Source organism: Vigna unguiculata, chromosome 5, assembly GCF_004118075.2.
Source record: "Vigna unguiculata cultivar IT97K-499-35 chromosome 5, ASM411807v1, whole genome shotgun sequence".
NCBI classification, from domain to species: domain Eukaryota; kingdom Viridiplantae; phylum Streptophyta; class Magnoliopsida; order Fabales; family Fabaceae; genus Vigna; species Vigna unguiculata.
The window spans coordinates 35,186,353-35,258,441 of NC_040283.1; the positions used below are offsets into that span (position 1 = coordinate 35,186,353).

General features: G+C 32.8%; 4 protein-coding genes across 4 annotated transcripts; 2 read left to right on the plus strand and 2 right to left on the minus strand.

The window, feature by feature from the left end:
- Positions 1 to 6,490: 6,490 nt before the first annotated feature.
- On the minus strand, positions 6,491 to 11,192 carry LOC114185404. Its single transcript, XM_028073109.1, has 7 exons — positions 10,895 to 11,192; positions 10,617 to 10,685; positions 10,316 to 10,486; positions 9,727 to 9,897; positions 9,167 to 9,376; positions 7,932 to 8,020; positions 6,491 to 7,472 (listed from the first exon to the last, which is right to left on the minus strand). Exons 1-7 carry the CDS (start codon positions 10,980 to 10,982, stop codon positions 6,723 to 6,725), a joined length of 1,548 nt encoding a protein of 515 aa, XP_027928910.1. The 5' UTR covers positions 10,983 to 11,192; the 3' UTR covers positions 6,491 to 6,722.
- An 8,541-nt stretch (positions 11,193 to 19,733) lies between these two features.
- Positions 19,734 to 23,103, minus strand: LOC114184854 (probable LRR receptor-like serine/threonine-protein kinase At3g47570). The gene is made up of 2 exons (XM_028072201.1): positions 20,418 to 23,103; positions 19,734 to 20,308 (listed from the first exon to the last, which is right to left on the minus strand). Exons 1-2 carry the CDS (start codon positions 23,089 to 23,091, stop codon positions 19,923 to 19,925), a joined length of 3,060 nt encoding a protein of 1,019 aa, XP_027928002.1. The 5' UTR covers positions 23,092 to 23,103; the 3' UTR covers positions 19,734 to 19,922.
- Positions 23,104 to 29,921: 6,818 nt separating this feature from the next.
- Positions 29,922 to 30,590, plus strand: LOC114184656. The gene has a single exon (XM_028071972.1). It carries the CDS (start codon positions 29,922 to 29,924, stop codon positions 30,588 to 30,590), a length of 669 nt encoding a protein of 222 aa, XP_027927773.1.
- Positions 30,591 to 44,660: 14,070 nt separating this feature from the next.
- On the plus strand, positions 44,661 to 48,526 carry LOC114185126 (protein transport protein Sec61 subunit alpha-like). Its single transcript, XM_028072659.1, has 7 exons — positions 44,661 to 44,841; positions 45,431 to 45,794; positions 46,034 to 46,261; positions 46,395 to 46,749; positions 46,827 to 46,954; positions 47,103 to 47,238; positions 48,030 to 48,526. Exons 2-7 carry the CDS (start codon positions 45,451 to 45,453, stop codon positions 48,267 to 48,269), a joined length of 1,431 nt encoding a protein of 476 aa, XP_027928460.1. The 5' UTR covers positions 44,661 to 44,841; positions 45,431 to 45,450; the 3' UTR covers positions 48,270 to 48,526.
- The last annotated feature ends 23,563 nt before the right edge of the window (positions 48,527 to 72,089 follow it).

Consider the following 72,089-nt stretch of genomic DNA (forward strand, 5'->3'; position numbering starts at 1 on the left):
TTTTTAGTCTTAATTTGATCTCGATTTTTAAAAAATTGATGCAATTTAGTCCTTTTTGTTAAAGTTTTTGAAGCGGATCAAAACATTTTCATCAAAATTAACACCAGGATTATGTCATTAACAAAGTAAACAATTCTTATTCACAACTTTAATTTTGATGAAAAAAATTTGATCCATTTCAAGAAATTTAATAAAAAAAATCAAATTGTATGAATTTTTCAAAAAGCGAAACTAAATTGAAATTATAAAAACTTGACGACCAACATGATATTTTTAAACGAAAAGTGGAACACAAGTAGTAATTAAACCAAAAATAACTTTTATATAAACAAACAAAATCATTGTATTTAATTTTGTATGATAATAAAAAATAATAAAATTATTATTGTCATTCTTATATTAATAATTATTATTAGTATTATTGTTGATATATTAATATTATTAATTATTATTTATATTATTATTAATATATTAATATTATTATTATTATATAATTATTATTAATATTAATAATAACTATAATATTTTTATTTATTTTAATATTTTTAATAATAATATATAATAATAATAATACTATTAATAATTATATAACATTATTATTATTATATATTAATAATTATTTGAATGTGTAGAGAGCAAAATGACTATGTTTTGACTAGAGATCATTTCCATATTAAGTTCAAACTTCAGGGACAAAAAAATATTTTTTCCAATTTTTGTGAAAAATGTTGGCTAGCGTTTTCTATTTTATAAATTGAATAACACGTGACACACTGTTTGTTAATTTTAACGCCCTCCAAACATAAGGACCAAAAATAATGATTTAAAAGTGTAGGATCAAACAATAACCAAGTTTCAACTAGGAACCATTTATAAATTAAGGTCAAACTTAGGGAAAAAAAACATATTTTTTCATATAATTAAATATAAATAGTTTTTATAATTTTACCATAATTAATTTTCATTTATCATAATTATATTTAAAAAACCAGTCAAATTAAAAAAGTAGTTTAATTAAACAAATGATCACTTAAAAGATTAATAAAATAATTATTTCAATTTGAAAAACTTATTTAAAAGATAAAATTGACAAAAAAGAAAAATATTAATTTATATATAGATATAAATATATTAAAAAATTTAAAAATAAAATATGTTAAAAATATATAATTTAATAAATATATAATTTAATGATTTTATAATTTTATACTTTTTAATTTTATAAAATTATATAATTATATATCGTAAAATTACAAAATTATAAAATTAAAAACTATACAATTATAAAATCATTAAGTTGTGAATTTATAAAATTATAAAATTATAATTTTTTTAAATCATAAAAATATATATTTTTATTTTATATTTGATAATTTATATATTTTTTATTTTTGTAATATTATGTATTTTTTATGTTTTAATTTTATATTTTATAAATTTATAATTTTATTTAGCTTTAAGTATAGTTTTTGGTAAATACAACTATAAATCCTTGTGAAAGATTATCGTCATTATGATAATTTACAAGAATGTATCAGCAATCCTTGAGAGAGATAGATGTATCATGTGACAATTATATTTACTTAGTGTGAGGGATGGCAAGAAGGCATTTCGTTATTCCATACACATCCCTATAGAAAAAAAAATGCATTCTCATCCCCATACCCAAAACAAATGGTATCAAACTTTTGTCTCATCCTCATCCCATCGGGTAACGGGTATATACTCGTATCCATACTTGTACCCGCTTTCTTATTATTTCAATATTAATTAATTAATTTTTATGAAATGATGAAAAGTTACGGTAAAGAAAACATAATGTTATCAAATATTCAATATTAAGAGGATGGTTACTTCTTTGATATCAAATATTTAGAAAAAAATTATAATTGTATATATTTCAAATTAGAATAGCAAATAAAATTTCATGAGAACCAAACATTTATTAAATTTGCAAACATTAATAAAAAGTAGTTGATAAAATTTAAAAATATTTTAAAAAATATAAAAGAAAAACAAATATTCAAATTAAATTATATTTTAAATATGTGTTTACTTCAATTTTTTTAAATTCTAATGAATCTCTTTTTTATACATTAATAAAAATTATAATACATCACTTGATCAAAATCATGTAAAGAAAAAAATTAAACTAATAATAATAAAATTTTAACATATATCTTGTCTCTTTTGAACTTCAATATATGTTGAATAGTGATAAAATAAATTCATGAAAATTACATTAAATTTATATTATAGTAAATAAAATTTATTTATACAATAGTGACAAAACTACAGTGTGATAATGAGTTAGAAAATAAAAACAATTATATAGAATACATCAAAATATTATTCTACATAATAAAAATAAACAACAAATAAAAATGTTAAAGTATTATCAAATGTGTGTTTTAGAAACAACTTGAGAGACTATTAAATGAAATCGTACAAGGGAAGATAAATATATAATTAAGGGTATGATGAGATGAAAAATATCTTAGATAAACTTTTCAAATACCAACATAGTCAATAGTTGAGAAATAATGAAAATTGATTTAGTGAAACAAAATAATTTTTTTAAATGAAACAAAAATTAACAATAATAGAGTAAAGAAAATAAGTTTTTTTTTATATTACCTAATAAATGACAGTTTTATGATATTGAACACTTAAATTAAGAGCGTTAAACATTCTCATGTAAAAGGAAAATATACAATAAATAAAAATATTAAAAAAGAATATAATTATTCATATGTGAGATATAAAAAAGAATATAACGCATTTCTAAGTAAATATTGGAGTTGTTTACGCCGTTTAACACATTCTCGGCTAAATATTTACTAAGAAATGTATTTGAAACCTAAAAAAAAGTTAACAAAATTGGGTTAAAAGGACTATATTCATTCATTTTTAAAGTTTAGGGACCAAAATTTATCAAAGTTTCGACCAGGGACGAATTCCAATTTTGGATCAAAGTTTAGGGACTAAAATCATACTTAACCCAAAAAATTAATTGACATATATTAATTGAACATAATTGCATAAAGGTTATTATGAGATGAAAAATATATCGGAGATGCAAATGAATTTCATGAGAAACCAAAAAATTAGGAGAAATAAAAAATAAAAATTGTGTAGTAATATATATATATATATATATATATATATATATATATATATATAAATTACTTAATTTACTATAAATATTTTAATAATTTAAAAGGTGACGTGATATGGTAGGGACGGGTATTATGGCGGGTGTGGGGACGAAGACGGGGCAGACGGATATGTACTGTTAAAATAGATGTGTCTAATATAACCCAACCAAGAGGGAGTGAATTGGTTATTTAATCTTTCACTGAATTTAAGAGATTCTTGAATACTATCTTTTTAATCTTTGTAACCCTAATAACTAGTTTTCCAATTCTGTATTTAATGGATTGATTTAATCAATGAGAAAAGGTATAAAAGATGAAAGAAGTAAGAGAATACAACAATTTTTATATTGGTTCGATTCAAGATGAATCTACGTTCAGTCTTCTCCTAAGCAACCCGAGCTTAGGAGAATTTCACTAAATCAATAGAGTTACAAGAATTACAAGAACATCTATATAATTCAAGACCCTAAAGACTAAGGAGCTTGATCTACAAATCAAGAACTTCCCCTAAATGCAATGCCTCCACACAATTGCACCTAGACATTCACTCACACAGTGAATCAACAGTGAACAAAAATACAATTCAAAAGAGAACAAGGAACGAATACACCTAATGAATGTTCAAATGTGACACTTGATCCTAATGTCAGGCTTGATCCTCCAAGATTGAATCCATCATAAATCTTCTTGAATGTCCAATTGAATGATCTCCCAAGAAAGCAAGAACTCTACGAATCTCAATCTAAAAAAAATCTCTTAGAAAAATCTCTTCTTGATTTAGTGATGCATAATTTTCAAAATGATTTCAAATATGTTTTTAAATCAGAGTTTTGCTGATGAGATTAGTGGATTAGGGAATTTACCTAATCGATTATCGTGGGTGAATTTTCACTTCATCAGTGTAGTGCCTTCTGATAATCCATTAGTTAAATATTCAATCCATTAATAAGTTTTGCATTTGACATATTCAATAGATTGACAACTCATCTATACAGTTCAAGCTTGGCTTACATGTAAACCTAGATATATAACACCTATACAAATGATAAGTTCAGGACTAAGCCTAAAATAGTGATACAAGGTGTTTGTATGACTTTGGACATTATCAAAATCAGCTTTGTTGGATTAAGCAGGCTCCCCCTTTCAACAATCTTCCTTTTTTTATGATGTCCAATTTGATCCTACAGTAGAGAAACAAGACAAGACCTTTCTCCCTTTTTGGACATTAGCAAAAAGAGCAGAAGGGTGTGACATAACCAAACATGCACAGGCATGGAACATCACAAAATAACAGTATAGATTATGACACTATTAAAAGTGCAACAAGTGTAATTAGCAACACAATATGAAACCAGGTTAAGATCAGAGTGCATACAATCAGTTAAGGATTACAATACTAGCAGATGACTAATTTAATGGATTATGTAGAGTTTAAAAGCAAATGAGCCATAACAAGAAAACAATAATCGATTAGAGAATTACCTAATGGATTAGCTAACGAGTAAAACACATAATACAAATCAGCAGAATGTGGTTTAATAACAATCAAAGTATGCAATTTCAATCACATTATCAAAACACAGTATAACAGCAACACGTGCATCTCAACAGAAGGTGATTAGTAGCAATCAAGGCACATAATTTTAATCAAGCACTCAAAACACACAATCACAACAACAATCCATTTTAATCAATTTGAAGCTATTCTAATGGATTAATTTATGCAGAAAAAATGAAAAATGCACATTTTACTTCCTTTTTAGTGAACAAACATGCAATAAATTCAAAATATGGGAATACTTCAACCAACAATTATTCTTTATCACAATAGACGAGGAACTTTTCACCTTGACAATGCCTAAAAGTCGGGGATTGAGGAGGCTCCCCCTTTTAACATGTATATCTCCATACCCAATTGAAAAAGTCAGAGATTCTCCATACCCATACCTATACTCAGTTAATGCAGGGATTCTCTGTCAAAACGGAAACAGGTTTGGACAATATAGGTAATGGAAAAATCTAACGGCAGGAACTCAATTAACATTTTTTTTTTAATTTTAAAGACTCAATAGACTACGATAATTTAATAAAATCTCAACTTAAAGTTTCTAAATTTTCAAATTTATCATGATGTAAAATATAATTAAACTTTTATATTTTGTTGTAATATGATTTAAAATTTGAAAGACTATAAGTTCATAAAAAGTTCTGACAAATCATAAGTTATAACTTATTACAATATTTTTAATCATTATATTTTGAATCTTTTACTTCAAAAATTTATTTCTTTTACATTTTATGATTTTTTATTTTAATACTGTATTTTATCTCTTTTTTTTACTACTATTAATATTTTTTATCTTTATTTTTATAAACATATATTTACACGATGTTTCTATACCATCTCTCTGAAATCAACTCTATTTCGAATCTTTATTTATAAAAATATAAAAATTTGATAGATTTTTATAACATTTTTATTTTCAAGTATTATTTGTCTCAAATAAATATTCAATCTGACAAAAAACTAATAATAATCATGATACAGAATATATGAAAGACGAAATGCTTTAAAAGAAAATATGTCTCCTTTATTAAATATTTATGTTTGTTGACCATTACTCACCACTAACAACTTATTTTCAATTTACTACTTTAATTACAATGTTGCTAAATTGTTTTATTTTTGCCAATTTAAAACTCAAAAAAAAAAAACTATAAAAAAGGTAAGAGTTCAAATTAAACACAAGAGAGTAACTTAATTACAAATTCCTTGCAATGACATACTCGAAGCACAATAATAAGAGTTTGTTCTTTCTTATCTCTCAACATTTTTTGGGTTACTTTGGTGGAAAGCTTACCTTTTTCTGTCACCAATCCATTTTCTCATTAAATTGCATACATGAAATTGCTTGTTTAATATTATCTGCTAACTTCATATGCTTGATGTTTCATGTTAGCACTGCTCAGTAACAGTATTCTACAAACTAGATGCTTAGACTTTTATACAATATCAATTTTTTTAAGTTATGATATTTGACTAAATTATAAGAATTCATCTGCTTAATTATATACTATTTAACATTCGACACAACTAAAATTTCACAACTCTATATGCTTTTGAAGATTTAGTTAGAATTTAAATTGATAAGCAACATAATGTTTTGGCACCTTTATATAGTGAAGCTCATTTATCTGAAGATAGCCTCATTTTTAACGGAAATGCAGATGAATTGGTTGATTTAGTTCCCAATGAGATGGATTTCTCTCTAAGCCTGTGTGAAATTGTCTGAAGAAAATACCAAACACACTGTAATTGATCATCTACAATGTTAAAAGGGAGCAATGTCCTTGAAACTGAACAACTTTGGGGATGCTAATTTTTTCACAAATTGTTCTGCAAATGGGTCAAAATTAATCCTTCCACTCGCATGATTCACTAAGCACAGAGCATTTGCTTATAATACAGCTTCAAGTATAGACAAACTTAAAACAGATGTAGGTGCAGATATTCAATATAATGGTCCAATAATGCTAGTGAAAAATAAGTCATACAAAACTTTTTTACTTGGAGTTGAATCGGAAGGTCTCCTCAGAAGCATACTTAGTCCTCATACTGTAATGGTCAAACTTTGGATTATTATGGTCAACAGCCCTTGGTTCAACAGCTTTAGCCTCAGTTCCAACTGCCCCCATAACAAATTCTCCACTCTTTTCTCTTTGCCTATGTCTTGGCCTTTCTTTCTGGCTCTTAGATTTGGAGTACGGAGGAATCTCAGTAGATCCATAAAACTCTGCATAATCGGGTCGTTTTGATGATCGGTGCTTGCTTGACAGAGAAGGGTCCTTGAAACTGCTTGATTTTATCTTGGGGGGCTTCATTTCTGAATATTTCTCTGCTGTGCTTGGAGTATGGACATTTGGCACGAGTCGATTATCGATAGGAGGAGTATGAACATGTGGTGCCATCCGACTATCACTAAGAGGAGTGTGGAGCTGTGGTGGCAGCTGATTTTTGGTAAGAGGTGTATGCCCTTGAACATTTTGCCTGTTGATCAATGGAGGCTGTGCTTCATCTTCAGGCATCACAAGACGATCTTTCAGCGGTGTTAAGCCTCTCTTGGAGATGTCAGGTCTGAAATGTGAAGGTATGAATTGAGTGAATGCACCAGCTAATGCTTCAAGGGAAAGCTTAGAAAGATCAACAATGAGCTGTCCAAAAGACGGCCATCCCGGCTCCTCTTTACTGCTCTCCAGGATTGGCATGTGTTTCTCATTGCTTGCTGGTCCTTTAAACTCTTTTTCTGATGGTCTCTGCAGCATTTGTGCAGTGTAATTAATTAACCAATTAGCAAGGGTGAACGTGAAATATTTTTTTAGAGTGAACAGCACCACATAACATTTAAAATATGCATACTAAAGCCCAAAGAAAAATAAGATTTTCTAGCAAAAGGACGGAATTTAGGGTCTCCTTGATTTGAGAAAATATTCGGTTTTTATTTCCCCTTTTCACAAATAATTACAAAAATGATAGCTTGGTTTCACTTTATTTTCTATTTTAACGAGTTATACCAGAAGCAATAGAGACAACATGTTATTTGTTGCCTGTGTTGTTTCCTGTACAAATATTTCTGGTACAAAGGAAAAGTCCTCCCTTTTGCAACTCACAAGGCATAACATGGTTCCAAAAGACAAAATGTTGGGAAGCTACAACAGGCAAAATGTCACAATTCTGAAATTTCTGTTTAAAGAATTATATTAAGCAAAACATACTGTTTTTGAGAAGAAAGAGGATCCAAATCCCTGCTGAAGCATACATGTAGCATATCCTACTATAACAGCACCAACAACTGTAAGGATATCTGCATGAAAAACCCACAAAATAGACTAAAATCAGAAGTTAAATAGAGATATAGAGTATCCAAAAGAATGCAATCAAGTCTTCAGTTTTCAGATTTGCACATTTCCTCATTGCTTCACTTCCATGCTAAATACAGCTAATTCAGATTTTCCAGTAACACCAACACATTAAAGAACAATCTTCTGATAAACAATAAATCAGAACTGCCAAAAATATTTGTCCAACTGGCATTTTCAATTGCATTTATTGACCATAGCCAAGGGATTTAAGACCAGATCTGGGCAAACACATCAGTTGGATGAACTAAACCCACATGAAGTGACATCATTTCATGCGTCTGCCTCACAAGTCCAGTTCATGAGGGTAGGAGATGTTCCCTTAAATTTGAAAATGGAATTCTACAAGGTAAGGCTACCATTTCAAATTGGGATGCATCCAAAGCTACCCTCCCCATTCCCAGCTTAACTAAATATGCCATGGGAGATATGCAAGTAAACAGTCTAAGCTGAAACTGTAGAGCCAATAATGTTCGTAGCAGTCACCATAGTGACAAATAGTGATGCAGCCGACATAATTTTTTCTCTTTTCTTTCACCACAACTCATATTTAATGCCTTTGGTTCTGATTTCCTTTTTTTCCTTGTTCATAGGTGATATTCAAATTCAAAAACATAACTTTAACATCTAAATCACACGTTGCAGAGACTAGAAGTTTGGTTCTTCAATGAAGCATAAAGCATTCAAAACTTTCATGTCTTATCACTGCATGCTTGAGGGTAAAGGAAAACGCAGCACAGTGTTTGCATCTTATATCAGCAGAAATTATTATATTCAACTATAATACATATCAAACATAAAAGTACTTCTGAGGCCGATGGTGGAGGCACTATTCAACAAAGATATTAAGTTTGAATCAGAGAGCTGTCACACCAACTTCAATTTGAATATGTTGTATCTTATTGATTGATTTACATGAATAAGCTGTACACTGTTATGTTTGTATACAAGACCAACAGGATCAATCCCCGAAGTTAAGGGATTAGAATCACTGGATGAAAGAATATGCTATTCGAGGAAACAAGGTTATCTATTAAACAATACAAGGATATTTACAGAGTCTGAATAATCAACAAGATAAGAATATAAACCTGTACTGGAAATTGAATTAGACTGATAATCACAGTCTTCCTGGTCAAGAGAGATTTGCCGAAGAGCAGCATTTCCTCTATCAATGACCAACAAGGAACAGGTGGGTCGAACATATACCACATCAAAATCATTCGAGAACTTGGCATCCTCACTAGGCCCATCTCTGTATCCTGCGACATTTGATTTTCCACCAGCAATGGTCGTCACACCTAAAAAATACTCACAAAGATCAACAAAAAAGTAATCATATCCTTTTTCACCATTCTCAATGACAATTCTCCCAATACATTAAGATCCCATAACCAGTGGCAGCAGTGTTTGAATGAAGGAATTAGCATTATGCCATGATACTGGGCTGGGGAATTCTTATGTCAAACAGTTTTAGTAGGTTCCAGCAAAAAGAATTCCAGGATTGCATCTTAGTGTACTAGTAACATTGCTGTGGACACATTTTATGTTCAAATTCCATTCTAATATCGTCCGTTACCAAAACATCGTGTTAGTCATGACTAATAAATAGATCTTGAACTATTGTAAGCTGCAACTCATTATCACATACCAGAATCTCCAATCTTTCTGATAGCAAGATTCTGAGTATCAGCAACATAAACATTCCCCTTATCATCCACTGTTATGCCTTTGGGATGATTGAAACGAGCATCACTTGGTTTTCCATCCACATGACCAGTGTATCCCTGAAATGACCCTGCCACCAATCTTCCTCTACTATCTGCAGCCAGGTAGCACAAATAGATAGCAGAAGGAATTAGGTAAGCCCTATCCAGAAAAATAAATTCATTTAAATTTTCAATCAATCCCAGATTGTGTTTAACATGTCATATAACATTCACTTACCAAAACTGTTTAGAGAAACCCCCGGACAATATATCATATAAAGCTAAGACTTAGATTCCTCCCCCACCCCAACTATCAATTTTCCGCTAACTTGAACCAGGCAAGGGACCAAAACTCGTGTTCCTTTTCTCTTTCAATCTTTTTACCATCATTCTCACTAGCAACATCCAGAACCAATTGAAAAGAATTATAAAAATAGAGACATCCAGGAATGAATGCCAAAACTGCCATATCCCAACAAATCAAATTCACTCATAACAATTATAAAAACTCAAGAAGAGAAACAGCCATACATTGGGACAACGGCGGAGTTATCCGAACAATGTTGCTATTAATTGCATCAACAGCAAAGAGTTCACCATCCTCCTCAGAGACACGGATCCTATGAGGGATGACCCCAATCTCGTTCCCTTCGACAACAGTCTCAACCACGTAACCATTTTCAAATTGAAGAACATTCCCATCTACAAAAGAAAGAACAACAAATCACATTTACGTATATTCACACACACAAACACCTTAACAATAAGCATGTCACACCGAAAACACGTGACCTTTGAAAGTGCTCAATCTTAGTAGAAAAGTAGCAACAACCTGATTGTGGCGTCTTGGAGGTAGACCTTGTCCATTTGATGATCGAAGACAGATGCTTAATCAAGGGCCCTGATTCATTAACATTGCTTAATTAAAGTAACAAAAGAAGCTAACATTGTTTGATCAAAGTAACCAAAAAGAAAAAAGAAAGAACGACTAAAAAGGCACCCAGTTAGGTATTCAATACCATTAAGCAAAAAGATAACAAATTTAGCAAACCCATTTAAAATTATGGCAAATTGACGCTGTGGACGAAGTGGGGGAACAATTTTGTTTACCTGCAGGAGCAGCGTGAGGTTGAAAGCGGAGAGAGAAAGTGGGGGCAAGTGCAATTAGAAAGAACAGGAAGAGAATGTGATTTTTCATAGCTACTTTGGGAATGAACTGAGGTGAGCTAGGAATAGAAGGAACAAGCTGAATTAGGTTGTGCTGTCAGTTTGAGAAACAGCGGTAGAAGAAGTAGAAGAAGAAGAAGAAAAGTAGTAGTAGCAAGGAATTGGGTTCTTCTTCTTCTACTACTACCACTGGTTCATCTTGTTGGGGACACTCTCTCTCTCTTACGCAGTAAAGTGCTTTCGGTAAATATTTAACTTTCGTTTTTGCATTTACGCGGAAAGTGAGATTTTCGAGGGGAGCATGGAAGGTGACACCTCACTCCTTTCGTTCCCTCTCATTCTTTTTATGATTTTTTTGTTACATAAAATAGAAATGAATCTTTTTACGGACAATTAATATACAGTCAATCCAATAAACAAAATATATATATATATAGATAACTATAATATTAAATTAAATTTAACTTAATCATTATTAATATAATTTTATTTTATTTAAAAAGAAATTATTAACTTAATCATTATTAATATAATTTTATTTTATTTAAAAAGAAATTATTCATAAATATTACATGTGTTTCATATTTTATTTAATTTTCATCGATAAAAGTTAGAAAATAATTATATATTAATGTTGTTAAAAATTAAATATAATTAAACATAAAAAAATTTAAATTAACATAACAATTATAAAAAAGTAGTGTTAAACATCTAAAAACTTTATAAAAAAATAATTAAAGTATCAATTTGAAACTTCACCAAATTTCTTTTATTTGACTTTTCGATAATCTTTTCCGACAAAAAAAGAAAATTAATTTGAAGGAGTAGTATAAAGACAATTTGTTTCACAAAAAAGTGTAATAATTTCATCATTGAAGATTTTTTTTTTTTGCAAAACTTAAAGACATACCTTTTAAAAGTTTACTGTCTTCACCCTTGAAACCTTCCCTCTAAGAGACAATTGAAATGTCACTAGAGATTTTTTTTTCCTTTTTAATAGAGACTTAAAAATTTCAAAGTCATTCTTTTATATTAGTATGTTATTGTCTAAAGATTTAAAAAGATATTTTTTTCTTTATAAAATTTGTTATATGCATTTATACCATCTTAATTAATATATTTAATTATTTTAACTTTCAATATAAAAATGAAGAAATCAATGCAAATTAATTTTCTTTTAAGGACACCCGCTAACAAATAACTTTGGACGAAAATAGTTTACATAGTAGAAATAAATAAAAAATGATAATGAAATGGGATTTTAATTTATTTAAAGAAAAATAGAGAATAAGTTATGAAAAATAAAAATATGAATATAAGTATAGCGTTTTTTTACTATTATAAGTAAAAATATGTAAAAAATAATAATATCGAATTCTATACTAATAAAATTATTTCCCCCCTCATCAAACTCCATGCTTTATTTCTATCTTCTTTTATACTTTTTATACTTTCAATCAAAATGGCTTTTCTTTTCCTTTTTCTTGTGATCAACTGGATTTCTCAATTTTATTAAGTAACCCTTGGACACACACAAACTAACCTAAGCAAGATCATGGGACAACACTATTGCTATAATAGTCAACGTTCAAATCCAACATCTCGTTTAAGATAATTAAATTCAATATTATTTAAACCAACTACATGATTATATACACATACTAATCTTAGTTTATAATATTTTGTTTTTATTATTACAATTCAATTTTCTTTATAACAAACTTTTTAATGGGGATGTTTTCTAATATTTTTTATCATAACCGCGAACGAAGATTTATCTATAATTAATAATATGACGTTAGAATTAGAATGTGAAATTATGAACTAATTCTAGAAGAGATTGAACAGAGTATAAGGTTGTTATTTACAATTAAATAAATTGTCTAATCAATAATAGCAGCACAATAATTTTTAAAATTCTTGGATTATGTCGAGTTATGTTTGAAAAATTACTTAAAGGGTTCCAGCACTAGAAAAGAAAACTTAATTATAAAGTAGGTATACAAATTATTCTTGGTTATCCCTTCTAAATCTCTTGCTAAAACTGAGAATTTGAGTATTCTTTTAGTTGTCTCTCCTAACTTATAAAAAATACATATAAGTAGATAACAAAGTTAACTCTTAAATGATATAGTAAAAATTCCACAAGGTGGGTAACTCCACCAAATGAAAAATACAAAGGTTTTAAACACTTCCCACTAAAAAAATTCACATTTAAGTGTAGAACTCTATGTCTCTCTTTTATGCTTCCTTCATATATGTTTTTTTAGTGAAGGGCTTTAAGATTCCTATATACTTGAAGAATTTGATTATGTCTTGGTGTAATATTCAACAATGATATATTTTTGTGTTTGATAACTTGATTTCAAATCTTTTTAGTATTTTTGTTTTTCTTGATTTTGTTTGAAATTGACAATCAACACTAGAAGGTTCCACTTCCTTTTACATGTTGTATAAATAAGGTATAAATATACATTTGGTACCCAAACTTTTTCGGAAAGTTCAATGTGGTATCCGAACTTTAGGAATGTTCAATTTGGTACCCCAATTTTTTAAAGAGGTTCAATTTGGTCCTCTCCGTTAAGTTGGAGTTAACACCGTGTCCGTACATGACACGTGTCAAGCCATGAAATTTTTATTTTTTTTAATTTTTTTCAAAAAATTAATTTTTTTTTCAAAAAATTTAAAAAATTGCCACGTGGCAGCTTACAAGCATGACACGTGACAATGTAATAGTTGTTTTCAATTTAGTATCCCAATTTAAATTTTTTGTTCAATTTAGTACCCCAATTTTTTAAAATCATTCAATTTCGTCATCTTCCATTTGAGACCAAATTAGTAAATAAGCTTAATTACAACCTATATATACATGTTACAATAACTTTTTATAATATATATACATCAAATCATTTCACCTAAATACTTAAATTATTTTATTTTTTTCATTTTAACCTTTGTAATTTTTTATACATGAAATTTTTTACACTTGTAAAAAATAAAATAATTTGAATATTTAGGTGTAGTGATTTGATGTATAAATTCAAAACAATTATTTTAACATGTTTATATAAATTATAATTAAGCTTATTTACTAATTTGGTTTCAAATAGGAAAGGACGAAATTGGATCATTTTAAAAAATTTGGATACTAAATTGAACCAAAAATTTAAATTGGGGTACTAAATTGAAAACAACTATTACACTGCCACGTGTCATGCTTGTAAGCTGCCACGTGGCACGATGATAAACTGACACGTGGCAGTTTTTTAAATTTTTTGAAAAAAAAATTAATTTTTTGAAAAAAAATTAAAAAAAAATAAAAATTTCATGGCTTGACACGTGTCCTGTACGGACACGGTGTTAACTCCAACTTAACGGAGAGGACCAAATTGAACCTCTTTAGAAAATTGGGGTACCAAATTGAACATTCCTAAAGTTCGGGTACCACATTGAACTTTACGAAAAAGTTTGGGTACCAAATGTGTATTTATACCTATAAATAAATAAGGAAACATTTCATATGTACATGTTGTTAGAAATATTTTAATATAATTTAAAAAATAAATAATTAAAATAAAAATTCTACTGTTACTGAAGTTTTTATAGACCTTTAATTTATGGGTTAATGGTTTTTATGGCTAACGGCTATATTCTTATTATACTTTACTCTTTTGTCTCCTTTTGCTACCTGTATACCACCTAGGTGCATAGGGAAAGATACAATAAAAACAACAACAACAGAAACAATAAACACTAGAGTTATCTAAAAAGTGTTCTTCTTTTCTTTTTTATATTATTTTTAAGACAGTGGTGTTTATAAGGTTCGGAGATCCTTCGTTGCACTCGATCGATCTGACGGGTTGTTGTATATTGGGAGAGAAACACATATGATAAGAAACACATATGACTGTGTATTGATATATTTGTTTAGCCTTGTGCAGTAGGCAGAGGCGGAACTATATGGTGACAAGGGGAGCCATGGCTCCCCCAAATTCTTTTTTGAATTTTTTTTTATATATATTTATATATTTTTTAAAATTATATTTATATATTATTTATATTAAGTTTATGTAATGAAAAATAATAATAAAAGATAAAATAAAAAAATTAATGGAGACATTGATTTATAAAAGAGATTAAGATTTTTTCTGGCTATAAGATCTTTCTACCATGTAAATTATCATGAAAGTGTGTGAAGAGAAATAAATAAAGAGATAGATTGGGAAATAGAGGTTGGGAAATACATAGATTGAGATTGAAGTATATTTTCTTGCATGATCTCTCACATATCAAAGTTAGTATCTTATTATGATTTATGTATGTTAAATTTATGATTCTTTTTAGGATGTTTATCCCAAATTAATATAAATCCTAATTATGATTTTAGGGATTCTTTTGTGAAATTGGTATGAACCCTAATTATAATTTTTCCCAGATTATTATAATCTTTAATTATGAAATTTAGGGATTTTGTGTTTTTCGCTGCCTATGGTAATTTTTTTTTTAAGTTTTGAATTTATACAATATTGCTTATTTAATTAAAGTGGTATGAGTTTTGTTATGTTTTGCATTGTGATAATTGTGATTTGTGAATATAAATTTATTTTTTTCTAAATAGGCGAGATGTGATAAATTTATATTAAAAAGATTATGATAAAAAGTAAAAAAAAAAAAACATTGATTCTTTTTTTAAAGAAGGTTTGTGATAAAGATGAAAAAAAAATGCATTTACTAACTAAACTTGAGAAATTTCATGAGAAGCAGGAATTCAAGACAATCAAAAATAAATCTTTAAAGTTCTTAGAGTTATATACAATGAATTTAAAAATTCATTAGAATGCGATTCGAGAAAAACGACCTCAAATGTGACAATACCACCAAATCAAATTGATGAGGTTATCTAAAATGGTATTCATGGTTTGGTATCATGATATAATAGCATGATATAATAGTGAATGATAATAATATTTTTTTGAATTCTACTATTATGTGAAGAAAAAAGATGAAAAACTTTTTTTCTGACTAAAAAAAATTATATATAACAAAACTAATTTGGTACCCCTACATTTTTTGTTCAAGTTCCACCACTGGCAGTAGGGGCGTTTTCTCTCTAAGGATAGCGCTATGCGTGCCTCAACCCAGGATATTTCTACTCATTTACCTTTTATCTTTTATTTATTATTTATTATTGTTATTATAATCGTTGATATCTGATTAATATTCTTTGATTCATATACATGTCAATAGCTTTAATAATTACTATTATTATCATTTTATATTTTTATTATTATTAGTATTATTTGAGTAATCACTTTCTAACATTGTTAGAGAGAAAAATATCTTGTTATTTCTATTTTGTTGATTACTCATCTGCATTCATTTCTAAAATTAAAAACAATATAGAGCTGAAGACTGAAAACACGTTTTATGAACTAATGTGTTTGTCATTGTTATAATTTAATCAGTTTCAACTAAGCCTAAAAATTTATGTGTATAATTGTTTCTATTTCTATTGGTAACAATAAATGAAATTATGGATAAATGAATTTCCTGCTCATTGACTAATTTTTTGTGATGTCTATAGCTAATGTTTTTACTGTCATATTAATTTATGCTTTAATATTGTCTATTCTTATCATTGATAAAGATGTTCTATATCATGTATATATTTTAAGTGTTTTATATGAAAAAAAAAAGTGACTGATAATAAATATAATCTTTATCAAATTTATGAATTCAAAATTATTGTTTATGACATGAAATTAAAATGAATTATTGATATCATGTTTAAGATCATGTAAATGCTGATGAAAGAAAGAAAGAAAAAAAATGCTTTCATATGGTGTTAATCTAATGGTGCAGCGAAAGAAAGAAAACTGATTTTTGTTTGATATGGTAAATGTTATTCTACAAGTCTAGCTTGTCTTTGCTTATAAAATCATATAGGGTGAAACTTTATATTCAACTTACCATATTTTGAACACAAAAGGTTGTGATAAACATTTTATGAGTTATGAAAGAAAAAAGAACCACATTAAAAATATTTCAAAGTGCGGGGGTGTCTTGTAAAGGTTAATATACCTCTTAATGATAATATATATATATAAAAAAATATTGGTTATATATTATGAAGTGAATGAATATATACCTCACTGTTTTGACATCTAGTGTAATATTATTTGTGTTTCGTCTAGCTATGGCAATATGTCCAATTTCTTGAGATGATTGAAGGATAATGTAAATTGGATATTGATTTTGGTGACACAAAATCACCTATTGGTTATGGTTATGTTTTAACCTTGGATGGAGGTGAACTATCATGGAAATATGTTAAAAAATTGTTGTCATGATTTACCATACAAGCATAAATTATTCCTTTTTCTAATGCATCTTGACAATTAAATTGTTATATTTAAAATTTTTAGTAAAAATGTCAATGAAATTGACATATGAGAACGAGAGACAAATATAGTAGAAACTTAATTACTCATGATATTATCTCTCTTGACTTTGTCAGGTCAGAAAGAACTATTGTAGATCTGCTTATCAAAAGTTGATGCATCAACAACAAGTATTTGATCGTCGAGGGGAATGAGACTATAGCCCATAAATTAGTTGCAACAATGGACATTCATCTCCACATGAATGGCGATCCCATGGAATGGAGTTCAATGGGTAACAACAAAGTTGTTGTTGACTAAAGTACACCAAATAATTTGATTAAATTTTATGTCTCATTCCTATGGCGAGGTGTACTATAAATTGTGACAATAATTAGGTTGAGGTATGTGCATTATTATGCTTATTTTATAAAATACCTCTTAATAAATCCAATGACAATTATTGTAGGGGTGTGAGTCACAAACCACCCTTTGAGGGTTTACCTAGTGAGTGTGATGGTGGGCCCGCCATTGTGAGACATGGGCAAGTCTCTAAGTGACACTCATGAAACAAGATACATGCACAAGGTCGTAACATGCACCCACTGATTAGAACCTATAATGAACATCGATATTGTATGTGGTATTTACTAAAACCTGGTCACAAGGGATGTAGTTCAAGACAATCAAGTCTCTGTATTTTCTCGGGTGGAAGTTTATAAGCACTAGGTGTAAGGATCAGACTCGGAAGGTTCCTTACACTGAATTACAATATTTTGTTTAAAAAGATAATATATTTTTTGTTTTATTTGATTTTTTTTAAAATTATGTGGGGGATTGTTAGAAATATTTTAATATAATTTAAAAAATAAATAATTAAAATAAAAATTCTACTGTTACAGAAGTTTTTATAGACCTTTAATTTATGGGTTAATGATTTTTACGGCTAACGGCTATATTCTTATTATACTTTACTCCTTTGTCTCCTTTTGCTACCTATAAATACCACCTAGGTGCATGGGGAAAGATACAACAAAAATAACAACAATAGAAATAATAAACACTAGAGTTATCTAAAAAGTGTTCTTCTTATCTTTTCTATATTATCTTTAAGACAGTGATGTTCATAAGGTTCGAAGATCCTTCGCTGCACTCGTTCGATCTGACGGGTTGTTGTATCTTGGAAGAGAAACGCATATGATAAGAAACACATATGATTGTGTATTGATATATTTGTTTAGCCCTGTGCAGTATGGGTGTTTTCTCTCTAAGGATAGCGTTATGCGTGCCTCAACTCAGGATATTTCTACTCTTTTACCTTTTATCTTTTATTTATTATTTATTATTGTTATTATACTCGTTGATATCTGATTAATATTCTTTGATTCATATACATGTCAGTAGCTTTAATAATTATTATTATTATCATTTTATATTTTTATTATTATTAGTATTATTTAAGTAATCATTTTCTAACATATGTAATATGTAATATAATATTCAAATATAACTAGATATGTGTTTGTTTATGATTGATTGTTTCATTATGAGTATAATTTCTAAACATCGAAGAAATTATGTATTTCCTTACATGAAAAATGTATTAATTGTGTTGGAAGTTACATATTATTTTTAAGCAAATTGCAGCACATATAAACTTTATATTATATTATATATATCGTTATGCAGAAAAAGTATCGTGTATTTTTAACGCATTAGAAGATATGATTATACCAGAACATCGTAGAACACATGTTAGAGAGTTGATAGCATAGAATACTAACATGTAAAACATCTAACAGATTTCATTCGTATTTCTTATCATCAAAACCTTTTTATAATGCGTGAAAAATAAGTATGAAATTGAGTCAAAACTACTTTGTGGACGTTCCCAATGTATTGTCTGTTTTGGAACGTTTGAGCTTTGTTACGATTTTGTTCTTAAAAGACACTTTAAAAAGTGAAAGGAAATAAAAGTATTTAAACTATGTTTGACTTGACTTCTAAGCCATGTGAAACTTGTTGGGTGTACCGGAATAAGTCCCTGAGTCGGGGCAAGGGAAGTTGAGTATAAAACATGTAACATCCCCAAATTTAGATACTTCATCAAAGTGTTCCTTTTTTGGCTAAAGAGCTTTTCAATACTTTTCAATAAGTACAAGTTGTTACTCCTTGATTTATAGGCATATAGGTATTCAATCTTATCCCATAAGACCCTCGCATTTGTTTCATGAAAAATAAAATTATAACTAAATTTTGGAATTCAAGAAAGAAATGGATTGTATATGATAAATGTTACAGTGCATCATACTACAGACGCATCTGTTCTTGTATGAAGCCATGCCATTTGACCTTAACATTGATTATCATGCATCAACATTTGAAATTCAAGACAGTTTACATTCGAAATTTTGAAGTTTTAGAATACATAACAAAATGGAAGATAATGAAACTATAACTATATAGGAAATTATAAGGTAAGAAACAAAGCCAAAAACAATATTGTTGTAAAGGAAATTGCAACTAAAATCTGGCAAAACAAGAGTATTGAATATTTTCATTTGCCCTGTAGTAATATGTGGCGAATTAATTCATTTTCTATTTACTTTACCAGAAATAAAGGCTCTTTTGATTTTACTCAGCTCTCTAGTAACATCCACCATACTGATCCTTTCTTTTGGTGATTCCGCTACACAAGCAAGTCCAATATGGAACAGTGAAACCAAGCACTCTTCTGTAGTTGGAGTAAGATTCTGAATTTCTTCTTCTGTGCTTATTTCTGCTTCTTTTACTACAAGCAATGGATCCAAAATTTGTAATAGATTTTCAGGGAATGAATTTGCTACTAAGTTATGCAAATTTTGACCATCTTCAAAGATTTCATCTGTAGGTCTCCTTCCAGTAAGCATTTCCAGCATAAGTATCCCAAAGCTATACACATCTCCAGTCATAGACACCTCTGAACCCATTCCATACTCTAAAATACATAATAAAATTTGTCAATAATTTTTAATTCCAGAATACACTAGTTTTCCTCAAATATAGGTGAATTTAAAGAAATACTAATTCAAGAGTTTAGAACATGCCTGGAGGAGCATAACCAATCGTCCCTTTTATGCCTAGTGTACTTGATTTCTTATTGTTGATAGTTGACAGAAGTCTTGCTATGCCAAAATCACTCACATGGGCGATCATGTTATCATCAAGGAGGACATTGTTTGGCTTCAAATCACAATGGATTATAGATTGCTCACATTCATGATGAAGATAATGCAATGCTGAAGCAACATCAATCATGATATTTAATCTTTGGTCGAGCTTCAATGTTCTTGGATTATCTGTTACAAGTGTCCTCGGATGCAACCATTGCTCTAAACTCCCATTTTTCATGTACTCAAAAATTAGAGCTTTAAATTCTTGACCTTTGTAATCTGTGCTGGAACAACATGTTAAAATTGGAACCAGATTTCGATGTTTAACATTTTTAAGCGCATTGCATTCAGCAAAGAAACTCTTTGGAGCTCCTTTTCTTTGAAGGTTTAGGACCTTTATGGCAACAACTTTGTCTTCTAACTCAAGAGTGCCTTTATAGACAGAGCTAAAATTTCCAGACCCTATCAAGTTTGTAGTTGAGAAACCATCTGTTGCATTGTGTAAGCTCTGGTATGAAACTTTAGCCAACTGGTCAATTGTTGGAGAATCCAAAGATGATTTCTTACTCCTTTTCCTCATCCAGTAGAAAGTTAGAGTAATTGACAGTATGAGAAGAAAAACAATCACACTAACTAACACTGGTATCAGCCTAAACTTGTGGTGTTTTACAAGTTTCTTACCTTTGACAGGGCATGGTGGCAGATGCAATTCTGAAATGCCCCCACAAAGCTTACTATTTCCAGTCACCACCACCTCACTTGCATTCCGAAACACACCTTCAGTTGGTACCTCACCCTCTAACATGTTATACGATACATTGAAATATTCCAAGAAAGAAATGTTTTGTAGAACATGTGGAATTGACCCAGACAAGCGATTTTGTGACAAGTCTAAACTCCGAAGACCTTTGAGTGATGCCAAAGAGAATGGTATGATTCCATCTAAAGAATTACCTTGCAAAAACAGGTACTCCAACATTATGCATTCCGCAATAGTTCCAGGAATGTCTCCAGACAAATGATTCTTAGACATATCTAGAATATCAATGTTTTTAAGGTTTCCCACTTCTTTAGATATGTAGCCACTCAATGAATTTTCTGACAAATCCAGGTAGATTGTCAGAGAGGAAAGATGAAAAACCTCAAAGGGTATTGTTCCTTTAAGGTTGTTTTGTGCAAGGCTTAAGTATTGTAACTTCTGGCAATATCCTATGCTTGGAGGAATAGTCCCTTCTAACATATTTGCACTCATTTCCAAATAGAACAGATGACTAAGGTTGCCTATGAAGGCTCCTATTTCTCCCGACAATTTGTTTCCCCTTAAGCCTAACACTTCCATTTTTCGAAACTTCCCAAAAGTTGTTGGGATAATCCCTTCCATGCGGTTATCATACATAGTCAAGAGAGTTAAGTCAACTAGATTTCCTATTGATGCAGGGATTTTTCCTGATATTTGATTACCCCCAAGAGCTAGTTGACTGAGCTGAGTGGATAAGTTTCCCATGGTATCAGGTAAATGACCTCCAAAGTTATTATTGGATATACCTAACTCATGCAACTCACTACAATTTGTCAATGTTTTCAGAAACTCCAAATCATAAGTTGAATTGTTACCAAGATTGTTTGAAGAAAATGACAAAAGGAAAACATGTTGTAGCTTTCCCAGACTTGGAACTTGTCCCACAAAATGGTTATAACTCAAATCAAATATATAAAGTAAAGATGAGTTTGTGATGGAGGGTGGGATTGGTCCTGAGAATTTATTTTCACTAAGTTCTAGTACTTGGAGATTGGGGAGGGTGTGAAACATGTTAGGTGGAAGAGAACCATTAAGCTGGTTTTTTGTAGCTGAGATTGCAACAAGAGATGAAATATTATAAAGACAAGAAGGAAATGTTCCAGTGAGGTTGCTTACAGGAAGTGATAAAAAGAACAAGTGTTTGAGATTGCATAGTTCTTGTGGAATATCTCCCCCTAAGTTGTTAGTACCCACAGAGAGAACAGTTAGGGATAAAAGATTACCTAAGAATGATGGGATTCCCCCGGTTAACCAGTTGTTATAGAGCAGCAAATATTGAAGCTTCCGAAGTGAACCGATTTGAATTGGAATTTCACCAATGAGATTGTTCCCATGCAACCTTAAGCGTTTGAGGCTAGTGCAACCCGTCAAGTTTGTAGGAATTTTCCCTTCCAATGAGTTATTTCCAACAGAGAGTAGCCGCAGTTGTGACAAGCGTCCCAATTCTGGAGGGATTTTGCCATGGAAGCTGTTGTTTCCAAGGTCAAATATTCTCAAATGAGAGAGATTGCCTACATAAGGAGATATGGATCCCTTCAACTTGTATCCATGCAAGTTCAAGCCTGTAACTCTTTGAAGCGTGAGATTGCATGTGATTCCGTGCCAATTACAGAAGTGAGTAGAAGTGTTCCAAGAGAGCAACATTCCATATGGATCAGTAGATATGGATTCCTTGAATTTCAGCAATGACAGGTGATCAGTCTCATCTCCTAAGGCAAATACGTTGATGTTTGCGTTCAATGCCAAGAGAGAGATGAGGGGGATATATATGGGCCAAAATTTAAATAACATCACAGAAAAATTATTCATGTGGACAAGTAATGGAGGATGCATCTGTGTGATGATATTTCTATTCTTACATAGGTTTATATAGAGTTTCATAGCATGGCAATTGCACTAGATCAAAGAATAAGTCAAATGTGTTCTTCCGCACTTTGATTTTATTACCATTGTAGTGTATTGGATTTAAACTATGATTGTTGATGGAAAAAGCACACAAAATCATAAAAAATATTCAAATTAATAGTTTCAATCTATATTATTTAAATGGATTTATTTTAAATCTAAATTTATAATTTGGATTTTAAGTCCAATCTACTTAGTTGGATTTAAATTGTATTTAGATTGGATATGTTTTGGATTTTGAAAATCTAAAATTAAGGTGCATGAGAGTCGACCTAGGTTAAAAGTTGGATTGAGTTAATCCAAGACAAAAGTTGGGTCAAGTTATCTCAGACTGCAGGGTCGAGTTGAGTCAATTTGAGCAGAAAAATAGTGTCGAGTCATCTTGGACCAAAGAATCAAGTTTAGTTAGCTTGGGTCAAAGGTCAAAACAAGTTGGTTTAGAGTAAAGATTAAGCTAAGTTTACCCAAACTAAAGCTCGAGGAAAGATGACATGGGTTGAGGGCTGAGTCATCACGGGCCCATAATTGACTTGAGTCGGTCCAGCTAAAAAAATTAAGCTGAGTTCGCCCAACTTAATATGAAGGTTGAGATGAGTCGATCCAGGCCGAATAATCGAGACAAGTTGGCATGGAATAAAGGTCAAGCTAAGTTGGGTTAGGTTAAAGGTTGAGATGAATTGGCCTAGAGTGAAGGTCGAGTAGGTCGGTCCCGAACGAAGGTTGAGCCGAGTCATCCAAGGTTGAATAGTCGACCCGAGTTGGCCTAATATGGAGGTTGAGATGAGTTGGCCTAGGCTAAAGGAATGACTGGCATATCCTAATATGAAGATTGGGATAAGTCGACCCAAGTCAAAGAATCGAGACAAGTCGTCTTCAATTGAAGGTCAAGTTAAGTCAGTCAAGGCCAAAAGTCAAGTCGAGTCATCTTTGTAACATCCCGAGTCTTACAGTCTTGGACTGGAGGTTAAGGTGAGTCAGCTCGGACATGATGTCTAAACATGTTTGTTCTAACCGAAGGTCAAAGCAAGTCGCCGAAGGATCAAGCTGAGTCATCCTACGCCAAGGGTCTAAATAAGTCATCCAAGGTTTAGGGTGAAGTCAACATGAGCCCAACTTTAGTTGAGTTAACCTATACATGGAGGAGCTAAGTCGACTTTAGTTGAGTTAACCTATACATGGAGGAGCTAAGTCGACAAGGGCCTATGTCAAGTTCGAGTCCAAGGTGATTCAAGTTAGTTCTAGCTAATGTTATGGTGAAGTAGCACAAACCCAAGTTGAACCGAATGAAGAGGTTGACATGAATTGACCTAGGTCGAAATCAAATCAAATCGACCTTTTCCACGTGTAATAGAATTAATTATAATCATGTATATTAATTTTACTGAAATTATTCTAATTGACAAAATAAATTAAATTTAAATTTAATCTGATTTAAATTGAATAGAAAAATCTAAATCGAATTAATCCAGTTAAAATTGATTTGTATTATAGGTCTAATCTATTTTATTATATTTGTAACCGATACATGTTATCCTTCATTAAAGATTGTTCTTTCTTTATGGTTATCTATTATTCAATTTTCTTAATTATGTAAATTGAGAAGTGTATGTGATATATGTTGTATACAAAACTTTGTTATAATACAATTATTTCTTTTCATTTATATTTTTTGTTTTTTTATTATTAAGGAACTAACCCTCCATATGGAAAGTTCATTACCACTTTGCAAGTCATTAGTGGTGGCAAGGAAAGTCAAGCATCCCAAAAGACCCGTTATTGCTAGTCTAGTCAAGCTCCATTTTCAGTCCACCACTATTATAGCTTATTGCTATTCTAGTCAACCACCCTTGACATACGCCATTTTCAGTCCACCCCTTTAAATAAAATGTACATTTCTTTTATTTGAGTTTACACATATTTATTCTGTATTAAACATGTTTTAACAGATTAGTTATCAACATATTATATGTGAATTATTCATGAAATATGAGTGAGTTATAACGTATTTCGGTATAGAGACAAATAGAATTCAACTTATAATGTATACTTAAGCACTAACATTTATATTTTATAAAGCAAAATGTTATTAACATGATATTGGTTCCAGAATAATTGAGTTCATATCTTGTACATATATAGTAAAACAAAATATGATTAGAAGGTAAAACTTCACTAATTATATAACTGACCATGTCATACATATATATATATATATATATATATATATATATATATATATTATAAATATCGCTAAAACTTTACATAATAACATGGTGATTATAACAAATCACCAAAATGTTGAGTATATACTAAATAAATCAAAAAATGAGTTAAGTTGACCTGTTAACCAAATCGGTACCCCATAACTTTGTCTTTTACTAGTTATTTCTTCATAAATTTCCATGTGGCGATGAAACGACTAATTTTTTCTTACCTTTTTACTTTATCTTCTTCCTACATCAAGCGTGCATTCTCTCCGCATGTATGAAGTTTCATTTTCTGTGGTGTTTTCTTCCTTGCCAAGTGTAATTCCTCTCACGCACCTCCAACAAAGCCCCACTACAAGAATTCTTGAAAACAGCTTCCGCAAATTAGCGTCCGTGAGATGAAGGACTTAAACAGAGTCTGATTAGCTTTCGCTTACCAGAAACAAAACTGAAAAAAAGAAAAAAAAATCATTACCCACCTTAAAGTAAGGCTGGGCAAAATAAACCAAACTGTACTGCACTACCAAAAACTACACTAAATTAAAAAATTGTTCTCATGAACTGCACTGAACTGAAAAACAGTTCATATGAACTGAAAAACCGTTCATATGAACTGAACTGAAAAACAGTTCATATGAACTGAACTGTTATTCATAAAAATAAACCGGACTGAACTGCAATGCACTATAATATAAACTAAACTGAACTGTTTTATGAACTGCACTACGTCAGAACTGAACTGCACTATTTTTGAACTGAACTGCAATAATTTTTAACTTAACTACACTATTTTTGAACCGTTTTTGAACCGAATTGCACTGATTTTGAATAAACTTCACTATTTTTGAACTGAATTGTACTATTTTTGAACAGGATTGCATTGATTTTGAACTGAATTGCACTATTTTTGAACTGAATTACACTATTTTGAATTGAATTGTACTAATTACATATGATTGTACTACACAATAATAATCTAAAATGTAATTAAAATATTAAAATTAATATAATAAATATAAATATCGATATTAACTTATTTTTTATATTTTAAAATCTCATGTAATATTACTTTTTAGTTTTACAATGTTTATTATGCTGCGTCAAATTTTTTAAAAGGATTTAATTTAGAAAATTCTCAAAATTAATATTTTTTAACATTTGTATTCATTAATATTTGTGTGAAAAATGTTTTAGAAATTTTATGAAGTTCTAAAATATATTTCGTGAAGTAACGAATCAATAACTTTTTATATTTTTTAAGAATTTTCTAAAATAAATTCTCTTTAAAAAAGTTGACGCCGCATAATAAAGATTTTAAAACTAAAAAAAAATATTACATAAGATTTTAAAATAAAAATACGTTAGTACCAATATTTATATTTATTATACTAATTTCAATATTTAAGTTACTAAAAACTTTAATATAAATAAAAAATTATAAAAATGTTAGCTGTCACAAAATTTAATTTTTAAAAATAACTTCTGTAAAATCATAACATAAAAATAACGTTACATAGTAAAATTCATTCAAAATAAAATAAGATCTTGAATTAATTTATAATTTATTTCAATAAATTAATTATAAATATTATATATTTTTCTCAAAGAAAGATTAAAGAAAAAAATTAAGACAAAATAAAATAAATATTTCAATATGAAAGAGAAAAAATAGAACGTAAGACACAAAACACATAGGTCTAATTCTTATCCTAATATCAATATTTTATTTGAAGTATTTTGCTCTTTCAATCTACTATAATTTAATAATTAACTTAGTTAACTTTACATAAGTTTAGTTTCTTAAAACTGAACTATTTTATAATATAGTTCAATTTTTATTATGAATAGTTTAGTATATTTTAGTTTAATATAGTACAATTAACTATAGTTTAGTAAATTATGGCCAGCTCTACCTTAAAGTATTATTTAAAGTTTAAATCAATGAAAAAGAAAAGCATGGGTCTAAGTGACGGGACTAAACCCCTCTGCTTATTAATTTCCATATAAGAAGAAAGAAAATTTCACGCGTCTGATAAGTTGAGTTAGAAATTAATGTAAAATGTTAAATTTAAACGTGTAGCTTAGCGTCGGTAAAATCGACGCAAATTTAAATTAAATTTTGAAATTTAAATGATATGCCATGATGAGTCGTATGAGAGGTAAACTAATTTATTAAAAAAAATCATATTTATTATGTATATTGTAAGGCCCAGTTTTCTGTTGCCTTATTTTTGTAAGGGTTGCCCCAAATCGAATGGGCCCAAGGGCTGGCCCAAAACGAATTCAGACCCTAAGACTACCTTAACCCTAACACTCTTTCTCACTTTCAGAAAATTGTTCCTTGTCCTAAGAGCCACAACCGTCTCTCAATCTCTGCTAGGGTTTGGTACCACCGTAGGCACGCAAGTTCGAACTAGTTCTTTCTTCTCTACGTAAGTGCTCCCTCATCTGTGCTTGTATTTCTGCTACTGTTACTTTGGGTAACTTATATCCCCGCTATTTCTTATTTTTTTCCAGCTCCTTAAGTCGTCCCTTGAGTTGTCGCGTCCCGCTATTTAGAGTTGAGGTCCTGTGCTAGCCATTTCCAGGTAGGGAAGCTATGACTTACTCATGTATTTTGTTTTTCCCTGTTGTTCAGCTGTTATTTTAAGATTATGTGGTTGGTGTGATGTTATGAAAGCTTGGAACGTTTTAGCATGTTGGTTTGGACTGGTATGCATGGCTGTTGCAGGAAAATAGTGGCGAGATTTGATAATCTCGCCCAAGCGAGCCTGTCTCGCCTAGGCGAGATGGGCAAAGACTCGCAAAAACTATTTTCACGCGAGGGGTCGCTCAGGCGACCAGCTCAGTTTTTGAGCGAGCGAGCGTCTCGCCTAAGCGAGAATGCGTGGAGGCTGTTGTTTCTGTGTGTCGAGCTCTCGCCTAGGCGAAGGGAGCTCGCTTGAGCGAGAGACCCTATCGCTTCAGCGAGACCCTTCAGCATGAGCGAAGAGCTGGGCGAGAGTGCATTCTGGTGTGGTGTTTTTTTCTACTCTTGGATGTTTGGCTTGTATATGAGTGAATTATTATATAATGGCCTGAAGGGAAATGAATATGCATACTTGGAAGGGTGTATAGGTTGTGAATGATGAACTTGAATGAATTTGGCATGTTAAAATCATGAAATGGTTGGTTATGAAAGTGGCATTATAATGGGATGAGCTGAGATTCAGTATTCATGGATGGAGTATGATGAGTTGGTATGGGTTTAATCTGAAACATGAGAAGGATTGATAACAAAGGTCGACATAATATTTGTACATGCATGATAAAATCTTTACTGATTGTTTGGGTATGATTGGTCCGCATCAGTGCGTAATTCCTTGAAATCTCTAGGTGAGATTTCAGGGTCGTGTTTCATTGGTCGGGACGTAATTACATGACCCCTGTTAGTGGGTGTCCATGGTGGTGCCCCATCTATATAGTCTGGTAAGGATTCAAGGTAAGGTTGCATCCTGACACTCTAAGGAGTCAGTTAGTCTCACTTAGAGCGGATTGACTCTTGTGGTGAGAGTAGCAGGAGGCATTAAACTCATTAAGGGCTAACCTTGTGTGTGAGGAAGTTGATTCATTGTAACACTTGTAACACACAGCTCGGGGGTGAGCAGCTCGGGGGTGAGCAGAGGTATCCACCCCAAGTGCAAGCATCCGCTGAATCAGACTAGATTGTGTGTATCCAGATGAGTCAAGTTGATTCTTAGTGTATTGGTTTGAGAGTCATAACATGCTTGGGTGTTGTATGTTCTGTTTACTGCGAAAATGTATCAGATTGCATGATGATATTATTTTGTGCTCTAGCTTACCCTATTTTTTGTGGTTGTATGTTCTGTGGTGTGGTCTTTTCTTTTGCAATGATCATCAACTTGTTGATGTGAGCAGAGGTGAGAACTCCCCGAACTAATCAGGGTGATGGAGGTTCCGCTGCTTAGTCCGCTCGAACTAGATTTGAAACTTTATGGGCTTTCTTTCTGGGCTATGGCCCATGTACTAGTCTATATTTTAATTTCCTATGTTGACTCTGTTGCACTTTGTATTTGTTTTAGTTTTGGGCATCGTGGTGTGCTTGGGATATTGTAGGGGTTGTGTTCAAGACCCCTGAACTGCGCTACTATACTATTTGTGTGTGACGTTTCTTTTAATTATGCTTATCAATTAAATGAAATGTTACATTTATGGTATTAGAGCGGTCATTCCTTAAGTCTGTGGACTTGGATGTCCGCTTAGCTTTCTCTATGTCTTCTGAGTGTTCTTAGTTCAATTTTTGCCTTATCAAGCCTAACCAAGTGATTTTCTGTGTGCCAGTGAACTGTGGCACCTCCTCGTAGGACTCAACAATCGTCTCAGGGCGATGTACCCGATATCGCCAGGGCAATAGAGGCGATGGTAGCTGCCATGACTCAGCAAAGCACAACTATGATGCAACAACACGAGGCGTCTATGTAACGACAAGCGACGTCGCTTGAGCAGCAGTAGTTGGTGATGCAGCAGATGGAGGCTGCAAGGGTGGTCGTTGAGGATGCTCACCGACAGCATATGGAGGCCCTCCGCCAGCTGGAGGAGAACAGGACTACTGCACCCGCCTTTGGTCCTGAGCCACGACGTGCAGTCAGGGAGTGGAGCCTGGAGGACTTTTTGAAACACCACCCAGTGAAATTCGACGGGAAGGCATGCCCTGATGCCGCAGACCAGTGGCTGAAGGACCTTGAGAGAATCTTTTACGCAAAGATGTGCCCTGCGAAGAATAGACTAGCTTTTATCGTGTACATGCTTACAAGAGAGGCGGAGCATTGGTGGATTAGCATGAAATTCATCATGGAGGAAATGGGAGAGCCATTGACTTGGGAGGCTTTCAGGGGGAGGTTCCTCTCGGAGTATTTCCCCAACAGCGTGAGGTATGCCAAGGAGGTGGAATTCCTCCAGTTGACTCAGGGAGGGAAATCAGTGACCAAGTATGCTGAGAAGTTCAAGCACCTCAGCCGCTTCTACACACTACCCCTGGATGAAGAGTGGAGATGCCACAAGTTTGAGAATGGTCTATGCGGTGATATTCGCTTGATGGTGGCACCCTTTTCCATCAAGGACTTTACCACTTTGGTGGAGAAGGCCAGAGTGATGGAGAAGATGAAACGTGAGGTTGAAAGACAGTGCCCACAATAGCCACAACAACCACAAAGGATTAGTGGACTATCTGGGTCCAAACCCGGACATGAGGAGCGAAGGAGGCCATATGATAGACCTCACCACTAGCCTCAGGGGTTTAGGAGTTTCCCTCCCCAACAGGGCCGAGTACAACGTTATATATGTGGAGGCCCTCATCTGAGGAACGTCTGCCCGCGTATGGAGGGTTACCGCTGGTGCAACAACTGTGGCAAGGAAGGCCACTTCGGGAAAAACTGTCCCACCATTGCCAGGACAGCGACACACCCTCCTATTCAGACGCCCCACCAGCATCAGCGGAGAGATAGAGGCAACAGACCTCAGGCGACAGGCAAAGTCTACACTATGTCAGGAGTAGAGGCTGCAAGCTCAAGTAACCTTGTTATGGGTTATTGTGTGATTTCTGGGATGAGATGTTGTGTGTTGTATGATTCTGGAGCGACGCACTCCTTTGTGTCAAATGCTTGTGTGGAACGTTTGGGTCTGCTGGTTTGCGAGCTGTAGTGTGAGCTTGTGGTGTCTACCCCGGCATCGGGTTTGGTCAGGACGTCGTCCTTGTGTGCTAAGTGTCCAGTTGAGGTAGAGGGACGCAGGTACAAGGTGAATTTGATCTGCCTACCTCTACAAGAGTTGGAGGTGATCTTGGGGATGGATTGGCTCTCTGCCGATCACATTCTTATAGATTGTCGGGAGAAGAAACTGCTTTTCCCTAACTCAGAAGAGCCTGAGTTGTTAACATCTCAAGGGATTTTGAAGGAACTACAAGAGGGTGTGCATCGGTACATAATCATCACACACCTTGAGGTGGAGAAAGAGGAGACGACGTCAGTTATACCGATCGTGCATGATTTTGAGGATGTATTCCCGGATGAGGTGCCAGGGTTGCCTCCCCACAGAGAGGTGGAATTCTTTATTGATCTGGTACCAGGAACAGGTCCGCTATCCATGGCCCCATATCGCATGGCTCCGGCAGAGTTGGTGGAACTCAAGAAACAAATAGAGGAGTTGATGGAGAAGCAGTTTATCCGACCCAGCACTTCGCCCTAGGGAGCACCAGTGCTGTTGGTGAAGAAGGATGGGAGTTCACGCTTGTGTGTGGACTACAGACAACTGAACAAAATGACGATCAAGAAAAAGTATTCGCTCCCAAAAATTGACGACCTGATGGATCAGTTGCATGCTCATCAGTATTCTCGAAGACAGATCTGCGATCGGGTTACCATTAGATTTTAGTGAAGGCAGATGATGTATAGAAGACAGCCTTCAGGTCCTGGTATGGGCACTACGAGTATGTGGTTATGCCCTTCAGTGTGACCAATGCTCCGGCAGTGTTCATGGACTACATGAACCGGATCTTTAGACCGTTCCTAGATAAGTTTGTAGTAGTCTTCATTGATGACATCCTTATCTATTCTAAGACTCGGGAGGAACATGCAGAACACTTGAGGTTGGTGCTCGGTGTCTTGAGGGAGAAGCAACTTTATGCCAAGCTGTCTAAGTGTGAATTCTGGATGGACGAGGTGCAATTTCTGGGCCATGTGATATCTGCCAAGGTATAGCGGTGGATCCGACAAAGGTCGAGGCAGTGGTTAGGTGGGAAAGTTCCAAGTCAGCAACAGAGATCAGGAGCTTCATGGGTTTAGTAGGCTACTATAGGAGATTCATTGAGGGATTCTCCAAGATAGTGGCGCCCCTGACGCAACTCACACGGAAGGACCAACCGTTCACCTCGACTGATAAGTGTGAGGAAAGTTTCCAGGAGCTGAAGAGGAGATTGACCAACGCACCGATACAAGTGATCCCTGATGTGGGGAAGCCTTTTGAGGTCTACTGTGACGCATCCCATCTTGGGCTTGGTTGTGTGTTAATGCAGGAAAAGAAGGCAATGGCCTATGCCTCAAGGCAACTTAAAGTTCATGAGAGAAACTATCCCACTCATGACCTAGAGTTGACGGCCATAGTGTTTGCTTTGAAAATCTAGAGGCACTACCTTTATGGTGCACAGTTTCGGGTGTTCAGCGACCACAAAAGTCTTAAGTACATGTTTGATCAGAAGGAGCTGAACATAAGGCAGAGGAGGTGGATGGAATTCCTGAAGGATTATGATTTCGAGCTGCTATATCATCTAGGGAAGGCAAATATGGTAGCAGATGCCTTGAGCAGGAAGACGGTGCATATTGCACACCTAATGATTAAGGAAGTGGAGCTGCTAGAGCAGTTCAGGGATATGAAGCTGCAAGTGGAATTGGGATCTGAGTTCATTAGATGTAGTACCTTGACTATATCTAATGACTTCTTGAGTTCAGTGAGGGAGAGATAGTTGTTGGATGCTAGTCTGAACAGGGTCAGAGAACAGCTTGGGACAGATGAGGCAAAGGATTTTGCTTTGGGTAATGATGGCATATTGCGGTTCCAGAGTAGAGTGTGTATACCTGATGATACTGAGGTAAAACGGTTAATCCTTGAGGAAGGGCATAAGAGTCGTCTTAGCTTGTATCTTGGAATGACTAAGATGTACCAAGATCTCAAGGAATCCTTCTGGTGGCAAGGAATGAAGAAGGATGTTGCACAATTGGTATTCGCTTGTCTAACCTGTCAGAAGGCAAATGTGGAGCATCAGAGACCCGGTGGGATTGTACAGCCCTTGAAGATACCAGTGTGGAAATGGGACAGCATCTCGAAGGACTTTGTGACCCATTTGCCACGAACTTTTAGAGGGCATGACACCATCTGGGTGATAGTGAATCGATTGACCAAGAGTGCTCATTTCTTGGCGATGAACTTAAGGATGTCCATGGCAAAGTTGGCTCAATTGTACATTAAGGAGATCGTAAGGCTGCATGGAGTACCTTCGAGCATTGTATCAGACAGGGATCCACAGTTTACGTCCCGGTTATGGCAAACCTTACAAGCGGCTTTGGGGACCAAGTTGACTATAAGCTTAGCCGACCATCCCCAAACCGATGGTTAGTCCGAAAGGACCATCCAGTCACTTGAGGACTTATTACGAACATGTATATTGGATCACTTGGGAGCTTAGGATGAGGCCTTACCCTTGATTGAGTTTACCTACAACAACAGCTTTTATGCGAGCATTGGCATGACGTCATACGAGGCTATATACGGCAGGAAGTGTAGGACTCCCCTATGTTGGTATCAGGATGGGGAAGCAGTACTAGTCAGACTAGAATTATTAGAACAAACTACTGAGAAAGTCAGAATGGTGAGAGATAGGATGTAGGCCTCTCTGAGTAGGCAGAAGGCCTATGCAGACCGCATGAGGAGGCCTTGGGAATTTGCAGCGGGTGATCATGTGTTCTTGAGGGTGACCTGAACCACTGGCGTGGGAAGGGCCCTCCGCTCAAGAAAGCTTTCGCCCAAGTTTCTTGGTCCTTATCAGATCTCTAAGAGGATTGGGCCAGTGGCATATGAGATAGCTTTGCCTCCTCAGTTGGCAAACCTTAATCCGGTGTTCCACGTCTTACAGCTGAGGAAGTATGTGTTCGATCTGGCTCATGTGTTGGAGGTTGATGATATAAAATTAGAGAGGACTTCACCGTGGAAGTACCACCCATCGCCTTAGAAGAGAGTCGCGTTGAGGAATGTCGAGGAAACCCCGTTAGTCTAGTTAAGGTAATCTGGGATCGGAGAACCAGCGACTCTACTTGGGAGTTGGAGGAGGATATGAGGAAATCACACCCACATCTTTTTACCTGGTAAGTTTTCATTTTCGAGGACGAAAATATTCTTGTTGGAGAGAATGTAAGGCCTAATTTTCTGCTACCTTATTTTTGTAAGGGCTGCCCCAAATCGAATGGGCCCAAGGGCTGGCCCAAAAAGAATTCAGACCCTAAGAAGGCCCTAACCCTAACACCGTTTCTCACTTTCAGAAAGTTGTTCCTTGTCCTAAGAGCCACATTCGTCTCTCAATCTCTGCTAGGGTTTGGTACCACCGTAGGCACGCAAGTTCGAACTAGTTCTTTCTTCTCTACGTAAGTGCTCCCTCATCCGTGCTTGTATTTCTGCTACTATTACTCTGGGTAACTTATATCTCCGCTATTTCTTTTTTTTCCAGCTCCTTAAGTCGTCCCTTGAGCTGTCGTGTCCCACTGTTTAGAGTCGAGGTCTTGTGCTAGCCATTTCCAGGTAGGGAAGCTATGGCTTACTCATGTATTTCGTTTTTCCCTGTTGTTAAATTTTTATTTTAAGATTATGTGGTTTGTGTGATGTTATGAAAGCTTGGAACGTTTTAGCATCTTGGTTTGGACTGGTATGCATAGCTATTGTAGGAAAACTGTGGCGAGATCTGATAATCTCGCCCAAGCGAGCCTGTCTCGCCTAGGTGAGATGGCCAGAGACTCGCCCATACTATTTTCACGCCAGGGGTCGCTCAGGTGACCAGCTCAATTGCTCAAGCGAGGAGAGGCACGCCTAAGCGAGAATGCGTGGAGGTTGTTGTTTCTGTGTGTCGAGCTCTCGCCTAGGCGAAGGGAGCTCGCTTGAGCGAGAGACCCTATCGCTTGAGCGAGACCCTTCAGCCTGAGCGAAGAGCTAGGCGAGAGTGCGTTCTGGTGTGGTGTTTTTTCTACTCTTGGATGTTTGGCATGTATATGAGTGAATTATTATATAATGGCCTGAAGGGAAATGAATACGCATGCTTAGAAGGGTGTATGGGTTGTGAATGATGAACTTGAATGAATTTGGCATGTTAAAATCATGAAGTGGTTGGTTATGAAAGTGGCATGATAATGGGATGAGCTGAGATTCAGTATTCATGGATGGAGTATGATGAGGTGGTATGGGTTTAATCTGAAACATGAGAAGGATTGATAACAAAGGTCGACATAATATTTGTACATGCATGATAAAATCTTTATTGATTGTTTGGGTATGATTGGTTTGCATCAGTGCGTAATTCCTTAAAATCTCTAGGTGAGATTTCAAGGTCGTGCTTCAATGGTCGGGACGTAATTCCATGGCCCCTGTTAGTGGGTGTCCATGGTGGTGCCCCATCTATATAGTCTAGTAAGGATTCAAGGTAAGGTTGGATCCTGACACTCTAAGGATTCAATTAGTCTCACTTAGAACGGACTGACTCCTGTGGTGAGAGAGCAGGAGGCCTGAAACTCATTAAGCGCTAACCTTGTGTGTGAGGAAATTGATTCATTGTAACACTTGTAACACACAACTCGGGGGTGAGGAGAGGTGTCCACCATAAGTGCAAGCATCCACTGAATCTGACCAGATTGTATGTATCCGGATGAGTCGAGTTGAGTCTTAGTGTATTGGTTTGAGAGTCATAGCATGCTTGGGTGTTGTATGTTCTGTTGACTGCGAAAGTGTATCAGATTGCATGATGATATTATTTTGTGCTCTAGCTTACCCTACTTTTTGTGGTTGTATATTTTGTGGTGTGGTCTTTTCTTTTGCAATGATCATCAACTTGTTGATGTGAGCAGAGGTGAGAACTCCCCGAACTAATCAGGGTGATGGAGGTTCCGCTGCTTAGTCCGCTCGAACTAGATTTGAAACTTTATGGGCTTTCTTTCTGGGTGTGACCAACGCTTAAAGTAAGAGTTTTTTTATCTGGAAAGCTGATTTGTACCATGAAGTCAGGTATAATATTTAAGTTTTCCTTCATACACTTTACTAATTTCATTTTTCACTTTACCATTTTCACTCACGTTCACATTTCTCTCACTCTTCTCCCGTTCTCTACTGCTTAACTTTTGCAAATCTCTTCTCATGTTGTCGACACTACTGCGATCGAGGAGAAGAATCGCGTCAGAGGTTCCACTATATAGTGCCGCGTTGAGCTTGAACTTTGGGTAGGGAATTTTTCGTCTCAAACCCTATGTTTTTTGGTTGGTATGGTCAATGGTTGTTGACAAAAAAGGGTGTTTCTATGCTTTTGTTGTCAAGGTGAGTATTCGTTGAAGGTGAAAATGTGAAGAGCTGTGAAGCTGTCCATTTAATGTTAGTCGCCATTGTGGCTCAAAGAAATAAGTTATGTTGTTTATGCTTATTTGGAAGTGTATTTCAATTTAAAAATACTTTCATTAATGTTTTTGTTGTTGAATGGTGCCTACGGTAGTTTCTTAGAATGAGTTATGATAGTATGCATATGCTAAGTCTTAAAACTAGTGTTGAAACGGATGTTGTATACATGCTCATTAAGCATTCCTCGTTTGTCAATGACAATGGTAGTCCCTTACACCTAGCCCAAATGATCTTGTTCTTTGTTGCTTGGCGAATGTATGTTGTTGTCAAAGACCCTATTCCACCTATAATAGTGTTGTCTTCTATTGAGTCTATGAGATCATAGTTGTTTAGTCTTCCCACCATACTCCTATTTAGCCGCTCTATTTCAATTTTGGTTCTGTTGAATGTTGTAACATCCCGGTAGGATATTACTTACAATAAAATAAAAATAAAATAAAATAAACAGGCAGAAATAAATACATCATTTATTAAAAAAACCATTTCCCAAAAACACGGGAAAATTCAAAACCTTTAAATTTAATTTCCAACATAAATAAATAAAGTATTAATAATATACTCAAATCCTCCTATTAAAAATTTATTGTTCAAAACCATAATGAAATTACAGAAAGTTATTTAAAAATGCTTTATAAGCAATCCCAAGATCTATCACTAGTGCAAAATTCCCATTTTACCTCGCCTTATATGCCTCAGTTGGCCAGAAACCGAAGCATATAATGGCGCGGTGGCATTTTTGCAATTAGAGCCAAGTTTTAGGCCTCGGTTCTCCAAATACCCGAAGCCAAAGAGGGGTATAGGCCCCGGTTCGCTCAAAATCGGTGCCAAAGAGGGGTATAGGCCTCGGTCTAGTAGGACCCAAAGCCAAAAAGTTGCTGGAAGTCAAGGGTATAGGCCTTAGTCCAAGGAGACCCGGTGCCAAAAGGGGGTCAATGGCTTCAGTTCCTCTAACAACCGAAGCCATACTCTTTATTTAGGGTTCAAAATTTGGGAACCCTTTTTCCTCCCCGCACTAGCACCTCTCTCTCTCTCCGCGAGCACGAGCCCTCCCCAAAATCTCTCACAAAGTTTTCTGGCGATGGAGTGGAACCCTCAGACTCTGTAATTCCTATCAGAATGCTTTCTCCACATGTTGTCACCGGCGCCCGAGCCTCGCCGTCGCGTCGAATCCTCCCTCGTCGACGCTTGGTCGCGGAGACCTCCGTGGACGAGCAGATCAAAGCGGCTTCCGCATCGGCGACTTCCAACGCGATGGCGCGCACGCCGAGGTCGTGCTTGGCGGCGAAGGAGAGGCAAGTGGTAGCATCGAAGGTTGGAATGGCGGCAGTGGCGGTGGCACCGGCGGAGATGGAGGGAGAGAAAGTCGCGGAGACCTCCAACGGGAACGTTTCTGAGAGTTCCACCTCGGGTCCAGTATCGCTTGCAGGCTTTGCAGAAGTGCCTGGGCTGTGACAAACTATAGTTGTTGTAGTAGCAGAACTTGGTGTTTGAAGAGTCGCAGCGAGGGCACTTGAGGGCTTGTTGCTGCTGGTGAAGAAGATCTTGGGTTGTTCTACTCTCCTGCAGTTTGTGTTTTGGTTTGAATGCAGGGTGATCAAGCACGCGGGGCTATCTCTTTCATTCAGAACATCAATGGGATGAATCAATGAATCAAACTGATGCACTATACCAGAACCAGGGGGAACAACAAGCATATTACGGAATGCAGTTGACCCCCATTTAAGAAAAACAAATCTCTCCTTGTTTCTCTGGAATTCAAGCTCCATATTGGCCTGCACTGCATTTTCTGATCTTGTAACATCAACTTGAACTGAATGATCAATGACAAGATCAACAGGAACCTGTCCCTAATTATACCTAGGAAGTCAGAATAACTTCTAACAAACATAAAACATAAGGAAACGATGTCTAATACAGTGTTATTTCTTTCAAATTCTAGAGCGTCAGAAAACACCTTTGGCCTCGGTCCTAATTGACCCGAGGCAGAAAGCTATGTATATGGCACCGGTTTCAAAACAACCGAGGCATAAAATTGGGTCTATGGCTTCGGGTGATAACCGAGGCCAAAAGGTGTACCTTTTGGCCTCGCCCCAATATGCCTCGGTTCTAGACCCGAGGCAAAATGTGGAAAATAACCGGGGCAGAAAGCCCTTACTGCACTGGTGTATGTTCCCACTCTTCGCTTCTATGCAGCTCCTGGCTCACCTGAAACATCATCTGCTCCCGGATAATAAATTACCCGATCATCGCCACACACACACAGATAGGGTGAGCTATGCACAGATAGACATATAATAAATATGCCCTCCATCCCAATGAAAATAACACCGCTAAAATATTTCATTATTTTCAAATTACCCATCCCTGATCTCAAAGTCCTTCACGAGTTATATGCATGAACTAGGTCTTGGGACTTCACTGTGCTCCCACGAAACTAACTCATTCGTGGTCCAACCCTATGAGCCTATCCTGCTTATAGTCCTGCCCTACAAACTCCTCGTTTGTAGTAAAACATCCAAGCCTCCCTCGCTCGGACCCTGGCACGCACGCAATCACCATACTATGGACTCCTCGCCCAATAGCAGCCGACGGGAACATAACAGTTCCTTGCCCATCGTGCGTCCGACGCATGTAATCACCATACTAAGGACTCCTCGCCACTTAGCAGCCGACGGGAACTACATAATTCCATGCCCATCATGCATCCCACCATCAAGCACATCCTAGACCCCTATTTGACTTAGTCCTTCAAGCTAACACCACAAACACATGCACGTAATTCCTATACTTTAGGAAATAACAAGTAACAGTACAAACAACACATATAAACATGACTCCTCGCCATTCTCGCTTAAGCTATGCTTGTTCGCCCAAGCTAGTACGTCTCACTTAGGCTACACACACTATCTCGCCTAAGCGAGCATGCAACAGTGGATGTACCAATTCATCTTGCTTAGGCGAGCTCTTCTCGCCTGAGCGAGACCTTAGGTCGCTCAACACACAAAGCTCCTCGCTTGGACGAAGATTCCACACAAAACACCAAGTTTTATCGCGACCTCGCTTAGGCGAGCCATTCTTGCTTAAGCAAGACTAGGTGTCGCTCAACACTAAACCAGGTCGCTTGAGCAAGCAGCGCGAACCAAAACCAGAAACTAGGTTCTACAACTCTCGCTTAGACGAGATAGACCAGCTTGGGCGAGACTTGCAGAGCTCCCTCTCTGTCACGCACACGATTCACCCAAACCAATGCCAAACCAAACCAAAATCATACCACAATAGCACTCCATCATTATCAACAAAATAACACACTTATGCATCTTTCAAGTATAAGCACACATTCCTCTCTTTTATAATTCATATATACTTACCTCTTAAATCAATTACATTACTTTTAAAGTATGATTATCATGTTCCCATACTTTCCCAAAACCCGTCATAATCATGCACCACTCGATCATAGTGATATCATCAATAGTGGCTTTATTCACACACTTATAACATCATACATTCGAGCTAACATATATAGATTCATATATTCAACATGTTTCAACAAGCACTACCATAAACATACTCATCATTCACACATTTATATATTTATATATATACATTCACCAATCAAGGTCATACCACCACATGAGAACACTTAATCATCCATTTGTAATCATACTATTAGGAATTCAAACAATCAATCATGCGTGACGTATATCTCTAGCTACTATCCTGCAAATCAAATCTCCACCGTTCACAGTGAATAACTACATGTTATGGACTACCTGTCCAAATTTCACCTAAATCGGACGGTTAACGAACCCGGAAATGCAGTTTTACGAAAACTGCGCAGACTAGGAAAATCAGTGGCGCCTGGCGGCATGAATGCAGCGCCCGGCGATACCTGCTCTGCGAAAACACGAAAAACAGTGTTTTTCGTTAATAGAACACCACTCTCATCGCCTGGCGGCAGCTCCTTACCGCTAGGCGGTACATACAGTTCTGGGAAAATCCCAGATTTTTCCCGCACCCGTGAAGAATCTAAATTCCCAAATTTCATTCAATATGCATAGGATACTTTCGTATCAATCCAAAATATCATAAAGTCCATAAAAAATATAAAATAAATCACACTATTGTTCGTGCCACCTGGCGGAAGCACCCGTGCCGCCCGACGATTCATCTGAAACGACCCAGAAATGGGTGTCACGCTCATGCATCGCCTAGCGGACCTTCAAAGCCGTCAGATGGTTTCTAGAAATTTCCAAAAACTCAAAACCAGTAGAATTTCAATGCAGAAAAGTCACCCAATCATATAACGTACCACATAAATCATACAATTTAATATGACAAATAGAGTAGCTCCCCTAACCTGTTAATCATTGACCTGAAACCCTTGCGCCTATGCTGATAATGGTTGATGACTATTCAATAGTCATTAACAAGGTGTTTTCTCAGCCCTCTAGGCTGCCCATTTTGCAGCTAGGGTTTCTCTCCCCTTTCATATTATTGCCGAAAGAAAATTAGGCAAAAAGAAAGTTTAATTCATTCTTAGCAAGGTTTGAACACACAACCCCTTAATTACAAAGTCAATGCACAACCAATTCAACCAACACATGTTTCATGGTAATTCCTATAATATTAGGATTACATTATCACTACTCACATTCAATCATAACATTAAAATAATGCACATTTTAAAATATCATATAATTGACATACTTAGGACTCGAACCTAAGTTCTTTCACATAATCAAGTACTCTCACCCACTTGAGCTAGTACTTTTTCACATCATATCAATTTGCATTAAATGTCATAAAGGCTTCTACTACCCGCATTTATTAAATAATTATTTATTTAATTATTCAAATTTCTCGGGTCTTACAAATGCAGATGCTTCTCATTCCTCTTTATGGTGAGATTTTATTAGTGAATTTTTAACAACTTGTGCATAAGCTTATGATAGTCCTTACTTTTCCATATTGTTGTTGCTTTTGGCTTCTATTTCAATGGTTCTTTGTTTCCACCTTTAAGCATGCCCTCCTCTCCGCTAAATTTAGCTTTGTTTGTGTGCAACTTATTTTCCTATTCTTCTTGTATTCAACTCTCTTTCTAGTTCTCCTACGTTCTTACTTCCCTTTTTACTCCCTTCATTTTGATAGTCGTCAATTAAAAAAATAAAGATTAAACGAAAACCATAACTTGTAAACCACAACTAGGAACAATGATATATTGCAAGAAATTTGAAAAGGAAAAGAGGGTGATGAAGTATTTATGAATCTTATGCACCAGGTTCCTTATATTTGCCATTTTTCTTGATAGTAAAACATCATGAAAGTTTCACGAAGAACTCAAATTTTAGTATGTCTTTTCCTATCTTGTGTGTTCTTTAACTCTAATGTAGGAAGTTCATATTTGAACTACTTAGACATCTAGATTGAAAATATATCGACCAAAATTGAGTTTATGAAGTAACTTTTCAATAATTTCAAGTTTTATCTCATCTTCCTCTATTTTTAACAAGAACATTAATAGCATTGTTATAAGTATAACAACCTCAACCCTTAACAAACCATCCCTCTTAGTTATGTTAAACATATATAATGAAAATATCAATTTAAATAAAAATATCAAATTTAATAAAAATATTTGTATAATATTTATATGGAAATAAATTTTTGTTTCAATTTGGAGAGGGACGAAATTGCACTATTTTTACAAAAATAGGGACTAAATTAAAACCGTGGCATAATACTGACACGTGGCATTATCATTGCTACATCACTCTGTCACTGCCATGTGGCACGATAACAACTTGACACGTGGCAATTTTTTTAAAAAAAAAAATTCAAAAAAATTCAAAAAAATTCAAAAAATCCAGAATTGACACATGACAACCCATTTAACGTTGTTACTGTACCACTAACGGAAAGAACTAAATTGAGATCAAATTTCCTAAAATAAGGACCAAATTGAGATAAAAAAAATATAGGAACCAAATTGAGATTTTGCTATGAAAATGGGGACCAAAGACATGATTAAACCTTTTTTAAATTAAGCAATATTGTACCTCCTTAAATTAAGACTCAATTTACTTTTTGTATAAATTTTATGGTGATATTCTTACTAAAATTAACATTTTTTTAAAAATTTCTAGAAATATTATTAAATTAACTTTAAATTCTATACAAAACTTTAAACTTTGGTTTGGTTTTGAACTTGAAATTTAGTTCCTAAACTTATGTGTGACAAGTTTTTTGATTTTTAATCTTCACTAAGTTTGTATAATATGGTACACTTGATGCCTTTATATATGATGTCAAAATGGTTAATTATTGAAATTAGGTTTGGGGTTTAACTTTGTTTAATAATAAAACTAAAAACAAATAATTTGTTTAAAAATATTTCTACAAATATTTAATAAAAATGTCAATTTTAGTAAGAATATCATCATCAGATTTATACAAAAAGTAAATTAAGTCTCAATTTAAGAAGAAACAATATTGTTTCATTTTTTACAAGATTAGAACTAAATTGAAACTAAAAACAAATATATAGACCAAATTTAATTATTTTAACACATGACACAAATGTATAGTGACATGTGTAAAAAAAATTAAAAAATTAAAAAAAAAAATCCAAAAAACTACAAATTGACACGTGGCGTTGACTTTAACACAATTTGGTCAAAATTGACAACAAAGACCAAATTGAATCATTTTTAAAAAAAAATAAGGATCAAATTAAGAAAAAAAAAAACTGAAGGACCAATTTGACAATACTTAACAACTACAAGGACAAAAAAATAATTTAACCATATATATATATATATATATATATATATATATATATGTATATATTGGATTGATCAAAAGATCATTTCAATTGGTTAGAATCCGTTACTTGAATTAAATTAGATATCGTGGAATCATATTGAAGATTTGATGATATAATGACTAAAACTAGTTACCAATTTAGTTACTATAAATATTGACTAAATTAGTAACTTATTTGAGTAACTAAAACTTTTTTTATCACTAAATCAGTTGTTAAGTATTGAAAAAAATAATTGGTCACCAATTTAGTTATTAATAGTGACTATATTTTTTAGTCACTAAATTTGGTCACTATTTATTAATAATAGTGACTAATTTAGTTACTAATTTTTTGTTACTGTTAATTCAATCACCAAAATAGTCATTAATTTAAATAAATATGTTTGGTCATTAATTTAGTAACAGTTAGTAACTAATATTTTTTGTCACTAAAATTTGGTTACTATTTATTAATTTTTTAATATTAATGACTAAATATTGATTTTTTGTAATTAAGAATCTTACTATTAAATTGATCACTAATTTAAAAAAAAAAATTGGTCACTAATTAAATAACTAATAATGACTAATATTTTTGTCACTTAAATTTGTCAATATTTATCCTTTTCTTACAGTGAATTTTTCTTTTTTTAGTATTTCAAATAAATCATCAATAATTATTTTGTCATGAAAGTCTAACAATTTGATTCAATATATTCTTATTCTTCTGTCCTTCTTATTACTATACATTGTAAGTTCATTAATAATTCAATAATTGATTTCTTAATGTCATTTAATTACATTTTAAAACTTTACTTTTTTTACTTTATTGTTTCAAATAAAAACCCTAAATCAAAATTAAATAATCAAATTATTAAAATATTTGTATTTATTGAGAAAAGATAAATACTTAAATTAACTAAAAAAATACTAAGATATCTATATTTATTAAATAAAAATAAATAATTAATTGTAAACATTAAAATCTTTGTATTTATTGAAAAAATAAATACTTAAATTATTAAAAATATTACATATCTATGCTTAAAATTTAGATTAAAACTAAATTAATTTAAAAATTAAAAAATATTGTCTTTTTTTCAAAAATAAAATAAAATAAAATAATTAATTTAAAAAAAGAAAATTAGAATTTTTCGTTAATAAATTCGAAATAGGTTATCTGAGGAAATAAAAAAAATGAAAAAAAGAAGTATATTACAAAAAAGGTGGGAGTTAGATGTCATTAAAAGAAAATCCTCTGAATCCAGTGTGCACGAAGATAGCGACGACCTTTTTTTTTTTAATCTTTTTGTCTTCTATCTCTGGTTCCAAAAAATATCGTAGTTCTTGTCCTCTATATAAATATACATCCAAACGCTCCCTGCACTTCTCAATTGCAAATTTTCTTCCCCAAATCGTAGATCTACGATAGCACCTTTCACCCGAGGTATTCCCCTTCCATCGCTTCGATCTCCTTTTCATGATTTCGCACATTCCTAGATCTGCATATTCCTCTTTCTCTACCCCCGTTTCTCGCCCTTGATTCGGTTCTCGCTTTTTGCACGTGCAAATTAGGGTTTCCGTTTCATGAGATCAGATCTAGATATATAGCATGCATTCGTATTGTGTAGCTCGCTGATTTTTTGGTTTGTTTTTAGGTTAAATGCGGGTGATGCATAATTCTCTGCAGCCGTGTAATTGATGCATTGTGGGCTTTGTTTTTTATTTATTCGAATGAGGTTCTGTTTACGTGATACTGTTTGATGCATGTATCTGTGTCTTTTTAGGATCGGAAGGTTGAGCCAGTGCAAATTGGGTTGGTTGTTCTAGTATGCTTTTAAGTAAACTGGTGATTTTAGTTAGCATAGATTGAAAAGGTGTTAATGTTTGGTTTTTAATTTATTAATTTCTTTAGATATGGGTTTTGTTATTTGATGAATTGCCACTTTGATGCTGAGACATTGTTTAGAAGTACAAACCTTTTTGGGCTCTTGCTGGTTATCCTCTTACAGATGCTTGTTGAATATTTTGTGCAGGCTAAACTGGTGTAGGTAAGATGGGAGGTGGATTTAGGGTGCTTCACTTAGTTAGGCCGTTTCTATCGTTTCTCCCCGAGGTTCAAACTGCTGATAGGAAAGTGCCATTTAGAGAAAAGGTCATATATACTGTGATCTCTCTCTTCATTTTCCTGGTTTGTAGTCAGCTTCCTCTATATGGGATTCACTCAACAACAGGTGCGGATCCATTCTATTGGATGCGTGTTATTCTCGCTTCAAACCGTGGAACTGTCATGGAGCTTGGAATCACTCCCATTGTAACTTCTGGGCTGGTGATGCAACTTCTGGCTGGGTCGAAGATTATTGAAGTGGATAACAATGTACGGGAGGATCGAGCACTATTGTAAGTCTCTTTCCTTGTACTTACATTCCTCTTGTTGATCATGTTATTTTTTTTCTCCCTGTGTAATTTTATCTGATTTTAGCATTTGTAGCTGCGTGATGAATTCCTTCAATTAACTGTTTCAAATAAAATTTATTTAATATTTGTTGTTTTCCAATATTTCTGATCGTGGGCACGACTCTAGTTTGGCATATTTTCTTATATACTGTATATTTAGTCAGCTTCCTTTTCTTTCTCAGAAACGGAGCGCAGAAGCTTCTTGGTATTTTGATAGCTGTTGGTGAGGCTGTTGCCTATGTTCTTTCAGGGATGTATGGTAGTGTGGGACAACTTGGAGTAGGCAATGCCATCCTCATCATCATCCAACTCTGTTTTGCGGGTATAATTGTGATTTGTCTAGACGAGCTTCTCCAAAAAGGATATGGTCTGGGGTCTGGAATTTCCCTATTCATAGCAACTAATATCTGGTAAATTTCTAATCTTCCTCAATGAGATATTTCCAACTTTTATTCTAGTGTTTTTGTTGTCTTCTAGCAACTGCTAACAGGATATTTAACATTTTATCAAATAATTAAAAGGAATTCTGTTGTCATTTTTCAGTGAAAATATTATATGGAAGGCATTTAGCCCCACCACCATTAATAGTGGACGTGGAGCTGAATTTGAAGGTGCTGTTATTGCTCTGTTCCATTTGTTGATAACAAGAACAGACAAGGTCCGGGCTCTCCGCGAGGCTTTTTACCGGCAGAATCTTCCAAATGTGACAAATTTGCTTGCTACAGTCTTGATCTTCCTAATTGTAATATACTTCCAAGGTTTCCGTGTAGTCTTGCCTGTAAGGTCCAAGAATGCTCGTGGACAGCAGGGTTCATACCCAATCAAACTGTTTTATACCTCCAACATGCCCATCATTCTTCAGTCTGCTCTCGTTTCCAATCTCTACTTCATCTCCCAGGTAACTTTTCTTATGATAGATTGGAGTTAATGTTCTTGGAATTACTGTTTTAACAATCTATTGTTCAACTTGTTCAGCTGCTCCATCGTAAGTACAGTGGAAACTTCTTTGTAGATCTATTGGGAAAATGGAAGGAATCTGAGTATGGAGGTGGTCAGTCTGTACCTGTTGGGGGTATTGCGTACTATATCACCGCACCATCCAGGTAAAAGAATTAGTAAAAAATTCAAGTTAAAGTGCTCTATATGGTAAATATACTTATATAATATAAATTGTGTCAGTCAGTTATGTACTGCATATATCTCTGTCATTTGATAACCCTAACTAGTATCTTTGCCCTATATCTCTTGCAGCTTAGCTGATATGGCGGCCAATCCCTTCCATGCCCTGTTCTATCTTGTGTTTATGCTTTCAGCCTGCGCCTTATTCTCCAAAACATGGATTGAAGTCTCTGGTTCATCTGCTAGAGATGTTGCCAAGCAGCTGAAGGTATTGACTAGCATTCATTTTTCTGTCATTTCCCCATTGACTTGATATCTATCTTAAGCAGCAAAATATCAGCCAGTCTTGCGTTTTAGCTCCTTTAGAAGCAATACTGTTTTGAAACTACGTAAATGTTATTTTGAGCCTGAACCTAACTCTTTTCGTGAGCTGTTTAACTATCATAAATTTTTAATTTAACTTTAAATGAAAGGTTGGGGCTAATGGACAGGGAGAGTCATGACTAATTGCAGATTGTAATTTTTTGCTGGTTTTTGTATCCTGGAACTTTTAGGTGTTCATTATATTAATATTAATCTCTACTCGGTAAAAATAGTGGTTGTGGAATGCTCTGATCTCTTGGAATTGCTCCCAAATAGGGAAGCATATGGATTGATTTCGAAGTTTAGAACAGGCACAAATTCGCTTGTGCTTTTGCTGACTTGAGTTCGTTCAAGAATTTAATTGATTTCCTTTTTTGGGATGGAATCAAAGAAAGAGAAACCAGGGTGTTTTTTTTTTCCATTGTTTGTACAACTTGATCTCCTCTGTCTCATCTTTCATGTCCATAAGGCATGAAAATATTTGTTCAGGGTAGGGCGCGAGTCAACAACGTTTTATGCAACTTTCTATGGTTCTCAAATTAAAATAAACTCTTATGAAAGGTGGTTCTAAATCCAAGTTTGTTGGAAGGAAAAAAGCTTAATCATGGAAATTCATCTGTATTCAGATATGAGAAAAATGTACGTGTTATGTTGGCAGCAATTTCTGGTGTCATAATATATGTTTTGAATTTGCAGGAACAACAAATGGTAATGCCTGGACACCGTGAGTCAAACTTGCAGAAAGAACTGAATCGATACATTCCCACTGCTGCAGCATTTGGAGGCATGTGTATCGGTGCCTTGACAGTGTTGGCAGATTTTATGGGCGCCATTGGTTCAGGAACTGGAATATTGCTTGCAGTAACGATCATCTATCAGTACTTTGAGACATTTGAGAAGGAGAGAGCAAGTGAGCTTGGATTCTTTGGTTTCTAAGTTTTGCTAAGGGAATTATGTTGGTGACTTCTCTGAGTTTTCCCACACCCTTCTTCGAGGGTTCATTATACTTCTTAGGACGGTTAACCTGCAAGGGAGGACATAGACTAGTTTATTATTATTTTTTGTTTTTCTTTTTTTTCCCCTCTTTCTTTCAACTGAGGAATTATGAAGTAGTAAATCGTTGTTAACATTTTTGCGTTTCCTTGAAATATACTTGTCTTTATCATTCAATCTATATTAATGTCTGACTCCAAGGTTAAAAGAACTGGATCTTAAATTTATCACCTTCGATATTAATCGGTTCATGAAACTTATTGTGTTTGTGACGCATTGGAAACACCAATGCTTAATCCACAAAACATTAGGCCTTCTAATGCACTCATCTTCATTGAAGAAAAATTTAAATTGCCCCAGATTTCATGTAAAAAGTTCAAAATTTTTTAAAAATATCTTTTTACACCTCTCTCACCTTCCAATCAAATATTCATATAATTCAAATGTGAAATCTTAAGTATTATTTTTCTAGTGTGAAATATGGAAAATATGCATTTAAGATTGTACAACTTGAAAATCAATGATATTTTTTTGGTTTAAACAGTCTAAAAATATTATATATTAACAAATCCGAAATATTTTTAATTCTATAGGCAATTTGGACTTTCCACATATTTGATAAGAGGGGGCGAAGAAAAATTTATAGGGTGTAGGAAATGAAAGTCAAAAGGATGAGTAAGTCTTCAATTTTTATAAATATGATTTTACTTGATTTTGATTCTGGTTGTTATATATTTGAACATTTAAAATATAATTTTAATCACAATGTGATGAAAATTAAAGATGGGAAAATAGATAGTCTGACAAGCTACTCAGTATATCTGTACGACTTTAACGAGTTGTTTTGGTTTGCTTACAAAATAAAAGATTTTTTTATATTTAATTTTAGATATAATGATATGATACATAAATTATATTACAACAAACATATATATGGTTTACATTTTCATTATATATTTTTTATTTAAAAAATATAATAATTACTTTATAAAATAGATTAACTTGTACGTTTATTATCAATATAATCTAAGTCTATCATAAGTTAAACAAATCTGATTAAAAATTATTTATTTTATGTCACAATATTTTTTTTTATCTAATTTCACTTATTTTGTGTTTTAGATCAACCTGAATCAAGTCGGTTTTGTTTTGATAACTTTAGTGAAAATATGATTATATTTTATTTTGTGTGTTTCTTAGGTATAGTTTATATCTTAATATGATTATTTTTAAAAAATATATAAACTATATTTTAAGATTTAAATTAAATTTAAACTAGCAACACTGATTGACATATGTGCTAATAATTCGTGTTTCTTAAAATAATAATATTACTTTACATTGTTAAATAAACCATATAAAAAGGAAAGATTATTTTTATTCACAATGTCAATTAATACATATGGAATAAATAATTTCGACATATAGGGAATTAGTTACATCAGTAATGTGTAAAATGAAATCATAAAAGTAAAAAAGATAAAGACTCTTGAAGATGTCTAATGAATGAGATTTTTATTTTTCAAACAATCCGGTCTATTTAATTTAAAATAAGATAGCAAAAAATATAGGTTAAATTATTCTTTTGATCTTTGTATTTTTTTTGTTACAATTTGGTCCTTATATTTTTAAAAAGATTTAATTTGGTCTTTACTGATAGTTTAACCAAACAGTGTTAAAGTTAATGCCACGTATTAATTTATGTTTTTTTTTTAATTTATTTTCAAAATATTTTATTTTTTTTTATACATGTCACTTCATAATTGTGCCAAACGTCAAAATGATTCAATTTGGTCTCTATATTTTTTTTGTTTCAATTTAGTTCCAATTTTTGTAAAAATGAAGCAATGTTGTCCTTCTTTATATTGAGATTCAATTTAATTTTTGTATAAATCTTATTGTGATATTCTTACTAAAATTAATCTTTTTATTAAATATTTTTAGAAATATTTTTAAATTAACTTTAAATTCTATACAAAACTTTAAACTTTGGTTTTGTTTTGAACTTGAAATTTAACTTATGTGTCACAAGTTATTTGATTTTTAATCTTCACTATTATGACAAATAAAAACAATTAGAAGAAATAAAAAATAGTAAGTGTGTAATAATATATGTATGTATGTATGTATGTATGTATTATGAAGGGTATGTGGACGGAAACGAGACGGAGATGTACATTCCTATACTCATCCCCGTATCCGATTGAAAAAGTCAGGGATTCTCCATACCCATTCAATGCGGGGATTTCCCGTAGAAACAATCCTAGCGAAATTTATTGTTTGTTAGGTCGGGCCACTATTGGACCACTCATTAGTGTCTAGTCCCACACACAAAATTTTTATGTCTTGACGTTAATGGGTGTGTTGGAAGTCTCACATCGACTAAAGATAAAGTCAATTTACAATATATAAGTAGGTGCAAACATCATATTAAAAGCTAATTTTGTAAGGTAGAGGTGAGTTTAAAATCTACTTCTTAACATTATCTTTAGAAACAAAACATCTTACTGCACAAAACAATATATAACAATATGCGCTCTCAACAAACCGCCATTGAGATAGGTTGTACTTATAGGTAAAAGAGAATAAATATAAATATGATTAATACAAAATAAATGTAATAAAATTAAAAAATATTCACCCATAAAAGTATCAATAACCAGATGGTTAAAATTACTATATTTAAATTATACTAATATTTCTAACAATACCCATTATAATTTTAAAAAAATATATTTGTTTGAAATATATTGTCTCTTAAAATAAAACTATTGTACCTATAAAATAAGGAACCTTCCAAGTTTGAGTTTTGCACCTAGTGCATATAAGCTTTCATCCAAAAAATGTAGAGGCTTAATTGTCTTGAGTTACATCCTTTGTTATTGAATTTTAGTAAATAACACATACAATATATGCGTTCATTTTAGGTTCTAATTCGTGGTTGTGTAACACCCTGTGAAGATGTCACTAAATTTATATAAATTTTTGTGCATTTCAAAAGCTAATCTTTTTCTCAACTTTGATACCATTGTTCAAAATTAACTAAAAACCAAAAACTTTTATTCACTTTATAAAAATACTCAAAGATCAATAAAAGCCAATACTACAAACCACCAATGTTTACATAATTTTTGAAATAACCATTTTTTTTTATTTCAATTTCCAATTACAAAGAAAACAAGTTCTTCACATAACAGCCCCAAAGCTCCTCATTGTTGTGCATCCACATTAGCATCAACACTAACATTTGCTCTCGTATAACACTGATTATACAATAATCACACGTGGAAGCCACAAACACAAACAAGCTAGGGTGAGCTAATTTAATCAAAACTTCAACTAACAATAAATATTACACAATAACAAATATCATCTCACCCAAGCACTTATAACGAATCACCTGACATCCTATAACCAACCATAACTTTTTTTGTATCACACAACATCAAACAAAATTCACATGTAGTCTTAGCGCATTAGATCCACCATTAACATCATCATAACCTTTTCCAAAACTTACAATCCAAACCAATTCATTCATAAAGCCAAACCAACTCTTCCTTCTTACTTCCCTAAGTCTTCTGATAAAGTTTACTTAACATTTCTCCTCCACGAGTCTTATGGGTAAAGTCTAAAACTGGTACAACTACATGGAGTCACCACTATCCAGTTCTCTCCTAGAGAGACTTATAGTTAAAGAACAAAGGGTCAGCTCTTAAAGCCCCCTCACCTCTTCATGAGACCTACATGCTTCTCCATCGAACCTCACAATACATGCATGTATTTTATCTCTAATGACGACCTTTAGTGGTTAACTATGCCCATAAGACTCTCTAGGAGGGAAGTAGGGATTGGCTTCATCCGTAAGTCTCTCTAGGAGAGCATTGGGAAGGGTAATCTTTGCATTGCTATGTCGGTGGTGAACTTCTCCTGTACAACATTTTGGGAGAGCGATAGGAAGTGGGACCTATGTACTTCGCCCATAAGACTCTTTGGGAGAGTAGTGGGGATTGAAATCTATCCGTGAGACTTTTGGAAAGCAGGAATAGTGGTCGTTCTTGTGGTGAATAAATATTGCGGTAAGCTATGTGGAAGAGTTACAGTGGTAATGTGGTGCCTGATACTGAGATCACTATTGGTTGTATTATTTGCTTGCTAACATCTTTTGAGTTGTTGTGTAAGACAACAAGTATTACGAACGGTTGTGTGAGACAAGTGGGTGGTTTGAATGGTGTCATGAGATACCAGGGGTGTATGTTTTGCGAGATTTGTTATATTATTAGTGTTTGTGATGTTTGATGGTTTCGTTAGCTCACTTTTGTGTTTGTGGTTGTAGTTTCCACCTACGATGATAGTATTTTTATGCGAGAGCACATAATAGTGCAGATGTAAAAGATGCACAATTATGAGAAGATGTGTTGGGATTTAGTGGAGAGAGTTATATTTTATTAGTTTTAAAAATAATGTATTAAGGATATTTAATTTCTTTTGGTTGGTTCATTTGATGGATTATATTTTGGACTTTGAGATTTATCTTCAAATCTAATAAAGATCTTTGAAATTTCCATTCATATACATTGTATCAGAGTTAAGTTTTAACGATGGTTAATGAATTTGATAGAAAGGTTAGTGACATCCTAGATGGGGTGTTACAACCCCTATACAATAATTGTTATTGAATTTATTAAGAGGTATTTAATAAACATAATAATGCACATACCTCAATCCTATTTTTGTCAAAATTTATAGTACATTTCGCCATGAGAATGTGACATAACATTTATTCAAATCAATTGGTGTAATTTAGTACACAACAACTTCGTTATTAGTCATTGAATATTGTTTAATGGGATTGTCATTCATGTGGATATGGGTGTCCATTGTTGCAACTAATTTATGAATTTTTGTCCATTTACCTCAACGACTCAAGTACTTGTTGACAGGTCAATCCTTTAGTAAATGGATCAGTAATATTTCTTTCTGATCTAACAAAGTTAAGAGAAATAATATCATGAGTAATTAAGTTTCTAATAAATTTGTGTCCTACTCTCAAATGCATTTTTTGTCTTTAAATTTTTCTAGATACTTTAGATATAACAACTTCATTATCATAAGGCATCAAAATATGAGGTGTAGGCTTATTTAATTACGGTAAATCATATACAAAAATATTAGGAAATCATGCCTCAACATTAGCAATGTCTAAAATAACAATCTCAACTTTATGGTAGATCGTGAAATAATAGTTTTTTACCAATAATTTATTTTGTGTCACCAGAATACGAAATACAATTTGCATCATTATATCCTTCATTAACAACAGAAAATTTTGTATAATGAATTCCATAATTAATGGTTCCTTTCAAGTATTTAAACACATTATTTCACGTAGTCCAATGAGAATGAGTGAAATTATATGTATATTTTCCTAATTTACCATAAGCATATGCAATATCAAGTTTAGAAAAAATTGTCAAATATAATAAGGAATCAATAATTTGAGAATATTTATAGTTAAATTTCTTCAATAAAAAATAGTTAAATTTCTTTAAAAGTTTATCTACATGATGAGATTGAGTTAGAATAATGCCATCATAATTCTTTATAAGTTTAATACCCCAAAACATCTAAAAGACCGAGGTTCTTCGTATCAAAATTACTAAACAACAAATGCTTCACATATTTTATAATGTCAATATTGCTTCCAAATATAAAAGTTGCCTACGTATAAGCATAAAATAACACAAACACCATTATCATTTTATTACATACACACATTTATCACTATTATTAATTTTAAAACCACATAAAAGAATAACTTGACCAGTTTTTTCATGCCATTGCATTGGTTATTATTTTAAACCATATAAAGATGTAACAAATTTACATACTTTGTTTTCTTTTCCTAGTTTTATAAAGCCTTGATTAAGGTTGACCCATATATATTTTCTCTTCTAAATCATCATTTAAAAATAATATTTTTGACATTCATTTGATGAATTTCTAAATTAAAAATACAATCAAGAGTAATTGAAATTCTAATGGTAGTAACTTTTGAAATATATGAATATCTATCAAAGAAATCTACACCTACTTGTTGGCAACCAATAACAAGTCGTACATTTAATTTATCTATAGACTCATCAATTCTTAATGTTTTCCTAAAAATCCATTTACATCCAATACTCTTACAACCAACAGGAGGAAGATAATTTAAGAGCCCATTTTTATTTTCTTTAAGAGAATTCATTTCATTATTAATAACTTTTTTCAAAAAGGGAGCTCCAATTGATCTCATTGCTTCACCATAAGTTTTAGGATCATCCTTGTAACACCCATTTAACAGTCTAAACCATCAAACAAAATATTTCATATTTTGATAATTCATAACATAGAACCTAAGAATATAAACAATATTATTGTCATCCCGTTAAATCAGATAAACTGCTATACAATTTTTATATACAAAACTGGCCAAGAGTTTTCTCAAAAAGGAAAAGACAAGTCTATACACCACCATTAGATATCTACAACTACTTATCAGCATCTCCTCTTCCTCCGTGCACTGAACCAATTACAAAATCCTCAACTGCTCACACCAATCAGGTGATCATTGTAAGGAAAACGGACACCAAACACAAACAAAACAAAAGAAGGGTAAGCTAATGTCTTCTAAAGAATTTACTCAATTCAAAATGTAATAACATAAATCAGACACAAACAATCAATTAATTTCATATAATTATATAAACTAAGACTCAATTTATCTGGATACATGCATTGGGGTTGGATCCAAGCAGTTGTGCACTTGTAGTGGCATCTCATGCTTTGTAGAGTGATAGATAAAGAGTAAAACTTTACCACATACAAAGGTAGTCCATTAACACCTTTGGTCAAGGAAAAAGCACTAGGTTAGGACCTCCTGCTCCTCTCACCACATACCTCATCCCTCTCCATTTGAGAATTTGAATGGTTATTAGAGCACCAGGATAAGTGCTAAAACAATCCACACTTCAATGCATACTACCACAATCTATACTACAACAAATATAAGCTTTTCTGACAAAAACATAGTGACAAATATAAATTTTATCACTATATATATTTTATTTGTGACTAAGTTTTTATTTGTCACAATTACTATTTATAATAGTGACAAAATTAACAAAATGTCACAATAATTATATTACAAAAATTAAAAAAATGTCATAAATATATTTAAAAAAATGTTTCATTTTTTATAAAAATTTGTAATTAACATAACATATATTAAATATTTATAAGATAATGTTAATTTATTACTAATAATAAACTATTGATTATTATAAAACTAAAGTATTTGTGTTAATAATATTTTTTTTTTGTGTATTATATATTTATTTGTGATAAAATATATTAAATATTTATTATTATAGATTTGAGTTTAAATATATTAAATAATTGAATAATTATCTTTTTTTTCGGAAAAAATGTATTTTGTTGTGATAAATATAAATTTTGTCACTATTTATATATTATTTACAATTATTTTTTAATTTATTTAAAAAAATTGTTAAAAATGACAAAATATATATGATGTCACAAATGATTGTTCATTAATATCAAATACTGTGATAGAATTAATTTTCTTTTGCTAAGAGTATAATTAACAAAATAACTGTTTACAAATTAATAATTATATAATATTAAATATTAATTGTTGTGATATTATAATTGTTAAATGGAATTAAATTATTTACTTTTGATTTAACGTAATTAATAGTAATATATGCACATTTTTTTACTATTTATATATTATTTTTGATTAATTTTTAATTTGTCACAAAAATTTCCTTACAAAATGATAAAATATACTTATAACAAATAGTTACTAGTTAACAGCACTAAGACTCTGGCTCTCAAAAAGGTAATTTCAAAGTTCAACTGTAGTTATTTAATTAGGGATTCGAAAATTAGCTTAAAAACTGAACATACATGTTCCAACTATCAAAGATAATCGATTATTCCAGTGAATTTTCTGAAAAACAAAATTTGAACAGGATAATCAATTATTCTAGGAGATAATTGATTATTCCAGTAGGTTTTCAAAAAATAAAAGTTTTCACAGATAATCGATTATCATTATCACTGCAGATTTTCCAAAAATGAGAGAACCCAAGGAGATTAAGTTTATGCTCCTAATTCTAAGTTAATTAAAACTACTTTACAACAACAATTAACTTATTTTACATGATAACTTTAAACATTAAAAACTTGTCTTCAATCTTGCTTGGTCATCATTCAAAATCTCTAGGTTTCCTTCTTTTGCCAACAATCTCCCCCTTTTTTATGATGATCAAAATATGTTTAAAGTATCTAATGCTTCCTACAATTGAAAGTCTTACAAAGAGAATGGTTAAAATAAGTTAATGATTTCTTTAAACTTTTATCCTCCTTTTTTATCATTAGAGAAAAGGCTAAAGCTTTCCCTAAATCAGATAATCATTAGGTGCTTAATTATTCATAATTATAATGAAAATAGGAAAGTACAAATAGTGGCAAAGCATAAAACAAGAAAAAGAAATCTCCCCCTAAAAATCTACACTCATGTCATCATCATGAGTGAATTCCTCATCGAACCTATTTTATTATATGTGAAATTCTAGTGTCTATCCCCCTAATTAGTCAAACAACTTCTTCATGACGATAGAAGAAATAATTCTTCTAGCCGTTTATTCATACTTAATATGTTGTCTTCTAAGGAGAAGGATGATCATGCACCACCAGCAGATTCAACAATTTGAGCAATCGAGGGTATAAGATCAGAAGGAGGGAGTTCGTCATCTTCAGCTTCATAATTTGGCATATCATCTTTATGGACATATGTATTACCAAGAAGGACAAGTTTCAACTGTTTAAGAGAGCTTTCAGCAATTTCATTTGCACGAATTGTGCTTTGGCAAAGCTCCCCAGTTGTGTCAACTCCTTTGTATTCACAAATCCTTGAGATTAGGAGAGAATATGGTAGAGGATATTGTGGATACCTTTTCACTTTTAGCATGGTATCAAAGATCAAGCTTGACCATTTGATGGGCACACGATTTAAAATCCCATACATGATAAGAAGATCAGCCTCAGAACATTGGGCATGATTTGTTCCTTTGGGACATAGAATCCAGACAATTAAATAGTGAATGAATCGTTCATCCATTTTGAGACCTCCTGCTAATAACTATCTTCTAACATCCTATGCAGGATTGCGTAAGAAGGATTGGTAAGCAAAAATTCGATTAAAGCCATCAATGCCATTTAGGATGGACTCAACAACATCATTTATGGGAAATTTTGCCATATTTTCCCAAATATCATTATCAATGATAATGTCTACACTCTTGACCCTTGAGTAAGCAACTTCATCTCTAATTTTGAGATTGTAGTAAAAGACTCTAACAAGTTCGGGATATTATGATCCCTGCATTTCTACAAAATGTCGGATGCCTTGGAAATTGAAAAGAGAGGGAAATTCAAAATCTACAGCTATGAACTTGCTGGTACTGATGTACTTGGGAGAGATTATGGCCTTGTTTTTCCAGATTTTGGATGAATTCATCTCTCCTTTCTTTGTTATAAATCCAACCTTAAATGGAGGCAATTCTTGAAGAAGGTTGAGTTGAACATGGAGTAGTTCATCTTTGGGTAGGAATTTTTCTACGAGATGATTCAGCCATTACGAAAATCACTGGGTTTTGAGAGTGAGAGAAACTGAATGTATATTTAAGGTTTCAAAAGGGGCAAATGGGGAGATGTTTATTCTTCTGGGTGAATAGTTGAAATTGGGGGCAAGAATTTATAGGGAGATGGTTGCTAACTGATATATTAAGGAAATCAAGCCAAATCTAGCCGTTACAACGACTAGTTTTTGAAATTTTTTCGTCTAGCGTCGTGCAATAATGGATTATCATCAATGATAATCGATTATTGTTTCAAGATTTGAATTCCAGAAAAGAAATTGATGAGCAGATAATCGATTATTGTAAGTAATAATCGATTATTCCAGAACAAATTTTGTAATTTGGACATGGTCATAATAATCGATTATTCCACTTGATAATCGATTATTCTTAGGAGTTAGAACTTATTCAAAGAGTAAATAATCGATTATTGAGCGTTGTTTTACGAAAATTTGAAAAATTTTAAGTTGTTGCACTTTTAGGAGACTTCTTGTATTCCTAAATCTCTCCTAAGCTCATAAAATCTATCTTTGGCTAAAGGTTTTGTAAAAATATCAGTTAATTGATGCTTGGTGTCTACATATTCTATCACACAATTTCCTTTATTTATATGATCCCTCAAAAAGTGATGTCTAATTTCTTTGTGCTTTGTTCTTGAGTGCATTATGAGATTTTTTGATACGATCCTATCCAGGAAAGAGTATGATCGTTTCTAAATTTGAATCCTTAAGAGGCACGACACAAATAAATCAAAGAAGAACGCAAAATAAGACAGAGATGGAGGACGCCACAATCTAGCATATTGATAAGTCAAGTGAAGATTCGCCACAAAGATGTCAATCTTTGATAAGAACCGGAGGCGTAAGCCAAGAACAAAAGAATCCTTTCTTTAATGAAACCAAATTCAATATATGACTAAAAGTGTCTACATTGTTTTTGGTACCTCTATATATAGGCACACAAGTTTTAAGAAAACCTAAGAACCTTACAAGAAGGATTAAGCCCAAAACATAAAACATAAACTAATTTATAAAAGAAAGCCCAAAGCCCAAAGCCCAAAAACATAGAACATAACTAATTTCTAAAAGAAAACCCAAAGTCCAAAAATATAAACTAATTTCCTAATAACTATCCTTCAAAAGTGCTCCAAGCCATGATCTTCATATCCTTTGAATCCTCACTTGCAGTTGCTTGTAATATCAAGAGCCCCTTGAATAGATTTTATTTTCAATCTCTTGCTCATTGCCCTTGTCATAGGTTCTTTGAATTATAAAGTTTCATCTTCAAGTTCTTCTTGTATGGAATCTAGGGATAGTCCTCTATCATTTTTGGTTAAGTTTATGGCACTCATATTATCACACTTTAGGGGTATATGATTTATATAGATATTATAATCCTCTAATTGTTGTTTCATCCATAGGATATGAGCACAAGAGTTTCCTACAGGAATGTATTCAGCCTCAATAGTTGATAAAGCCACATAGGCTTGTTTCTTGGAGTGCACAAAGACTAAGGAACATCCTAATAGATGACAAGTACCACCGATACTCTTTCTATCAATTTTATAGACACCATAGTCAACATCAGAATAACCTATTAAGCTAGGGGAGGCTTTGTAAGACCCGGGAAAATTAAATTAATAAATAAATATTTATTTAATAAATGCGAGGACGGGAATCCCTAAGTTCATTAATATGGAGAGAAAAGACAAGGAGCAATGGTAACTCAAGTGGTTAAGAGTACTTGACTACTATGGGAGGACTTAGGTTTAAGCCTTGTGTATGTCATTAGTGTATTAATTTAATTGTTTTATTATTTTAATAATATGCTTGACCATGGTGCGTGATAATATAATCCTAGAGGTGTAGAAATTATCATGAACCATAAATTGGTTGAATGGTTGTGTAATTGTTTGGTAATTGAGTTAGGGTAGGTTTGAACCTTGGCTAACACAATTTAGCCTTGACTTATTTGCATTTTTTTTGTTTTGGTTTTGCAATGTTAAGGAAGACCTAGAAACCCTAGTAGTCGTTAGAGAAACCAAAAAGGCATGGAATAATTTGTTACAGTACAATGAACTCACCTGTTAATGTTGTTAATTGTTATTTTCGTTTTAGGTAATTAAGGGAGAATTAATAAGGCTAATAATGGATGAGAGGGAGGAGAGGGAGGAGAATGGTGCTCTTGGGAAGGCATTTTCGTGTGGCTACCAAAAGGGAGTTTTAGAACCCTAAAAAAAGAACTTAGGAGAGTGTTAGAAGGCTGGAAGGAGTGCCTAAGGGTGGAGATCAAAGGGGAGATTGATTATGGTTTAAGGAAGGATTCTAAGAGCACTTTTGGAGCCGGAATTCCAGGTTAGGGAACTACCATTTCCCGTTTTAATGATATTATATGCAATTGTGTTATATATATTGATGCATGAAAGTCTTCTCCTAAACCAAATTCTTGTATCATTTAACTTCTTGATGTTTGTTATATGTGGTTTTAGAGAGAGTATGCGTGTGCTTGTGGTTTCCATTGTATTTGGTTGTCTTTGTGAACTCATCACTACTATGATTATTATGATTATTATTTACTATTATTATTATATTGCTATCATTATTATTATTATTATTATTATTATTATTATTATTATTATTATTATTGTTATATTATTATTGATTTATTTTATTATTATTTTTTATCTTATTAGTATTACTATTTTATTATTATTTTTTATTTTATTTTATTATTACTTTCATTATTATTATTTTCATTTTTAATAATTTTGTTTTATTTTTATTATTATTAATATAATTATTATTATTTATATTATTATCATTTTTATTTGATTATTATTCTTATTATTATTATTATTATTATTAATTGCATTTTATTTTATTTTATAATTATTTTTATTAGTATTATTATTTAATTTAATTTTACTATTATTTTATTATTTTTGTTATTATTATCATTGTTTTGTTTTATATATGATTTTATTATCATTATTGTTGTTTTAGTATTATTGCTCTATTTTATCATTATTTTATTTTAGTAATATTACTATTTTATTGTTATTGTTTTATTTTATTTTTTTATTTTTTATTTTTAAAATTTCGTTTTATCAATAATAATATTAATTATTATTATTATTTACATTATTATTATTATTTTTATTTTTATTTTTACATTTTTATTTTTATTATTATTACTATTATTATTATTTTCATTTTATTTTATTTTATAATTATCTTTATTAATATTTTTATTTTATTTTATTTATTTTACTATTATTTTTTTATTATTGTTATTATTATCATTGTTTTATTTTATTTATGTATTATAATAATAATAATTATTTTTTTATTGTTATTTTATTTTATTAGTATTATTGTTTTATTATTATTGTTTCATTTAATTTTATTCTTATTTTCATTATTATTATTATTATTATTATTATTATTGTTTCGTTTTATTATTATTATTATCATTATTGTTATTGTTATTGTTTTTTTTATTAGGCTTAATACCAAATTTGGTCATTTAATTTTATTCGAATTTTCAAAAAGACCCCTAATTTTTCATTTGTTCAATTTAGTCCTCCAATATTTAAAAAATGTTCAATTTAGTACTTTTCATTAGATTGACGTTAACGCCGTGTCCGTACAGTGCCACGTGTCATGTTATTGTCACCTAAAAGTGTTTGTTTTCAATTTTGTCCCTTTATTTATAATTTTATCTAATTTGGTCCTCTTTTTTCTTAAAATGAAGCAATTTGGTCTCTCTCAAATTTGAGACTAAATTAGTAATTAAACTTAATTACAACTTATATATAAGGGGACTAAATACGGACACAACGTTAACATCAATTTAACAAAAATGACTAAATTGAACATTTTTAAGAAATTGGAGGACTAAATTGAACAAATGAAAAATTAGGGGTCTTTTTAAAAATTTGAATAAAATTAGAGGACCAAATTTGGTATTAAGCCTTTTTATTATTATCATTATTACTGTTTTATTGTCCCTGCAATATTTTGGGGCAATGGTTATCTGTTCTTCCTGATTTGTATATTGTTTGGTTGTCTAGGATTGTGTGTTGGGTATAACACTTTGTTTTGATGATTTTATGTGGATTTATTGTGATTCTTCGAGATGTATAAAAGCGAGAATATAGTTGTATTTGATGTATGACCACGTGATATTGTGTAGTTGAGTTCAACTTAATGATATGAAAGTGTATTTACTTGTCATGGATGCATGTTTTTTGTTAACTAAGTGCCTTGTGTAAATAGGTTCATTACAACCTATTATAGAGTGTCAAATACCAATAAATTACCAGTCATTGGTATGGCATTTGGCGCAACGATGTAAACTGCCAAGAGATAGGCCACAAAGTGAACTCTAGAGTAAAACCCGAGAGTTGGCGCTTGGCGACGGAAGTGGTCCTGCCAGGTGGTGTGTTGTAGAACTAGGCTTGGACCAAAATTAAGTGGGTTGGCACCCGGTGGCGCCAAGTGTTCCACCAGGTGGTCTAGAACACGAGTTAACCTAGTGACGTGGATTTTGTGCTACGCGGCTTTGGATGCAATGATGGATTACACGAGGGATTCTACACAACTTTGGATGGAGGCCTTGATGCGATGCTTTGTTGGTGGCCCAATTATGAGTGTAACTTGTATTGGGGTAACACGTGGCCACTCGAGATTGTAGCCTAGTGGTTTTGGAAGTCCAATGGAGTGTGCGAGATCGTGGCTCGTACAGATGGGTTCCGGAAGATTGCCCTCCTCGGTGTTATCCGACGAGTTTGGTAGTCTTAGGACAAATACGAACTGCAGTTCGTATTGGGGAACTCCAAACTTGGTGTTACAGATTGTGATCGTGACAAACTTATTCCCATGTGTAGACTATTAGGTGGTGGCCTATAGTCGGAGGGGTAAGTAGACACTCGTGGCGGAAAAGATCAATCAATGAAACGGTGTAGAATCAAGAGGTGTTCAGAGGAAAATTTGGAAGTCGAGGATTAAGGATTATGGCTTGTGAGTCTTAGGAAAAGCAACGCTCTTATTGGGTTTTGGTGAACAGGTAAGGGTTGTGCTCTTGCCGGGTTTTGGTGAGCAGGCAAGGGTGGTTGCTTGTAAGTCCTAAGGAAAGTAATGCTCTTACCGGGTTTTGGTGAACAGGTAAGGGTTGTTGCTTGTTCTTCCCAAGAGGCGTTGGGGCGTAGGAAAGGAAACTGGTTGGTTATGAGAGAATAGTATACTATGTGACGAGACTTGGAAGTATTAGAACTGTTGGAATATTGTATGCTTATTTATTATATTGTGTAGTGCAGTTTTATTCTGTTGAGCTCACCCTATCTGCTTGTGTTTGGCGATGATCGTGTAATGCGTTACACGTGAGCAGATGATAATACAGGTGGTGCTGGTGAAGCATAGATTCAGAAAAGGGGCTAGCTTGGGGAAAAAGCTTTTATGATGTTTTCTTGTTTTATGGATTTTAAATGTTTTGTAATCATTTATCTTACTAGACTCGGAGTTTGTAATCGACAATCATAGTTTGTCGATTTTGATTTATTGTAGTATAATAAATGTTGTAAATTTTCTGACGTTTTGGGAAAAGGAATTGTTATAAATGTGATTTCATACTTTTTCCTATTCTAATTATGTAAATTAGTAATGTCCGACCAGGATGTTACAAGCTCCTGATGGATACCAAAGCCTAAAACATGCAGTTCCTTTTAAATATTTTAAAATTCTTTTTACAATAGTAAGATGTGATTATTTTGGATTAGCTTGAAAATGAGCACACACAGATACAATTTGCGTAATATCAGGCCTACTTGTAGTAAGATATAACAGAGAACATATCATACCTCTAAACATGGTTTGATTAACTTCTATACATGATTCATCTTTATCTAAATAACAAGAGGTTCCCATGGGAGTACTTGCTTCCTTAGCAGTATTCATTCCAAATTTCTTAAGTACCTCTTTACATTACTTGGACTGAGATATGAAAGTTCTATTTTCCATTTGCTTAATTTACAAACCCATAAAAATGTCAATTTCAAACTCTCCCTACATTATACATGCAAATCCTTTACATAGAGAATTAATAGTAGATCCAAATATTATGTCATCTACATAAATTTGAACTAGCAGAATATGTTCACCTACTCTTTTAATAAACAAAGATCAATTTTTCCTCTTTCAAAATCATTTTCTAATAGAAATGTGCTTAATCGTTCATACCAAGATCTAGGTGCTTGTTTTAATCCATAAAGAGCCTCTTTTAATTTATAAATATGATTACGGAATTTATAATCTTCAAAACCAGGAGGTTGCTCAACATACACATCTTCTTTTATATATCCATTTAGAAAAGCACTTTTAACATCCATGTGATAAAGTTTAAATTTCATGAGAGAAGCATGAGCAAGAAGTAAACGTATAACTTCTAACCTTGCAACCGGAGCATATGTCTCATCATAATCTATACCTCTTTCTTGTTTGTATCCTTTTGCTACAAGTCTAACTTTGTTCTTAGTGATGTTTCCATCTTCATCCAGTTTGTTTCTGAACACCCACTTTCATCCTATTACTTGGTGTGAATCATCCCTAGGAATCAATTCTCAAACCTCACTCCTTTCAAATTGATTCAACTTTTCTTGCATTTCAAATTGACATATTTCTAGTAACTACTCCCTTTGTTATACCTTCAATGATATTTTCCAAAGACAATCCTCTAGGTGATTTTCAGCTTTTGGCAAGATCTTCAGGTTCAGGCAATGGGTTCTCGTTTAAGTACATCTCATCAAGAGCCTCTTTAATATATTTTTCATCACCTGCATTTGTTTTATTTGACTCAAGAGGGTTCTCCTCAAGGTCCACAATTTCATCAAAAGCAACATGCACTGATTCTTCTACATTTAAGATTCTTCTATTAAAAACTCTATAAGCTTTACTAGTTATTGAATATCCTAATAAAATAGCTTCATTTGCTTTAGAGTCAAATTTACCTAAATTTTCTTTTCCATTATTTCACACAAAACATTTACATCCAAATATTTTTAAATGTGCTACATTAGGCTTTCTTCCTTTGAACAATTCATAAGGGGTAATTTTCAACATCAGCCCAAAAATATTTAGGCACTTCATATTCATTCAACATTGTGCGAGCTAGTTCCTCTAAGAATCTATTTTTCCTTTCTACAACTCCATTTTGTTGAGGAGTTCTAGGTGCAGAAAAATTATGCATAATCCCATTTTCTTCACAAAACTTTTCAAACAATTCATTTTGAAATTCGCTTCCATGATCACTTCTCAAAACTTTAATTTTCAAATCTTTTTCATTTTGAATCATTTTTGCAAATTTTTTAAAAGCTTTAAAAGCTTTACTTTTTAATGTGAGAAAGAAAGTCCAAGTATATCTTGAGTAATCATCAACAATAATAAGAGCATAGTAATTCCCCCCAAAGCTTTTTATCCTAGAAGGACCAAACAAATCCATATGCAAAAGTTCTAATGGCTTTGAAGTAGAAATAACATTTTTGGAATGAAATGATGATTTTACTTGTTTTCCTTTTTGACAAGCACCACATAATTTATCTTTTTCAAACTTTATTTTTGGCAACCCAATTACTAATTCTTTAGAGATTAGCTTGTTTAGATGTTGCATATGAATATGAGCAGCTCGTTTATGCCACAACCATGGATTTTATTCTTTAACAACTACGCAAGTTATATCACTAGATTATGCATTATCAAGATCTATCAAATAGATGTTATTATGTCTCATACCTTTTAAGGCTACTTCCTTAGATTCCTTTTGATGAATGGTGCAGTAATCACTTTCAAAGATGACTTTGAGTCCTTTATCATATAATTGACTTATACTGAGAAGATTGTGCTTTAATCCTTCCACAAATAGCACATCCTTGATCTCCAAGGTATTTCCTCCACCAATATCACCCGTTCCAAGTATTTTTCCCTTGTTGTTATCCCCATATGTAACAAATCCTTGTTCCTTAAACTTCCTTTTATCTCTAGTCATGTGTCTTGAACAACTACTGTCAAGATACCACATTGATTTCCTGGATTTAGAAGTCGTCTACAAAATAAGGAAGTAGTTTCTTTAGGTCCCCAATAACTTGTTTGGGTCCTTGGGGTTAGAGAAAAAAAAATATTTACCTAACAACAGGCACCCAAGAATACTTCCCATTTGGAACACAAAAATGTTTAATGTTGCACTTATTTGAAGTATGACCCTTTTTCATGCAATAAAAACAAGTAGCAGCACATGCATTCATAGAGTAAGCAATTCCTTTTTCTACCCAAACTCTACGAGTTCTTTTAGTTTTATTTTTCTTATTATAATTAGGAGCATACCTGTTTCTATTTCAATTTTTCTTAAGAGCAAGTTTTTCAGAATTTTTATTTTCTAATGCATCATCAAGATGTTTTTCCAAAATACATATATCAAACATGTAACTTTTACAGGAAGCACATTCAACAATTTCTTTTTCTTTGTTTTCTAAAGTTGAAATTTTATTTTTTAAAATTTCTTCTTCCTTAAGAGATTTTTCAAGTTTATTTTGTAATTCTTTAAACTCAGATTTTAACTTTCTGTGAGCAATATCTAATTTACTAGATTTAACAAGAAATTGTTGAAATACATCATAAAGATCACCATAATCATTTTCATTGCAAGTAGAACTTACCTCACTGTTAGAGACATCATGATCAGCCATCAAACAAAACTTTGCTTCTTCGTCATCAGAATCATTGGAGTTTGATGTACTTGAGGCATTATCTTCCCATGTTATGTATGCCTTTTTCTTAAAAAATTTTCTGCCCTTCCTTTCTTCATTTTTCTTTGAATTTGGGCAATCTGCCTTGACATGTCCATTTTCTCCACATCCATAGCACTTGAAGTTTGAGGATGATCCTTGATTCTCCTTCTTCATGCTCTTGAATTTATTTTTACCTTTGGCCTTCATGAATTTTGTAAACTTTTTAATCATCAAACTTAGATTCTCATCATCATCAGAATCTTCTTCTTCTTTGTTCTTTTTGCCTTTGATGATCTCAGACTTAAAGGCAATACTTTTCTTTCTTCCAAGATCTTCTTCTTCATTTAATCTACATAGTTCAAGCTTGTGCTCCCTTAGCTTTCCAAATAGAATCGTCATTGTTATCGTTGCAAGATTTTGTGACTCTATGAGGGTCGTCACCTTTGGCTGCCAAGTCTTGTTGAAAGATTTAAGAATTTTTATGTTTAATCCATCAGTGTCAAAATTTTTACCTAGACCCGTGAGATGATTGACGATGTGTGTGAATCTTTTCTGCACATCATAAATGGTTTCTTCTTACTACATATGAAACATTTCGTATTCTTGAATCAGGAAGTTCTTGCGTGCTCTTTTTACATCTTTTGTTCCTTCATGAGTGACTCGCAAAATTTCCCACATCTCACCTGCACTAGTGCAAACTGAAATCCTGTAAAACTCATCAAGAGTCAAAGTAGATGAAATAATATTTCTGGCTTTAACATCATATTGAGATCATCTATTTTCATCAACAGTCCATTGTGAAAAGGCCTTTGGTTCCTGCACATCATTAACAACATTAATAGGTACAAATGGACCATTTAACACAACATCCCAAATACCCCAATCAACTGATTGAAAAAAATTTGCATCCTAACTTTCTAGAAAGGATTTTTCACCAGTAAAAAGAATAGGTCTATTGATAGACACACCCTCAACAAAAGTTTGGTTTTGCCCAACCATTTTCGAAAAGTTTGAAAAACTATCAAAGCAATGTCTAATACCAATTGTTGGTATCGCGCAGCAGAATGTTTAGAGTTTGGAAAAAAACCAAGATAAGGGGGGAGGTTGAATTGGTTTTAATATTAAAATTAATACTTTAAAATTTTCTCTGAAATTTTACCGTTTAATTTAATATTAGTTCCTTTAAATGCAATCGTAGATATAATATAGAGATAAGGAAGAAAATTTGACTCAAGTATTTATACTGGTTCAGATCAAAAGATCATACGTCTAGTTGTTAATCTTTTTAAACAAAGAGATTAGCTCAATCAATAATAATAACATATTACAATCAAATAATCAAGATAGTAGGGAAAAGAAAAAACCTCTCTTGAAGACACAAGAGATGAAAGTAACTTTCTCTGAATCACACAAAGACATTGACCTAGCTTTCCTAACAACAACAGCAACACTCAATATCCTAGAAACCTTCTTAGGAAAAGTTATCGCTCTACCCACACTAGGCTTTTTAAAGGTCTTTTATAAACACTCAGAGAACTTCTTTGCAAACACAACACTAAGACTCTGACTCTCAAAAAAGTAATTTCGAAGTTGAACTGTAGTTCTTTAATTAGGGATTTCGAAAATTAGATTAAAAACTAAACAAACATGTTCCAACTGCTAAGGATAATCGATTATCACTTATGATAATCGATTATTCCAGTAGGTTTTTTGGAAAAACAAAGTTTGAATAGAATAATCGATTATTATAGGAGATAATCGATTATTCCAGTAGGTTTTCTGGAAAAACAAAGTTTGAATAGAATAATCGATTATTATGGGAGATAATCGATTATTCCAGTAGGTTTTCGAAAAATAAAAATTTTCACAGATAATTGATTATCATTAGTGATAATCGATTATCACTGTAGATTTTCCAAAAATGAGAGAATCCAAGGAGATTAAGTTTATGCTACTGATTCTAAGTTAATTAAAACTACTTTACAACAACAATTAACTTATTTTACATGATAACTTTAAACATTAAAAACCTGTCTTCAATCTTGCTTGGTCATCATTCAAAATCTCTAGGCTTCCTTCTTTTGCCAACAAAATATCTTTATTAGAAACATCATTATAGAAGTAAAACATGTTAATCATCACTTAATATAATAAAAGAATAAATAATTTTTCAGAACACAAAAATAATCCTATTTTAATAAGTCAAACCTTCATCTGTTGTTGCCAACAAAAAAAAACTTCACTCATAATTTTTTAGGCTTAGTTGAGAATGACTTAATCATATTCATTGGAAATATATTACATAAAAAGAATAAAGTAAACTTTTTTCTTTAGGAATGTTAGAAAAGAAGGTAGAGATATGGATAAATAAAGTTGATCAAGCAAAACAGTTCTTACAACTGTAACAACCACATTATAGAGGATAAAAATTGTAAATGAAGAAATGATCAGAAAGAGTTTTATACAAGAATATAATTTTTTTTTTAAAATAGTGAAATTCATTGAATTATTTTTCACTTGTTTATGTTATCTCTACTTCTCTTTTCATTTATTTCATGTTTCTTCTTATCTAAACAGTTTAAACTTTCACTACATTTTTACTTTTTTAACTATTTTTTTCAATACTGCATTTATTTAGATGTTGGAAAATGTTAAGAATATTCGCTTTCACGAAGGTTCACTTTCATGTACACCAGTACAAACGGTTGTTAATTATAATTTTAAGATAATTACATAAAAAAACAAAAAAGAAATGTAATTGAGTTTAATATTACAATGACAATGGTCTGAGTTAGGCTTGTATACTTCAATGGGTTGAACTTTTGGAAGCTAACAAATTATAGGAAATTTCTTCATGCACCCCATGTTTTCTTCCTACACCTCATACTTTCTAAAATTCTAGTTATACTCATGTTGAAATTAATAAAAAAGATAGTGTAAGATGTTGTGTGTGTTTTAATTATAGTGTCATATTCAATACTAGATATTCTAGATTATATAATTTGTAACGCAAATTTATATTTTGGATTATACAATCCGTAATACAAATTTGAAAGACAACATGCAAGTCAATTTTTTAATAAGGGGTAACTAAGTGAGTTCACCTTGACTATGGGATACAGGAAGAAAACATGGCTGATGCAGGAAAAAATCCCCCAAATTATACCATGGCTTATCTTTTTAGGAAAAGAAAAGAGGGCTTCTCTCTACACCCCAATAGCTTCTTTTGTACCCCCAATAAATTTTAAAATTTCCAATTTACCTTCTGTTAAAAAATATAAGATAATTTTTCTCTCGCCTATTTAATGCACAGAACTACCCCATCCCCAATTTTAACCTAGTTGCCTACTCCATATCCCTAAGTATTTTCTCCCTCCCTGCCTCTCTTGTGCTTTCCCACATTCGTAAGTACTCCTGCTTTTCCATATTTGCTCGTAGTGCATCTTGCAAGCCTATACTCCCACATCCCTAAGCCTTACTTTAGGTAAGTTGTTAATTTTTTTTTTCATTTTTACGTATTATACTTGAGAAGAAGTTAGTTTAGATTTGACATTGTTACCCATTACTTTATTTCTACTTTATGTTTTCACTTTTCTCGTTTGTCGATCTGCTGCCTATTTGTGTTTGTTTTTGTTAGATTTACGAATTCTATGAAAACAAATGTTGACATCCGGTTTGGTTTTTTTAATTACGGATGTTAACTTCTGTAGCTTATTTAAAAAAAATGTGTGTGTTTACGAATATCAATATCTGTTATCATAATTTGGCTTACGAATGTCGACAACTTTAGTTTTTATTTTAAATCTTGGGTACACCGGATGTCAACATCCATAGCAGTTTTTTTTTTTAAATCTTGAGTACATCGAAGGTCGATATTCGGTATGATTACTTGGTTTATGGCTGGCGACATCCGTAGTTTTTTTTTTTTATAAAAATCTAGGATATATCAGATGTCGACATCCAATATGATGAATTGGGTTACGGATGGCAACATCTGTAGTATTTTTTTTTTTAAAAAAAATCTTTTGCATTTCGGATGACGACATCTAATATGATGATTTTGAATTTTTTTTTGGTTAATTATTTATATTTTTTTAGATATGCCTAGGACACAAGGTGGCACCACACAGCGTGGTTGTTCCTCTAGTTGTAACATCCCGATTGGATATTACTAATTTAAAATAAAATAAACAAAATAAAAGTTAAACTGCATTTATTATAATCTCTTTCCTGAAACAGGAAAATTAAAACCAGTTATTACATCACCATTATTCAAAATTCATAATGTTAACAACTATTACAAAACTCAATGTTTGTAAAAATACTATTTTCAAATACATAAAAGTAAGTTCACAAAAGAGTGCTCTCATGCTAGCCCCCACTTTGGATCTATGCCTCACCAGCATCACCTGCTACATCATTTGCTCATGTTTAACGAATTACACGATCATCGCCAATCATAAACAGACAGGGTGAGCTAACGGTAATAAGACATATACATACAACTCAAATATATGTGCACACACATATCAAAGGAACCATATCCTTTGATTTCAAACCACATGACCATCACCATGTTATCCATGTTCTACATCTTTGGATGGTAACCTCAAGATCCCCTTTGCTGCCACACCTACAAGCCACAACTTGTAGAACACGTGCGAGAAAACTGCTATGGACCACACTCCATAACGCCATGTGGAGTTACCAATATGAATCATAATTCGTACTCTCGACACAAGATTAGGACATCACTGGCCATAACCTATGATTGCTCAATTGAGTAGAGACCCTCCGTACGAACCACAACATGCACACTCACACCGGTAACACTCGCCAATCCGAGCCACAACTCAAGGAATGCTCGTGTTCATCCGCCATCCTGAGTTACAACTCAAAGGATGTGATTCCAAGCCATAAATCAAGGAATGTCACGTGTTTACCCTCTATCTTGAGCCACAACTCAAGGGATATCGTTCCAAGCCATTGTAACATCCCTGACGGATATTACGAGTTTTTAATAAAATAAAATGGAGATAATAAATAAACATCATTTATTGAAATATCATTTCCCAAAACGCGGGAAAATTAAAATTTTATTTCGTCACAAAGTAGATCAATTCCATAACTCGAAACTCAAATATAAAACCCAAGTTCAATAATTCAAATGATTACAAAATCCTCAATTTCATAAAACAATAAAACTTTGAACTTGGTTTCCCAAGCTAGCCCACGCTCCGGCTCTAGGCCTCACCAGATCCACTTGCAACATCACCT

Excerpts from the sequence above, each read along its gene's own strand:
- LOC114185404 (XM_028073109.1), bottom strand. The coding sequence starts at position 10,982 with ATGAAAAATCACATTCTCTTCCTGTTCTTTCTAATTGCACTTGCCCCC. Across the intron at positions 9,898-10,315 it reads AACTCCGCCGTTGTCCCAAT|ATAGTAGAGGAAGATTGGTG; the intron begins GTATGGCTGTTT and ends ACCTGGCTGCAG. Across the intron at positions 8,021-9,166 it reads TAATTCAATTTCCAGTACAG|ATATCCTTACAGTTGTTGGT; the intron begins GTTTATATTCTT and ends TTTTTCATGCAG.
- LOC114184656 (XM_028071972.1), top strand. The coding sequence starts at position 29,922 with ATGGAGGCTGCAAGGGTGGTCGTTGAGGATGCTCACCGACAGCATATG.
- LOC114185126 (XM_028072659.1), top strand. The coding sequence starts at position 45,451 with ATGGGAGGTGGATTTAGGGTGCTTCACTTAGTTAGGCCGTTTCTATCG. Across the intron at positions 46,262-46,394 it reads TTCATAGCAACTAATATCTG|TGAAAATATTATATGGAAGG; the intron begins GTAAATTTCTAA and ends GTCATTTTTCAG. Across the intron at positions 46,750-46,826 it reads ATCTCTACTTCATCTCCCAG|CTGCTCCATCGTAAGTACAG; the intron begins GTAACTTTTCTT and ends CAACTTGTTCAG.
- LOC114184854 (XM_028072201.1), bottom strand. The coding sequence starts at position 23,091 with ATGAATAATTTTTCTGTGATGTTATTTAAATTTTGGCCCATATATATC. Across the intron at positions 20,309-20,417 it reads GATTGGTTATGCTCCTCCAG|AGTATGGAATGGGTTCAGAG; the intron begins GCATGTTCTAAA and ends TATGTATTTTAG.